At 46.4% G+C, this 72089-nt stretch overlaps 1 protein-coding gene across 1 annotated transcript; it reads left to right on the top strand.

Annotated features, from left to right (window-relative positions):
• Positions 1-12738: 12738 nt before the first annotated feature.
• LOC311247820 (putative proline--tRNA ligase, mitochondrial) lies at positions 12739-43963 on the top strand (the record flags this gene model as incomplete). The annotated part of the gene is made up of 4 exons (XM_084337933.1): positions 12739-12847; positions 19997-20461; positions 36328-36573; positions 43052-43963. The coding sequence occupies exons 2-4, from the start codon at positions 20012-20014 to the stop codon at positions 43961-43963; spliced, it is 1608 nt and encodes a 535-aa protein (XP_084194059.1). The 5' UTR covers positions 12739-12847; positions 19997-20011.
• Positions 43964-72089: the final 28126 nt, after the last annotated feature.

Below are 72089 nucleotides of genomic sequence, written 5' to 3'. Positions count from 1 at the left end.
CTGAACTCACCCTCTCTCTCCTGAACTCACCCCTCTCTCTCCTGAACTCACCCCCTCTCTCCTGAACTCACCCCTCTCTCTCCTGAACTCACCCCTCTCTCTCCTGAACTCACCCCCTCTCTCCTGAACTCACCCCCTCTCTCCTGAACTCACCCCTCTCTCTCCTGAACTCACCCCCTCTCTCTCCTGAACTCACCCCCTCTCTCCTGAACTCACCCCCTCTCTCCTGAACTCACCCTCTCTCTCCTGAACTCACCCCCTCTCTCTCCTGAACTCACCCCCTCTCTCCTGAACTCACCCCTCTCTCTCCTGAACTCACCCCTCTCTCTCCTGAACTCACCCCCTCTCTCTCCTGAACTCACCCCCTCTCTCCTGAACTCACCCCTCTCTCCTGAACTCACCCCCTCTCTCTCCTGAACTCACCCTCTCTCTCCTGAACTCACCCCCTCTCTCTCCTGAACTCACCCCCTCTCTCTCCTGAACTCACCCCCTCTCTCTCCTGAACTCACCCCCTCTCTCTCCTGAACTCACCCTCTCTCTCTCCTGAACTCACCCCCTCTCTCTCCTGAACTCACCCCCTCTCTCTCCTGAACTCACCCCCTCTCTCTCCTGAACTCACCCTCTCTCCTGAACTCACCCCCTCTCTCTCCTGAACTCACCCCCTCTCTCTCCTGAACTCACCCCCTCTCTCTCCTGAACTCACCCCTCTCTCTCCTGAACTCACCCCCTCTCTCTCCTGAACTCACCCCTCTCTCTCCTGAACTCACCCCCTCTCTCTCCTGAACTCACCCCTCTCTCTCCTGAACTCACCCCCTCTCTCCTGAACTCACCCCTCTCTCTCCTGAACTCACCCCTCTCTCTCCTGAACTCACCCCCTCTCTCTCCTGAACACTCACCCCCTCTCTCCTGAACTCACCCCCTCTCTCCTGAACTCACCCCCTCTCTCCTGAACTCACCCCTCTCTCTCCTGAACTCACCCCCTCTCTCTCCTGAACTCACCCCCTCTCTCCTGAACTCACCCCTCTCTCTCCTGAACTCACCCCCTCTCTCTCCTGAACTCACCCTCTCTCTCCTGAACTCACCCTCTCTCTCCTGAACTCACCCCTCTCTCTCCTGAACTCACCCCTCTCTCTCCTGAACTCACCCCCTCTCTCTCCTGAACTCACCCCTCTCTCTCCTGAACTCACCCCCTCCTCTCTCTCCTGAACTCACCCTCTCTCTCCTGAACTCACCCCTCTCTCTCCTGAACTCACCCCCTCTCTCTCCTGAACTCACCCCTCTCTCTCCTGAACTCACCCCTCTCTCTCCTGAACTCACCCCTCTCTCTCCTGAACTCACCCCCTCTCTCTCCTGAACTCACCCCTCTCTCTCCTGAACTCACCCCTCTCTCTCCTGAACTCACCCCCTCTCTCCTGAACTCACCCCCTCTCTCCTGAACTCACCCCTCTCTCTCCTGAACTCACCCCTCTCTCTCCTGAACTCACCCTCTCTCTCCTGAACTCACCCCCTCTCTCTCCTGAACTCACCCCTCTCTCTCCTGAACTCACCCCTCTCTCTCCTGAACTCACCCTCTCTCTCCTGAACTCACCCCTCTCTCTCCTGAACTCACCCCCTCTCTCTCCTGAACTCACCCCCTCTCTCTCCTGAACTCACCTCTCTCTCCTGAACTCACCCCTCTCTCTCTCCTGAACTCACCCCCTCTCTCTCCTGAACTCACCCCTCTCTCTCCTGAACTCACCCCCTCTCTCTCCTGAACTCACCCCTCTCTCTCCTGAACTCACCCCCTCTCTCTCCTGAACTCACCCCTCTCTCTCCTGAACTCACCCCTCTCTCTCCTGAACTCACCCCTCTCTCTCCTGAACTCACCCCTCTCTCTCCTGAACTCACCCCTCTCTCTCCTGAACTCACCCTCTCTCTCCTGAACTCACCCCTCTCTCTCCTGAACTCACCCCCTCTCTCTCCTGAACTCACCCTCTCTCTCCTGAACTCACCCCCTCTCTCCTGAACTCACCCTCTCTCTCCTGAACTCACCCTCTCTCTCCTGAACTCACCCCTCTCTCCTGAACTCACCCCTCTCTCTCTCTGAACTCACCCCTCTCTCTCCTGAACTCACCCCCTCTCTCCTGAACTCACCCCCTCTCTCCTGAACTCACCCCCTCTCTCCTGAACTCACCCCTCTCTCCTGAACTCACCCCCCCTCTCTCTCCTGAACTCACCCCCTCTCTCCTGAACTCACCCCCTCTCTCCTGAACTCACCCCCTCTCTCCTGAACTCACCCCCTCTCTCCTGAACTCACCCTCTCTCTCCTGAACTCACCCCCTCTCTCCTGAACTCACCCCTCTCTCCTGAACTCACCCCCTCTCTCCTGAACTCACCCCCTCTCTCCTGAACTCACCCTCTCTCTCCTGAACTCACCCCTCTCTCTCCTGAACTCACCCCCTCTCTCCTGAACTCACCCTATCTCTCCTGAACTCACCCCCCTCTCTCCTGAACTCACCCCCTCTCTCCTGAACTCACCCCTCTCTCCTGAACTCACCTCTCTCTCCTGAACTCACCCCTCTCTCTCCTGAACTCACCCCCTCTCTCCTGAACTCACCCTCTCTCTCCTGAACTCACCCCCTCTCTCCTGAACTCACCCCCTCTCTCTCCTGAACTCACCCCCTCTCTCCTGAACTCACCCCTATCTCTCCTGAACTCACCCCCTCTCTCCTGAACTCACCCCCTCTCTCTCCTGAACTCACCCCCTCTCTCTCCTGAACTCACCCTCTCTCTCCTGAACTCACACCCTCTCTCTCCTGAACTCACCCCCTCTCTCCTGAACTCACCCCCTCTCTCTCCTGAACTCACCCCCTCTCTCCTGAACTCACACCCTCTCTCTCCTGAACTCACCCTCTCTCTCTCCTGAACTCAACCCCCCTCTCTCCTGAACTCACCCCCTCTCTCCTGAACTCACCCCCTCTCTCCTGAACTCACCCCCTCTCTCCTGAACTCACCCCCTCTCTCTCCTGAACTCACCCTCTCTCTCTCCTGAACTCACACCCTCTCTCCTGAACTCACCCCCTCTCTCTCCTGAACTCACCCTCTCTCTCCTGAACTCACCCCCTCTCTCTCCTGAACTCACCCCTCTCTCTCCTGAACTCACCCCTCTCTCCTGAACTCACCCCCTCTCTCTCCTGACTCACCCTCTCTCTCCTGAACTCACCCCCTCTCTCCTGAACTCACCCCTCTCTCCTGAACTCAATCTCTCTCTCCTGAACTCACCCACTCTCTCTCCTGAACTCACCCCCTCTCTCCTGAACTCACCCCCTCTCTCCTGAACTCACCCCCTCTCTCCTGAACTCACCCTCTCTCTCCTGAACTCACCCCTCTCTCCTGAACTCACCCCCTCTCTCTCCTGAACTCACCTCTCTCTCCTGAACTCACACCCTCTCTCTCCTGAACTCACCCCTCTCTCCTGAACTCACCCTCTCTCTCTCCTGAACTCACCCCCTCTCTCCTGAACTCACCCTCTCTCTCCTGAACTCACCTCTCTCTCTCTGAACTCACCCTCTCTCTCCTGAACTCACCCCCTCTCTCTCCTGAACTCACCCCCTCTCTCCTGAACTCACCCCTCTCTCTCTCCTGAACTCACCCCCTCTCTCCTGAACTCACCCTCTCTCTCCTGAACTCACCCCCTCTCTCTCCTGAACTCACCCCCTCTCTCTCCTGAACTCACTCTCTCTCTCCTGAACTCACCCCCTCTCTCTCCTGAACTCACCCCCCTCTCTCCTGAACTCACCCCCTCTCTCTCCTGAACTCACCCCCTCTCTCCTGAACTCACCCCCTCTCTCTCCTGAACTCACCCCCTCTCTCTCCTGAACTCACTCTCTCTCTCCTGAACTCACCCCCTCTCTCTCCTGAACTCACCCCCTCTCTCTCCTGAACTCACCCTCTCTCTCCTGAACTCACCCCTCTCTCTCCTGAACTCACCCCTCTCTCTCCTGAACTCACCCCCTCTCTCTCCTGAACTCACCCCCTCTCTCTCCTGAACTCACTCTCTCTCTCCTGACACTCACCCCCTCTCTCTCTCCTGAACTCACTCTCTCTCTCCTGAACTCACCCTCTCTCTCCTGAACTCACCCCTCTCTCTCCTGAACTCACCCCTCTCTCTCCTGAACTCACCCTCTCTCTCCTGAACTCACCCCTCTCTCTCCTGAACTCACCCCCTCTCTCCTGAACTCACCCCCTCTCTCCTGAACTCACCCCCTCTCTCCTGAACTCACCCTCTCTCTCCTGAACTCACCCCCCTCTCTCTCTCCTGAACTCACCCCCTCTCTCTCCTGAACTCACCCTCTCTCTCCTGAACTCACCCCCTCTCTCTCCTGAACTCACCCTCTCTCTCCTGAACTCACCCCCTCTCTCTCCTGAACTCACCCTCTCTCTCCTGAACTCACCCCTCTCTCTCTCCTGAACTCACCCCCTCTCTCCTGAACTCACCCCCTCTCTCCTGAACTCACCCCCCTCTCTCTCCTGAACTCACCCTCTCTCTCTCCTGAACTCACCCCCCTCACTCTCCTGAACTCACCCCTCTCTCCTGAACTCACCCTCTCTCTCCTGAACTCACCCTCTCTCTCTCCTGAACTCACCCCCTCACTCTCCTGAACTCACCCCTCTCTCCTGAACTCACCCCCTCTCTCTCCTGAACTCACCCCCCTCTCTCTCCTGAACTCACTCTCTCTCTCCTGAACTCACCCCCTCTCTCTCCTGAACTCACTCTCTCTCTCCTGAACTCACCTCTCTCTCCTGAACTCACCCCCCTCCCTCTCCTGAACTCACCCCCTCTCTCTCCTGAACTCACCCCCTCTCTCCTGAACTCACCCTCTCTCTCCTGAACTCACCCCTCTCTCCTGAACTCACCCCCTCTCTCTCCTGAACTCACCCCTCTCTCTCCTGAACTCACCCCCCTCCCTCTCCTGAACTCACCCCCTCTCTCTCCTGAACTCACCCCCTCTCTCTCCTGAACTCACCCCCTCTCTCTCCTGAACTCACCCCCCTCTCTCCTGAACTCACCCTCTCTCTCCTGAACTCACCCTCTCTCTCCTGAACTCACTCTCTCTCTCCTGAACTCACCCTCTCTCTCCTGAACTCACCCTCTCTCTCCTGAGCTCACCCTCTCTCTCCTGAACTCACCCCCTCTCTCTCCTGAGCTCACCCATCTCTCTCCTGAACTCACCCTCTCTCTCCTGAGCTCACCCCTCTCTCTCCTGAACTCACACCCTCTCTCTCCTGAACTCACCCCCTCTCTCTCCTGAGCTCACCCATCTCTCTCCTGAACTCACCCTCTCTCTCCTGAACTCACCCCTCTCTCTCCTGAACTCACACCCTCTCTCTCCTGAACTCACCCTCTCTCTCCTGAACTCACCCCCCTCTCTCTCCTGAACTCACCCTCTCTCTCCTGAGCTCACCCCCTCTCTCTCCTGAACTCACCCCCTCTCTCTCCTGAACTCACCCCCTCTCTCTCCTGAACTCACCCTCTCTCTCCTGAACTCACCCTCTCTCTCCTGAACTCACCCCCTCTCTCCTGAACTCACTCTCTCTCTCCTGAACTCACTCTCTCTCTCCTGAACTCACCCTCTCTCTCCTGAACTCACCCTCTCTCTCCTGAACTCACCCCTCTCTCTCCTGAACTCACCCTCTCTCTCCTGAACTCACCCTCTCTCTCCTGAACTCACCCCCTCTCTCCTGAACTCACCCCCTCTCTCCTGAACTCACCCTCTCTCTCCTGAACTCACCCCTCTCTCTCCTGAACTCACCCCTCTCTCTCCTGAACTCACCCCCTCTCTCTCCTGAACTCACCTCCTCTCTCCTGAACTCACCCCCCTCTCTCTCCTGAACTCACCCCCTCTCTCTCCTGAACTCACCCCCTCTCTCTCCTGAACTCACCCCCTCTCTCTCCTGAACTCACCCTCTCTCTCCTGAACTCACCTCCTCTCTCCTGAACTCACCCCCTCTCTCTCCTGAACTCACCCCTCTCTCTCCTGAACTCACCTCCTCTCTCCTGAACTCACCTCCTCTCTCCTGAACTCACCCCCTCTCTCTCCTGAACTCACCCCTCTCTCTCCTGAACTCACCTCCTCTCTCCTGAACTCACCTCCTCTCTCCTGAACTCACCCCCTCTCTCTCCTGAACTCACCCCTCTCTCTCCTGAACTCACCCCTCTCTCTCCTGAACTCACCTCCTCTCTCCTGAACTCACCCCCTCTCTCTCCTGAACTCACCTCCTCTCTCCTGAACTCACCCCCTCTCTCTCCTGAACTCACCCCTCTCTCTCCTGAACTCACCCCTCTCTCTCCTGAACTCACCCCTCTCTCTCCTGAACTCACCCCCTCTCTCCTGAACTCACCCCCTCTCTCTCCTGAACTCACCCCCTCTCTCCTGAACTCACCTCTCTCTCCTGAACTCACCCCCTCTCTCTCCTGAACTCACCCCTCTCTCTCCTGAACTCACCCCTCTCTCTCCTGAACTCACCCTCTCTCTCCTGAACTCACCCCCTCTCTCTCCTGAACTCACCCCCTCTCTCCTGAACTCACCCCCTCTCTCTCCTGAACTCACCCCTCTCTCCTGAACTCACCCCCTCTCTCTCCTGAACTCACCCTCTCTCTCTCCTGAACTCACCCCCTCTCTCTCCTGAACTCACCCCCTCTCACTCCTGAACTCACCCCTCTCTCTCCTGAACTCACCCTCTCTCTCCTGAACTCACCCCCTCTCTCCTGAACTCACCCCCTCTCTCCTGAACTCACCCTCTCTCTCCTGAACTCACCCCTCTCTCTCCTGAACTCACCTCCTCTCTCCTGAACTCACCCCCTCTCTCCTGAACTCACCCTCTCTCTCCTGAACTCACCCCTCTCTCTCTCCTGAACTCACCCCCTCTCTCTCCTGAACTCACCCTCTCTCTCCTGAACTCACCCCCTCTCTCCTGAACTCACCCCTCTCTCTCCTGAACTCACCCCCTCTCTCTCCTGAACTCACCCCCCTCTTTGTAAAATGTCAATGAAAAGGTGAATGAAAATCCACATGAACACTGATATTGCTGCCAAAGCCCCAGTGAACACGCGTGAACACCTAAAGTGACAGTACAACTAAAAACACCATAGATAGAGAATGCTGACACTTACATATGGTTCCAAATACTAATACTAAATATATTACTACTACTAATAATAATAATAATAATAATAATAATAATAATAATAATAATAATAATAATAATAATAATAATAATAATAATAATAATAATAATAATAATAATAATAATAATAATAATAATAATACATTACTACTGCTACTACTACTACTAATAATAATTATTCTAATATTTTCAAATGTACATAAATGATATAGTTTCATCACTGAAAGACTGTCAGGCCCATTTATATTCAGGTGACATAATTGTGTAGCAAACTCTATTCACCTGGTGATGGAGAACCTGTAGCGTTCATTTTACTCCCTCCAAAAAGCCCTTATTGATCTCAAATTGGTTCTAATTGCAAATTAAAAGATAATTCATGGTTTTCTCAAATACTATATAATTAGTATTTATCTCTACTATAAATGGTTCAAACATCGAAATGACCACAGAATATAAATATCTTGGAATCTGGATTGATGACAAATTCACATTTAAACACCACATTGGGAATTTTGGTACTCATTGGTATTTGTTTATATTAAGCCCTACTGTTGCCACCGTATCTCTCATCTCTGCTGCTCTGGAACACTGGTCCACACGGAACACGCTCCAGTCTCCTTCTTCAGGTTCTAGAAATAATCTTGGCAAGACTGCTTTTCAGTATCAGTGCAGCGGAATCATGGACTCTATTACAACGTGACCAGGAACTAAGCACTTGTTTCTTTTGGACGTTTTAGATTTGTAATCAATAACCATCCACCATTAACATGTAGTTGTTTCTGCTAATTGCTCTTGCTTTATGAACTGTATTATTATTATTTTTCTGACTATGTATTGATGATTGATCTATTGTTTTAAATTGATTGTGTGTCGTTACATGTATAGTGACTCCCGAGTTTAAATAAACTATAAATAGAAATCATACTACTACATCTACTACTAATAATAATAATACACATACTACTACTCAAAGGATGTTACTACATCAGCATAGCTTACGACTACACAGCTTCTAGAAATAATAATCGAACATACATTTTGAACATCAGTTCATCTAGACATAAGAATCTTCAGAAAACCTGAACCTAAATCTAGCTCTCATTTATCCACCACACTGAAACCTTTACGTGGGAAGAATGAAGCTTTGATTATTCAACCAGAATTACTACTGAAGCTTCTAAGCCAGAAAGATTTTAATCAGGTCAGCTCTAGCTGTAAAAGTAAAACTAATAATAATATGTATGAAAATGCTGGGCTACGCCGGCCGTGTGAATATTAAAGGCAACCAACTTGTGTTCAGCCTTTCGTTCACACGGCCACGTGACCGCGCTGCCCCGCGGCAGAGAGTTGCAGCGGCCGTCTTCCGTTGTATAATTGTTTACATCAGGGTGAACGCTGTTGTATTCGCAAATATGAGAGCCAGCAATACGCAGCTCCAGTTAACCTAATTTATACCGTAATGAATCATTAAAAAAATATACCGTTAACTGGAATATGTTGTTTCTTTACACATATGTTGGGATTATGTAATTGGTTTGTCCGACAAAACAATAAAAATCGCTACTTTACATCAGGGTGAACGCTGTTACGCTGCCACCACCCACTTCAATGACAGAGCTCTCATATTTGCGAATGCATAAACTATATCTTAAATTATGGCTATGTGTCTAATATGGCTGTCACGAAGTCATTGATAAGCGACAGCCATATTAGACACATAGCCATAATTTAAGATATAGTTTATGCATTCGCAAAATATGAGAGCTCTGTCATTGAAGGGCTTCTACACAGGCGTTCTTCATGGGACGGGCCCCAGATAAGTACCCGCTATTTGCATATCAATAGCGCCGGTCGTCAGGTGTGTTAAATACGTTCTCAGATACATTCACACCTAACTTGTTGTGAAGACATGTGTTACATTCCATTCGTAGAGGCAATTAGGCACTGTCTTTAGTCTGTGCTCAAGCGAGGGGACATTAAATGCGCATTCGCGGGAGCGCGCGCACGCACCGGGAGAGCGCGTGCATGTGGTGCGTGCAACCCCAGATGATTTCAATAACGCACCACTGCTTCTACAACGGAGCACGGCCGCTGCTGCTGGAGCTGGACCGAGTCAAGCCGGCGGCGGCGCACGGAAGCCGGGGACAAACCACCGCATCGCCCCGCTGGCGCTTCAGCAGCCTCCACTGATGTACAGTGACGAGTGAATCTGGTAGTTGGTTTATGACGTTAAAAACGCGAAATAACATATAACGTTACAGCGTACAGTTCCACCCAGAGTTTCTAGTTACAGTAGTGACGCGTGAATCGAGATAGTCCTAACAGTGTTTATTATTAAGAGTCAGATAGTCCTAACAGTGTTTATAGTCCTAACAGTGTTTATTAGTAAGAGTCAGATAGTCCTAACAGTGTTTATTATTAAGAGTCAGATAGTCCTAACAGTGTTTATAGTCCTAACCAGTGGTGCAGTGCTGGTATAACTCGGTATAATGGCGTTATACCTCGGTCACTGAGGCTGAAGTACGCGCAATCGCTTTTTACATGGCATTATCCAACCGGACTCCCGGAGAAGCATGCAGCTGCAGAGCCGCAGAGCCAGCGGCGCTCTCTGGGCCGCGCGCTGACGGCCGCGCTGTGAGGCAATAGTATCCAGCTGCAGGACGAGAGCAGCCAAAAAAAACTGTGCATGCGCGCGCACGCGCGTGGAGCGTTTGACCTACTGTCAATTTGCCACTGCACCACTGGTCCTAACAGTGTTTATTAGTAAGAGTCAGATAGTCCTAACAGTGTTTATTATTAAGAGTCAGATAGTCCTAACAGTGTTTAGTATTAAGAGTCCTAACAGTGTTTATTATTAATTAACACTTTGATCGCCATGGGTTAAATTCATAATTTACCATCCCTCGCCAGCTCTATTTGTCTATGGAGAAGTTCCCCTTCTTTGCAGGGCTATAACTTTTTAAATTCTATTGCTACATTGCCATTATTATGGCCCATTCAATGTCCTATATGTATTGTTCAGGGTGTAGCAACGTTAAACTTTTTCATTCACATATTCATACTAAAATATGGTCTAAAGTATAAGTATGTTTTTATCGTTTTCTGCAGATTTCTTCAGAACGTGATTTATAGCCCTAAATGCATTATATTGATGATGAAATACAGTTTGGTAGCGATCGGCGCGAGATGAAACATTTCAACTGGACGTACTTCTAGAATGATCTACGTATGATCTGATGATGACCGGATGGGCGGGGGATCGTTTATAATTCCGTGGGCAGCGTTAGATGATTCATCCAGAGTGGGTCATATGTTCATCATAGCAGTTTATATTGAACACGTTAGAATATAACGCTGAATCTTACCGTATGTTCCTCGCACCGTTGGACGATCAGCGTGGAGTAGACCATTTTCGATTATGGAATGTAGAAATGCCCGATCCATTTCCAGGTTGTATAATAGTATATACGTCCAAATAACGTTGTTTATTGAGTTAGGGCGAGCGATCTATTATCCAGTGTTTCAAGATGGAGTCGCGGGAGCTATAGAGAGTGGCTGGACCACATTTGCTTGAGTACTACTGGTTCAAAGGTTAATATCCGGTTGGCGATCTGCCGATCAGCCACCAGATGGCGCTCTTGAACCGCTAGAGAGTTGAGAGGAGATCAGCACTGTGTCTCAGAGCTCCGGAAAGGAAATATGATTTCGATGACAGATTTTTGAAATATTGACATCAAACGAGTTAAGGCGTCCTCGGCGGAATGAGCATGGCAGGGAATGACGAGTTCCGGCGTTTTCGGCGGTTAAAGTGTTAACGTCATAAACCAACTACCAGATTTATTTTGCACCAGGGAACTTGAAGGTTCCTGCCGCGCTCGCGGCAAAAGGGGGAGGGCTAGCGGCGTGGGGTCGTGGCCAATCAGAGAAAAGCTGAACACAAGTTGGTTGCCTTTAATATTCACGTTTCCCGGCCTAAACAATGGCACAGTGTCACTATGATAACGCACCAGCGCCCCCATGTGTTGAAAAAAGTGCAGTGAAAACTTGGGGCCAGTTTAGAAACAGATGCATCACTGTCTAATACGTGATAGTTCTGTCCTGTGTGACAGTGTGTGTGTTTGTGTTCAATCAATGTTAAACTATTGTGCAACCTTATACACTGTACTTAAATAAATTACTTCTTTGAAACCTACGCTTGTTTTTTTTGTTTTTTTATGTTTTTAAGTTGCAGGAACTTACAGCAAATGGCTTTCTTTATTGCAAAAAGAAAAAAGGAGCCTGGGGGAGCGCAGATCACAGTACACTTTAGATACGTTAAAGATATTCCTTTATTGAAATTTAGAGGTTTGAATTTACATTCAATCACTTGCCCATTAGCGTATCCATAGGGCATACAGATGCTCATCTGCACCCTTGTCTACTTTGTATATTTTTCAGAGTTAATTATATTGTTTACACCGTTTATTTTTCTCGTATTTTTATATTCAGTCTTTCAACTATTACCCCCCCCACCCCCCCCCCCCCCCCCCCCATACCTGTGCCTCCCCCCTCCCCATGCTTCTTCTATGATGCCCGGATTTTCCCACGGGGATCAATATATATAGGAATATCTTATCTTATCTCAAACTGCACTAAGTCACCTTTTCATTGAGGAAATGCTGCTATTATTAATTGAAAATGGGGGACCCTGATGTAAACAAGACGAAAGTCTTTCTCTGGTCTGTATCCCCTTAACAATTGTGTGTATTGAGCCGTACTGTATTGTACCCATTCTGCAATCTGTTAATACAATTTTAAATCAATAAATCAATCAATCTTCTTTAGCAGCTGAATCACAGATTCACACAGCGATACACGCTGAAATCGGTAAAAGACCATTGATTCATTGATTTGATTGATTGAAAACTTTATTAATACACCTGAGTGATATCTAGTAAAAAAAAAATATATATATATATGCTGGGCCCTTGGAATCATCCTAATCTACACCCCCCCCCAGCTACGCCCCCTCCGCAAACTGCGGCGACGAAAAAAAAACGCATCTCTGTGCCGTGTACAGCACCTCCACACCTCTAGATGGCGCTGTGGAGCAGTAACCAGCTCGGTGCCGTGTGCAGCACCTCCACACCTCTAGATGGCGCTGTGGAGCAGTAACCAGCTCGGTGCCATGTGCAGCACCTCCACCATAGATAGATATCTATGACCTCCACACCTCTAGATAGCGCTGTGGAGCAGTAACCAGCTCGGTGCCGTGTCACGTGTGCAGCCATAGATATCTATATCTATGTGTGCAGCAGCGAGGGAGAACCAACCCGGAAGCAGCAGCATGATGGCAGGCGTTGTTTTTCCTATCCGCATTTCTCGGAGACTCTCTCTGATTGGCCGACGCCTGTTTCTACACTGGTTAAGCTTTGCAGGCTGTTCGACGCGGAAATGGGCAAAGACACAGCTCGTCACGCGATTGGGCAAACATGTCAGTGGCCAATCAGAGAGCGTCTGCCAGAAATGCGGCTACGGGAAAAAAATAACGCGCAGCACCTCCACAGTGTCATGAAGCTGCAGTCAGAGACACAACATCTAACTAGTGTTGTTGTTTAGTTTGACCTAGAACCTGCTGCTATCAGCACTTCAGATGAATCAAGGGCTGCCGTGTCGTCTTCTGTAGTCAGCATCTGCAAAGGTGAGTTTATATCACGATAGATAGATAGATAGATGGGGTCTTTAACTGAATCTGTTTAAGTTAGAACAGTTATGCAGCTAACTGATAGCACGTTTGGGGAGCTGGCTGTGGCTGCAGTGGAGGAGCTGCTGAATGAATGAATTAATGAATGAATGAATGAATGAATGAATGAATGAATGAAAACTTTATTTAACAGATTGCAGAATGGGTACAATACAGTACGGCTCAATACACACAATTGTTAAGGGGATGCAGACCAGAGAGAGACGTTTGTCTTGTTTCCATCAGGGTCCCCCATTTTCAATTCATATAGACATTTATGACATACACAACATACATGACATTTATGGCATAGGGACATGTAGGTATTTAGTACTGATACATTTGTGACATAAACGGTATTCAAATATACAGTACTGTTACCCCTAGATCCTGACAGAGTATATACATATGATGGGGAGGGGACTGTACATTAGGAGGGGGTGGGTGGGTGGGAGGGAAATATACATACGGCGGGGAGGGAATATATACATGCGGTGGGGAGGAGACTGTCTATTAGGAGGTGGTGGGTGTTTTGGGCATTTACGGTGGCCAGTTTCGAATTGCAGCCTCCCGTAGGTGCTCTTTAAGAGCGGGTTTGAATGTAGGTAGGGATTCACATTCCTTTACAGCTTTGGGTAGGGCGTTCCACATTGATGTGGCATAATTGCGAAACGTGTTTAGTCCCTTCTCTTCGGTTCAAATAACAAACTCAGCAAGACCGACGGCTTCTCGGTTACAGTGGGTGACAATATTGTCACAAGGAAAGATGAAATTACCTACCTGGGTTCCATCCTAGAGGCTAATCTTTCCTGTGACAAAATGGCATCCAATGTAATAAAAAAAGTCAACCAACGAATGCGATTCTTGTACCGGATCTCCTCTCTGGTAAACAAGAATACCCTGAAGACTCTAGCAGGAGCACTCATTCAAGGGTACTACGACTATGCTTGCACCTCATGGTACCAAAGCACCTCAAAGGCACTAAAAAACAAATTACAAACATCTCAAAACAAGCTAGTCAGACTACTACTTGACCTGACTCCTAGAACCCACCTCACCCCTGCCCACTTTGACAACCTAGGATGGCTTAGAGTAGACGACAGAGTACAGCAACTTGCAATGGGCCTGGTCTACAAGATACACTACGCGACCAAGGTACCCATGTACATGTCAAAATACTTCCCAAAGGTCAGTGAATACCACGATCACAACACCAGAGGGAGCTCCACAAATCATGTAAAACCCAGATTCGGCTCAAACAAGGGACTAAACACGTTTCGCAATTATGCCACATCAATGTGGAACGCCCTACCTAAAGCTGTAAAGGAATGTGAATCACTACCCACCTTCAAAAACACTCTAAAAAAACACCTACGTGAGACTGCAATTCGAAACTGGCCCCTACAAATGTCCTAACCTAGTTGTACAGTAAATGACCAAGTAAGGCTTTGTCAATATTCCAATGTACAGTGTAAAATGTGTGTGTCCCCTTCCCAACCCCCCCCCCCCCCCACCTCCAATGTACAGCCCTCACCCAACCCACCCAACCCCACCCCACCCAACCAACCTCCTCCAATGTACAGTTTCTATGCCAAATGTATATACACTCCTTTTCTGGACACTTTTGGATCACAAACAGTACTGTATTTGCAAATCTGATATGTCATAAATGTATAGATGTAGCAGTACTGTCTATCTGTATGTCATGTATGTCATATATGTTATGATGAATTGAAAATGGGGGACCCTGATGTAAACAAGACGAAAGTCTTTCTCTGGTCTGCATCCCCTTAACAATTGTATGTATTGAGCTGTACTGTACTGTACCCATTCTGCAATCTGTTAATAAACTTTTCAATCAATCAATCAATCAATCCCTTGTTTGAGCCGAATCTGGGTTTAACATGATGTATGGAGCTCCCTCTGGTGTTGTGATCGTGGTATTCACTGACCTTTGGGAAGTATTTTGACATGTACATGGGTACCTTAGTCGTATAGTGTATTTTGTAGACTAGGCCCATTGCAAGTTGCTGTACTCTGTCGTCTACTCTAAGCCATCCTAGGTTGTCAAAGTGGGCAGGGGTGAGGTGGGTTCTGGGGGTAAGGTCAAGTAGTAGTCTGACCAGTTTGTTTTGTGATGTTTGTAATCTTGTTTTAAGCGCCTTTGAGGTGCTTTGGTACCATGAGGTGCATGCATAGTCGTAGTACCCTTGAATGAGTGCTCCTGCCAGAGTCTTCAGGGTATTCTTGTTTACCAGAGAGGAGATCCGGTACAAGAATCTAGTTCGTTGGTTGACTTTTTTTATTACATTGGATGCCATTTTGTCACAGGAAAGATTTGCCTCTAGGATATATATAACCTGTTGTCACTGTTGCTGTTTATTATATATTATATATATATAACCTGCTGTCACTGTTGGTGTTTATTATATATATATATATATATATATATATATATATATATATATATATATATATATATACCTGCTGTCACTGTTGGTGTTTATTATATATTATATATATATAACCTGCTGTCACTGTTGGTGTTTATTATATATATATATATATATATATATACAGGGAGCGAAATTAAAGCCCGCCAAGCGCCATTTGCGGGCAGATTTTACGTTTGGCAGGTGGGACTGAGAGGTCTGTCCGCCATGTGGCGGGCAACGAAATAGTCATGTGAAAACCGATCGAATAACATGATCCAATTCTTGGCGGAGTTCTCACTCGCTGTCTCAAGCACACAGACATGCAACGCACTGCTCCTCCCTCCTCCAGCCCCTCCCAACCCCATGTAAACAGAGAGGCTAGAGTCGGGCCGGGCAGTCTGCTGACTGCTCTAACGTTGGCTACCGTTACAAAATGACCCAGTCAACTATTCACTTTTAGTTTAATACTGAGGCATTGTCCGTTATCTAGCCGGCTAGCTACTGATAGCTCCCGATATCAACAAATGCTCCAGCTTGTCTAGTAGTGCATAATACCTCCGTTGGATAGGTAGCTACCTAGTACACGTTAGCTCCAGTAGGGTCCAGCTGCAGCGCCGGAGAATCCTTGCTGGAGCTGGAGGCTACTCGAGTATACACACAGACAGTGGAGCTGTTTGCAGATAGCGAGCATTTTGACTTGTTGCGTGGTGGCGATAACGTTAGCTACCGTTACAAAATGACCCAGTCAACTATTCACTTAGTTTAATACATGAGGCATTGTGTAACGTTATCCAGCCGGCTAGCTACTGATAGCTCCTGACATCAACAAATGCTCCAGCAATAGTCCAGTGCATAATACCTCCGTTGGCTAGGTAGCTCACTAGTCACTACGAAATGTCGCAGTAAACTAAATAGTTCACTGAGGCGTTGTCCCAACGCCATCCAGCAGTAGCTACAGAAAGCTCCTGACATCAATGTCCTACAACAACAACATGCGTATTCCAGTCCCTGGCTTACATCGCATGAATAGGGTCCAGCTGTAGCTCAGGAGAATCCTTTTGCATGCTGAATGTAGCGTTTAGGGACTAGCTGCAGCGCCGGAGAATCCTTGCTAGAGCTGGAGACCACTTGAGTATACACACAGACAGTGGAGCTGTTTGCAGACAGCGAGGTGGCGATGTCTCGCAGATAACACAATCACAAGTATGCAGGGGCCGAAACTAAAGCCCGCCGCCCGCCAGGGGCGGTCTGTTTTTACCTTTGGCGCATGACACTTAGAGGGCTGCCCGCCGTGTGGCGTGTAGACGTGTAGTTCATAACGATACTCTTGTGCGAGTACAGATTATAGCCGCTCGTCTTTTTTTTCTCCGCCGCGAGATCGTTAAAAAACTACAAGTCCCACATCGCACTCAAGTCAACGGTCCAATCACAGTAGAGTGACGTGACTGGTTTCATGAGAAAAAAAAGCAAATGACCAATCGGAAGCTATCATTTGGCTTGTTTACTTCCGTCTGATCTAGTCTATATCGGACCTCCATGAACTAACGTTACTGTTTAAACAATGACCCAGTCAACTATTCACTTTTAGTTTAATACATGACGAGGCATTGTCTAACGGTATCTAGCTGGCTAGCTACTGATAGCTGCTGATATCAACAAATGCTCCAGCAATAGTCTACTCTAGTGCATAATACCTCCGGTCCCTCGTTAGCTAGCTTAGCTAGCTCACGTTGATCCATCTGTCCCAGTAAACTAAATTGTCTTAACGTTATCTACCGGGCTAGCAGTAGCTACAGATAGCTCCTGATATCAATGTCTTATAAGATTGATTGAATGCGTATTCTAGCTGAGGGCATGTTGAATGTGATTCGACAAAAGAACCGTAACGTTAAAATGGGGTCCAGCTGCATCGCCGGAGAATCCTTGCATGCTGAATGTAGGGTCTAGCTGAATATAGGGTCTAGCTGCAGGGCCGGAGAATCCTTGCTGGAGCTGGAGGCTACTCAAGTATACACACAGACAGTGGAGCTGTTTGCAGATAGCAAGCATTTTGACTTATTGCGTGGTGGCGATGTCTCGCAGATAATACAACTACAAGTATGATTATATAATATATATTTTATTTAAATTTTTTTTTTATATAAAATATATATATATATTTTTTTAATCAAAAAAAATTTGGCAGGTAAGAAATATGCTTGGCGGGTAGACTCTTCCCATCTACCCGCCACTGGCTGGTGAGTCAAAAAGTTAATTTCGCTCCCTGCAAGTATGATTATATAATATATATATTTTATTTAAAAAAAAAATTATATAAAATAATAACAATTTTTTTTTTATCAAAAAAAAGTTGGCAGGTAAGAAATATGCTTGGCGGGTAGATTCTTCCCATCTACCCGCCACTGGCCGGTTAATTTCGCTCCCTGTATATATCAGGCCTGTACGCTGCGACGAGATCGTCGCAAATTGCCCCCTAATTTGGCCGGTGCGAATGAAAAATTATATCTACTCGCAAGCTTGCGAATAGTGATTTCACCCCTTCATTCGCATTTCACTACACTAACATTAGCCTACAACCAGGGCTGTACAGGCGACATAATGTTGCGGTTGTAATTTCATTAGACAGACCAGCGCGGACATTTAATAACATGCAATTTAATTGACACGAGCAATGGGCTAACGTTAGCTGGTGGTCCCGAGTGAAGCAGGGACGGTGGAAAAGTGAGGAAAGGGGGTGGGTTATATTGACAAGTGACAACGCTTGACAACAGAAGTTTAAACATAACTTCATATTTATTAGTTATTCGTTTCTGTATATCATCGACCACTGTGACTTTCCATCTCCGTGTTAGACTCTTCCTGTTTACATTCGAGTGTGACGTCATCACCTACGGCAGCTTAGACGATCAAAACGCGAACCTAGAACAAAACCCGGGGGGGGGGGGGGGGGGGGGGCTGGCTCTCTTGTGCGTTCTCGCCCCCTCTCTCTCTCTCGCTCTCTCTCTACATTCAATGATTTAAAGTAGCCAAACGTTACAGACAGTATAAATACTAACTGGATAGTTGATGATAAACATTTAATTTCATTATCTGAAATATTCTAAAATCATTAAGTCTGCTATAAGCCATTATCCCTTTGTGTGTAATTATTATTTTCTCACAGTAGTATATATATATATATGTGTGTGTGTGTTTGGCTAAAGTGGATAGAAAACACAGTACTGTGCAAAAAAAGGGCACCCAAGAGTTTTTATATAAATAGTCTTAGATGTAAATAATTTTTTTTATTAGTGTGTCAGTAGACTACTCTTAGTACATTTTCATTAAATTATTTTTTAAAGCATCTTCATGGTTTAATAATGCAAACATATGTTGCAGGGACTTATTATAATCATCATATTGGCGTGACTGTATGCATCAAAGGGTTAAATCAAGCATTTTTAAGTGCTTTAGGAAATGTCAAAATATTGCGATATATATTGTGTATCGTGATATGGCCAAAAAATATCGCAATATCATTTAGAGGCCATATCGCCCAGCCCTACTATAATGGTAAAATAGTTATTTAAAAATTTGCCCCTAAAAAATATTATTTGCCCCTAAATTTCTCATTTAGGGGCAAGTGTGCCCCTAGTGAAAAAGCTTAGCGTACAGCCCTGTATATATATATATATATATATATATATATATATATATATATATATATATATATATATATATAACCTGCTGTCACTGTTGGTGTTTATTATATATATATATATATATAACCTGCTGTCACTGCTGGTGTTTATGATATATAACGTTATAGAAGTGTCTGTCTTTGGTTAGGTTTAACTGACACACTGTGACCTGGCTACGCTTATTGATAATGAACACTGTTTAATTCCAAGAAGTAATGATGGCAGTAATATGCTGACCTTGAAGTCAGATTATTTCTGTATCTTAATGATGATGAATGAATGAATGAATGAAAACTTTATTAACACAGATTGCAGAATGGGTACAATACAGTAACGGCTCAATACACAATTATTGTTAAGGGGATGCAGACCAGAGAAAGACTTTCGTCTTGTTTACATCAGGGTCCCCCATTTTCAATTCATCGTAACATGTAATGGCTACATCAGGAATGTACATACATTGCCAGGCCTAACTAAATAAATAGTTTGGTTCCTGTTGGTTGTCAGTTAAGGCCATGGGTAGGCAGGGAATTTATTTTATAATTTTTTTTTCCCACGGCGACTATGGATAGGGAATTTCTTTATTTTATTAAAATGTTCACGACAACATGGATGCATGTACTCTGCCAGCATGTTTAATATCCATAATACTAAAGGTTAAAATACAAAGACACTGTACTACAAAAGTACAATGTACAAAGGTAGTAGTATTAAAAATACCACCCCTAAATACTACTCACTAAATATCCTGACGTCAGAGAGCTGTGCAAATATTGTGAAATACTTGCTTTTTATATATTCTCATTATTGACATGGACTGCACTTTTTGACTACGATTTAATTATTGTTAAAAACTCAATAAAATATGGGTCGCACCTAAATTGGCAGGGTCGGTCGGCAACCGGAACCAAACCATTTATTTCGCACGGCCTGACCTTCTATGATACTATGAAAAACAGAGTATTTCTTGTATTTGTTACTGTCTGGTGCAGTGATACAACTGAACCATGGAGCTCCTAATGCATGGAGTCTGGCGGAGGGTTGTACCGAGCCTGCCCAGGACCATGGAGCTCCTAATGCATGGAGTCTGGCGGAGGGTTGTACCGAGCCTGCCCAGGACCATGGAGCTCCTAATGCATGGAGTCTGGCGGAGGGTTGTACCGAGCCTGCCCAGGACCATGGCCGCTCCATGCAGGAACCATTCGAGCTGTGCTGGACACGCCACCGATCCTGCCCCCACGTACCCAAAACCTACCCCCCCGCTCCTGCTGGTGTCCCGCCTCTTCCAGCCCTTTAACCTGCGGGACATGGGGGCCGCCCAGGAGAGCCCCCCGGCTGCGGGGGGGGAGTCGACCTGTAAGAGCCAGAGGCTGATGCAGCACGCGGGCCTCATCCACCCCTCCAACCCCGGCTGCTACTACTACCTCCCCGCCACCGTGCGCTCCATGGAGAAGCTGGTGAGGCTGTGTTCACCGTAGGAATAAGCATGTGTTTGATTGATTGAAAATGTTATTTAACAGATTGCAGAATGGGTACAATACAGTACAGCTCAATACACACAATGAATGAATGAATGAAGGGTGCATCAAATTGCAATGCAAAAATTAAATCTCAACATATCAATCTGTCTGGGTTGCATTTTGTTCTGACACACACAAAAATTATTTGTGTAAAGTTTGGGAAAGATTTGTTGAGATTTAGAGGTAGCACACAGCATGTGAAAAATATGAAAATGGGCGTTTTTTGGGCGTTTTTACTAGATACCATGACAAGGCAATTTCAAAAACGGCAAGAAATTGTTTTTGAGAACAACATTTATTAACCCTAACATTTAAGAACAAAATGTTTGATAACAACATTGAAATAGTCTTTCAAACATGTCTCAAGCATCCTAGAGTCCTAGACCCGGTCCAGCTTGCGCTTGCAGCAGCGAAGATGTGGCCGTGTTGAGCGGTCATGCTCACCTGTCTGTAGCACATTCTGCAGGTGCTCCTCGCTCCTGGCTGCTGCCACAAAGTCTGACGTCAGTTTGACAGTCATTCACAACATTGATGGGACGTACTGCACCCATCTGAAATGCTGTACTGTATGAATGAATGAATGAATGAATGAAAACTTTATTTAACAGATTGCAGAATGGGTACAATACAGTACGGCTCAATACATACAATTGTTAAGGGGATGCAGACCTGAGAAACACGTTTGTCTTGTTTCCATCAGGGTCCCCCATTTTCAATTCATATAGACATTTATGACATACACAACATACATGGCATTTATGGCATAGGGACATATAGGTATTTAGTACTGATACATTTGTGACATAAACGGTATTCAAATATACAGTACTGTTACCCCTAGATCCTGACAGTATATACATATGATGGGGAGGGGACTGTACATTAGGAGGGGGTGGGTGGGTGGGAGGTAGGGATGGGTACAGAATTCGGTACTTTTGAGGCACCGAACCGAAACACGTCGGTACTACCGAGTATCGAATCAAGTGAGAAACCGAAAAAAAAAATAAAAAAAAAAAATGTTTTTTTTGTATTATTATTATTTTTTTTACTTTTTTTTTTATTTTTATTTTTTTTACTTTTTTTCTTTTCATGTCAACGTTCACACGCACAATATATGCTTACCTAGGATTTGACTTGATTCAACAACAAAGCAGTCGGAGCAATGACAAGCCGAAAACTGTCGAAATTGTAGTTATTTGAAGTTTGGATATTTTTTTTACGACTGAGGTAGGTAAATTAAATTTCTTGATACTAAAGTACCGAAAAAAGGTACCGTTGGGTACCGGTACCGGTATCGGTTCAAATGTGAAAGGTACCCATCCCTAGTGGGAGGGGAGAAATATACATACGGCGGGCATGGAATATATACATGCGGTGGGGAGGAGACTGTCTATTAGGAGGTGGTGGGGGTTTTGGGCATTTACGGTGGCCAGTTTTGAATTGCAGCCTCCCGTAGGTGCTCTTTAAGAGCGGTTTTGAATGTGGGCAGGGATTCACATTCCTTTACATTGTTGTGGCATAATTGCGAAACGTGTTTAGTCCCTTGTTTGAGCCGAATCTGGGTTTAACATGATTTGTTGAGCTTCCTCTGGTGTAGTGGTTGTGGTATTCACTGACCTTTGGGAAGTATTTTGACATGTACATGGGCACCCCGTTCGTACTGTATAGTGTATCTTGTAGACCAGGCCCATTGCAAGTTGCAAGTCGTCTACTCTAAGCCATCCTAGGTTGTCAAAGTGGGCAGGGGTGAGGTGGGTTCTGGGGTTCAGGTCAAGTAGTAGTCTGACCAGTTTGTTTTGTGATGTTTGTAATTTTGTTTTAAGCGCCTTTGAGGTGCTTTGGTTACGGTACCATGAGGTGCATGCATAGTCATAGTACCCTTGAATGAGTGCTCCTGCCAGAGTCTTCAGGGTATTCTTGTTTACCAGAGAGGAGATCCGGTACAAGAATCTAGTTAGTTGGTTGACTTTTTTTATTACATTGGATGCCATTTTGTCACAGGAAAGATTTGCCTCTAGGATGGAACCCAGGTAGGTAATTTCGTCTTTCCTTGTGACAATATTGTCACCCACTGTAACTGAGAAGCCGTCGGTCTTGCTGAGTTTGTTATTTGAACCGAAGAGAATGGACTCTGTTTTGCCCATGTGTAATGATAGTTTGTTATCAGCGAGCCATATGCAGATTTTGCCTAGTTCCGAGCTGAGGGTTTTTTCAACCTGCAACTTGTTCTTGTCAGAGACCAGCAGGGCTGAGTCGTCCGCAAACAGGAACAAGTTGCAGTCACAGGCTGACGACATGTCATTTGCATAAATTAGGAAGAGTAGCGGTCCTAGTATGCTTCCTTGTGGAACACCACAGCTCACTGTGAGGGGGGGGGGGATAGAGTACCGTTTACCTCTACCATCTGTTCTCTCCCCTCCAGGTAGGATTGCATCCAGCTCACTGATAAGCTATCAAAACTAGAGTTGTTCCGATACCGATACCAGTATCGGAAATGCCGCAGATACTGCCTAAAATGCTGGTATCGGTATCGGCGAGTACGCCAAAAGTCTAGCCTCCGATACCATATGACTTAATTTATCAACAACACTGCGGTCTACTGAGTGAGCATTATAAAACAGACGTGTTTTTAATTGACCGTGAATTAAAGTGTCAATGCTGTTTGTCATTTTAACAGCAGATACTTTCTTCGTCCCGAGAGAGGGGTGTTGACGGGGAGCTCTGATGTGTTCGTTGCTGGTGTTATTTAGCATTAGCTGAAGCGCTAACCGAAAGCTAGTTTTAGCTTTAACGTTACCTTGGCTAAAGTTGGGGCTATTCATAATCCAGCAATAATGGCTGCAGACCTGCAAGCAAAGTACAGCAAGTTGGCACAGGAGTATTCCAAGGTAAATCACTTTTTCATCAGTAACGTTACATTGTTTGTATTTCCATCTAACGTTAGCTAACGCTAACCTAGTTCACGCTAATGTGGCTAACTGATCGACCTCTCGCACACAATTAATGACATGTTGCGGACAGCCATATCGGTGACAATGTTTAGCTTTTAGTGCCAAATGATAAGAGTCTGAGGCGGAGTCTCAAAAGAGAATGTTGAATATTTATTGTGCATTAAAAATCACAACAGCGCCTCTGCTACAAACTGAAGTTACAGGAGCCTTCTGGAGTGCAACAATGTATAACGTCCGTGCGGAATCAATGTCCCAACAACCATTCCGTGGGTGAACTCATTGACATAGTTGTCAATTAATGATACTAATACTAATCTATACAATCACCTGTTGTTGAATAAATACCATTACTTTATAGTTATTACTAAAAAACAGTATATATAAAACAGTAGATGTAAAAAAGAAAAAAGAAAAAATTTAGAATTTTATATAATATATATATATATATTTTTTTTAATGTGTGCACTGGTATCGGATCAGTATCGGTATCGGCCGATACCCAAAGCTTAGGTATCGGAATCGGATCGGGAAGGAAAAAAATGGTATCGGAACATCTCTAATCAAAACCAATTGCTTTTAGCTTGTCCATTAGAATGGAGTGATTGACAGTGTCGAAGGCCTTTTGTAGGTCCAGCATGACCATGCCGCAGTATTTGCCCGCGTCCACCTCTTGTTTGATGTGGTCGTTCAAATAGAGGAGGCATGTGTCAGTGGAGTGGGACGTTCTGAAGCCAGATTGGAATTCGTAGATTAGATTTTTTTCCGCCAGGTACTTTTCGACCTGTTCGTAGACTATTTTCTCCATGACTTTCGAGATGGAGGTAAGAATAGAAACAGGGCGGTAGTTGCCTGGGTCTAATTTGCTGCCCTTTTTGTGCAGAGGGGTCACTCTTGCAATTTTGAAGTCCTTGGGGACGTGCCCCTGTTTTATAGAGAGGTTTATTATGTGTGTGATGACTGGGGTGATGGCGGCTGCTGCGTCTCTGAGGAATTTGGAGGGGATGTTGTCATGGCCAGTGGCCTTGTTAGGTCGGAGGGCGCTCAATTTTTTGTGTACCTCATCGGTTGTTACCATTTCAAGTTTGAAGTCGTCTTTGTGGACCCCTAGGTTTTTGTAGTATGCTACTATGTGTTCTACCCCATAATGCCCTGAGTGGGAGGGTAGTTTGTTTACCAGTGTTGTGGCTATGTTTGTGAAGAAGATGTTTAAGTAATTGGCTACATCCAGCTTGTCTGTGATGAGCGTGTTGTCCGTCTTTATGTTTATGTTTGAGAATCTGGTTTTAAGTTTTTTACTGCAGCCTAGTTGATTATTGAGTAATTTCCAAAGTTCGCGAGGTTTGTTTTTGTTTTCCTCAGTTTTGTCGTTGATGAAATTTCTTTTTGCGGTTCTGATCATGGTGTTTACGTCATTTCTTAGTCTGTTTCTTTGAATTTTTTGTTCAACCACGTGGGCTTGGAGTTCACTGTTTGAGCTTTTGGAAAGCTTTGTCTGACTTTTATGAAGTTCAGAGCATTTTTTGTCTCTGGTTTTCATAGCGGCCAGTATTTCAGTGTGCATCCATGGCTCAGCGCGATTTTTAACCCTGGTGGTTCTTATGGGTGCCATGTTGTCGAGTATTTCTGTGAATTTGGTTTTGAATCCAAGCCATGTTTCTTCAACCTGTGTACCACTGAGTTCATCTGACCAGTCCAAGCTCCCCAGTTCTAGGTTAAAGGCCTCTCTAGAGTAAGTTTTGAGGTCTCTAGATGTGACTGTTTTGTGACAGCCGGCCTTCTGTTTTTAGCTTTTTGCGGGTACAGAAAATCATATAATGATCACTTAACCCTCATGCTATCACCCCTTTATTGGAGATCATTGACTTGTCAGAGGTCAAAATGAGGTCAATGGTGGTTTGTGTCGAATCACATACCCTTGTGGGTTGTGTGATTAGCTGGCTGAAACCGTGCAGATCAGAAAATCTACTGAAGGCCTTGAAGACGGACTTTACGCAGCATATCCGTGTTCCAGTCCCCAATAAGAATTTTTTCTACCCCCTCCACCCCAGCTAAACACCCATCAAGTGTGTCATAAAAGCCACTCTGTTCTGGTGGTCTATAGATTGTGCCTACTAGTACTGGTTTCGCCCTGTCTAATAAGATTTCAATCCAAACAGTTTCAATTTCATCATGGTTAAGGTCAGTACGGTTGATGTATTTGGTATCCTTGTGTATATACACACAGACGCCACCTCCATACTGATTTCTATCCCTCCTGACTATTGAGTAGTTTTCAATTTCAATCTCTGGGTCCTGTACAGATGAGTCTAATTTTGTTTCTGTGAAACACAATATGTTAGCCTTACCGTTTAAAAACAACTGTTTGATTTCAGCCAGTTTAGGTCTCAGGCTATTTGTATTAAGATGGAAAATGTGAAGTCCATTTTTGCTGGTAATCAGATTGATGTCGTCACACTTGAGGTAACTCTGTTCATTTGTGTCCTGTCCTGTGGTGGGGGGAGGGGGGGCGTTGTTGCTGTTTGTGCCGTGAGTGGGGAGGGCGGGAGGGGGTGATCCTTTGTCCTTTGCTGGAGTCTGTATTCCTCTGTGTGAAAGCCCGCGATGTGGGGGGGGGGGGGCTGGTTGTTTACAGATGTGTCTGTTAGTACTCCGTTGTGGGGGAGGGGGGGTGCCTTTTGTCCTGGCCCCGGCCCGGGTAGACTAGCTGGCATGGCGGGGCCTGCCAAGCTAACCGTCGGGTCCTTGGTGACCTTGATGTCCCGCGCCGTTCTCCAAGTCTGCTGGGGCTTCGGTGAGGGTATGTCGCCGCTTGCTGGTCGGTTGTTGCAACTGCTGGCTGAAGCGTCAATTGCGTGGATGCTGTTGATCTCCGGCGCCGGTGTGAGGAGTGATGCCTCGCTGTTTTGTCCCTGCGACGTGCTGGGCGCCTCGGTTGTGAACCCCGGTTCCTTCCCTCTCGCTGTGGCCTCTCGTGGGTTCTTTTGCAGAGGTGGTATAGGAGGAATGTTGCCGTTGATCCTGTCGTTAGCCGCCGTCTGTGTGTGTAGCAGTTGATCTGTTGTGCTGGCAACGCTGGCTGCCGCTTCTTGGGTCAGCAGATCTAACTGTAGTCTCTGGTTCCGTGTCATTACGGGACCAGGGTTCTGATGTATGTCACCCGACATGAGCAGATATAATAAAAACATTGATCTCTTATTACACTTGCCTGTTTGGGGTAATTTCTTTCGTTCCGGATTCGCAGTAAGTACAGTGTGGATAGTCGTGGCTCCGAATGCTGGATGTTTCCTCTCTGGATGTGCTGCTCCATCAAGGCCAGCTTGAGAGTGTAGAGCAGCTTGGCCTTGTGCAGTGCTCCCGGTCGTTGGAAGTTAACTGGAGTGTGCTCTGCACCAGGGTTAGAAATTAACATTTTTTTTCAAGGTCTTTTTTTGCCCCCCTTAATTGATTTTCGGGGGCTTTTTTTGTATTTCGGGGGCACTGAATTTTTATGATAAACGGTAGGTGTGGGACGGTTATTTTTTTAATAAAAATTAACGTATATCGAACCAAACCGAAAACCGTGACCCCCAAAACCGTGATACGAACCGAACCGTCCATTTTGTGAACCGTCCCACACCTACCGTTTATCATAAAAATTCATTATATATATATATATTAGTGCTGTCAGGCGATTAAAAAAATTAATCTAATTAATTACAGGATTTGTAATTAATTAATCTAATTAATCGCATTTTAATCGCATTACCATTTTATGCCTCATATTATATATTCTATAATCATATTTCAAATTGCATGTGTCCAGATGGCAGAATTCAGTACTGTATCTACAAAACATTCTGTTTAATCATCTTCCATCTATTAATTTGCTTAGATTTTTCAGGTCTGGTCAATTTGAGCATGGTGTTATTCACAGTCAAAGATAAAAAAAAAATATTGATATTCTCATTTGGTTCATTACAATTTACTCAAAATAAAATGTTCATTCAATCAATCACCGCGCAGATTGATTGATTGAATGAAAATGTTATTAACAGATTGCAGAATGGGTACAATACAGTACGGCTCAATACACACAATTGTTAAGGGAATGCAGACCAGAGAAAGACGTTTGTCTTGTTTACATCAGGGTCCCCCATTTTCAATTCATAATGAATTGTAAGTAAGGGTGCAACTTGCACCGTGCAATCCATTCTTTGTTGATCTAGCCCACAGTATTTCTGACACTGGGAATACATTCCCTGAGATTCATAGATTTACATCAACATTTACATTTAGTCATTTAGCTGACGCTTTTATCCAAAGCGACTTACAAGTTCTGTACGACAAGCCATCAGGAAGGGCACAACTCTATCAGCTGAGTAACAATGTTCATCAAAGTGTTGAGTGCTACAGTGTAGGTTAGTTTATTAGGACAAGTGCATGACAGTATGGTTAGTTAGGGTTAGATATATATTTTTTTTCTTTTCTTTTTTTAATTCAGATGATGGTTGAAGAAGTGCGTCTTTAGTCGACGGCGAAAGATTGGACGTGTTTCGGCTGTCCTAACTGGGGTGGGTAGTTCATTCCACCATTGTAGATGTCCCTAGAATCAGATACCAAGAACATGCAAATGGACCATATTAAAAAGAAATCTGTAAATGTGTATTCTACATGCTTATGGAATGAATGAGATACAAAAAGAATATTATAAAAAAAAGATTTTTTTTTTTTTTTGTAATTAATTTTGAGTTAATTTTCATAACGCGATTATTTGCTGTGTAATTAATTAATCTAATTAACGCGATAAACTGACAGCCCTATATATATATATATATATATATATATATTAGGGATGCTCGATATTGGCTTTTTTACCGATACCGATATTCCGATATTGTCCAACTCTTAATTTCCGATACCGATACGATACCGATATCAACCGATACCGATATATGCAGGATTTCCCCCCAAAAAAACGGAATAATTTCAGGTAACTAATAATTTCACTGGATGCATTCAAAAGGCTTTCTAAATGTAAGCATTATCTGTGCAAAATATGATCATTAAAAAAGTTAAAATTAACATACAAGTTGTTGAATTAAACCAACATGCATACTTTTGACAATAAATAAAATAAAAATTGGTTCTTACTTGCTTGCCTGGGTAAATAAAGGTAAAAAAAAAAAAAAAAAAAAATTGTTTTTTTTATTTTTTTTACCGATACCGATATTTTCCGATATCACATTTTACTGCCGATATCGGCCGATAATATCGGTCGGCCGATAATATCGGACATCCCTAATATATATATATTAGAGGTGGGCATAGATACATTTTTTTAATCTAGATTAATCTATCTGCAATCCTGGATTTAATCTAGATTAATCTAGATTAAAATGGCTCAAAAAAAAAAAAAAAAACTGCCGAAGGGATTCAAAATATGTGTGTGCTACCCAAATAATGACCAGAAGTAAGTCCTTACTTTTTCTTTCCTCCTTATGTATCTCAGGTCAGGTGGCCCATTACACCATGAGCCCATCTCCCGTTTCCAAAATGCATTACAGACTGTTTGAAAAAGCTGTTTTGCTATGATAATTGGTAATGAAATATCAAAATAATGTTCAATAAGATGTACTTGTGTTTAATAAGTTGTTTTATTCAGAAGTTAACACAAATAAATAATATTACCAGTACAGTACAGTATCTAGCACACTCTCAGGAGCAAAACAGAAAGAATCATTTCAAACTTGAACTATGTGACATGGCTTGAATCAACTGCTCCAGTGGAGTTGCTCAGTGGCCAATAGTGTCAACTGTGGTTGTACTGGGCAGCTCCCAGGTGTGAATGGAACTGTGTGAATGTGAAGCAGGGCGTTCCTGAAAAAGAGCATCTGTGCTCAGCGAACCTACCCTGGGTAAATAAAGGTAAAGTAAAAAAAAAAAAAATTTTTTTTTTTTTTAGATTACTGCGTTAATTATATTATCGCGCGATACTAGTATCGCGTTAACGCAGCACGTTAACGTGGTTAACGGCCCAGCTCTAATATATATATAAAAAAGGTTTACAGTGTTACAGTGTTTACAGCCTTAAATTATGTTTGGCACACAAAGACCGAACTGACCGAATATAGGCTACATTTGTCAAAGTATTAACTTAGTGCAAACAAACAATATGCTCAGCCAGCACTAGACTTTCCTTTCTATAATATAAACACAAAATGTTTAAATTCCCTGATTGTCAGTTCTTAATGGAAAGATTCGTTTTCTGCTTGAAATTATTATGTATCTCTACATTTATTTAGACTAACATTATTTAAATATTGAGTGCAACTGTGGTGGATTACGTAATTCATTGAGTTGGAACTATCTATGGGTTGGCGCCGGGTCCCCACGGACATTTTAGCGTGTGGCACCTTCAGCTCCGGTAACGTTAGGACGGAGGAGATCATAACATCAACAAGCAGGCGCAGCACGAAAGCGGCAATAGTCCCGGTTGGAGTTAGTAAACACAGTTGTATGTTAGCCTTCTTGGATGTTGAATAAACGCCTATCATTGTCTTTAAACACCCCGCCTCTCAGACTCTCATTCCCTCCTCTGCTAGCTTGTAGCTACGATAACATTTCATTGACTATTAGCTGGGGCTAGTGCTACCATAGTTAAAACGTGCGTTGTATTGTACAAACTGCTAACGCTATGGCAAGATGTGTGTATGCCTATGTAATGTTAATGGCTATGTTTTTAAAGTCGTAATGAAGATTGATTTAGATTGTGCTTGCCATTTGTACACAAACTGACTAGCACCTGGCTGCAGTGCTGCTGCTGCCTGCAGCCAGTGCTCACCTCTCCTGGCTCCGCCAAATGAAGTTTTTTTTATTTGCGCGTCATCTGAACCGTACGATACACAGACGCTCCATTACCGGATAAATATATATATATAATTAGTAAACTGTCGGGGGCATTTTGTGCCCCCCTTAACTGATTTTCGAGGGCATTTTGTCCATTTTCAAGGGCATTATGCCCCAAGCCCCCGTTAATTTCGAACCCTGCTCTGCACTGTCTGCACTCAGATACACAAGACATAGCTGCACGAACTCGCGATAGTCGTCGTCTCGCTTGTAGTCGAGCACTCCTGCAGCACACACAATTAGTTCATCACGCAACTTGCCCAGGAACGGTGGTTCGGCATCGCCAGGAATGTAGCGGGCCAATGGGCCGCTGTCCTTGTGTTGCAACAGGTTCCAGTTGTCCCGCAGACGTGTAAACAATGTAACCTCTGGCGAGCGTGACGTCTCCACCTTGAGGTCAGATAAGATGTGGCTGAGGAGCACCTCGCTGATGTGGTGCCGGCACCCGGACCAGAGCAGTGGTCGACCCAGTGAGAGCTGGATGGCAATGCAGGCTGCCGTGAGATGGCCAGTGTTTGACGCGGTGGTGTCAAATGCCATGTTGACAACCTGATCGGTGCAGCACCAGTCCTGCAGCAGCTTGCACGTCAGCCGGGCAATGATCGTTCCGCATGCCTCGTCAGTCCCCTTCATATATGTTGGCACACCGAGCAGTTTGAGCCGCTCCGCGTCTCCGATCACCACTGTCAGACGCTCCTACAACTGCCGCACACTGTTGAGCATTGGCGTCAACTTGCTGTCCCAGTGCAAGGTGCACATGGGAGGTGGTGTCCACTGTGCTTGCTGGTCCTCACTGATGGCCTGCAGCACGTGGCGGCGCGCTCAGTCTGCTGTTGCATAGGATGTGGAGACCTTTGCCACCGGATTCCTTGATCAGGCCGTGCATGAAGGCAGCCTGCTGCATTGGTGTGATCATCAACCGTGTAGCCAGTGACACAAGACCCGGCCGGCTGAGAATGTCTGATGGGATGAAGGCTGTGGTGCCAGTCTTCTTACGCTCACGGGTGGGTGTGTTCTCAGCCGGTGGAGCAGCTGTTTCATCTGCATTGCTGTCTTCATCACTTTCGCTTTCCAACATCACCGCCATGCTGGACCTCGCAGTCATCTCCTGCTGATCCTTGGTAAGGCATGCCTGCTGCCAGGGCACGAAATTTACTTTTTGACTCACCGGCCAGTGGCGAGTAGATGGGAAAAATCTACCCGCCAAGCATATTTCTTACCAGCCTAATTTAATTTTTTTTTAATAAAATATATATATTATATAATCATAGTTGTAGTTGTATCTGCGAGACATCGCCACCACGCAACAAGTCTAAATGCTCGCTATCTGCAAACAGCTCCACTGTCTGTGTGTATACTCGAGTAGCCTCCAGCTCCAGCAAGGATTCTCCGGCGCTGCAGCTGGACCCTATACTCGAGTAGCCTCCAGCTCCAGCAAGGATTCTCCGGCGCTGCAGCTGGACCCTATAATCTACATTCAGCATGCCCTCATGCGATGGAAGCCAGGGGCTCAAATACGCATCGAATCAATGTTATAAGACATTGATATCAGGAGCTATCTGTAGCTACTGCTAGCCGGCTAGATAACGTTAAGACAACGCCTCAGTGAACTATTTAGTTTACTTGGTTATTTCGTAGTGAGCTAACGTGAGCTAACGTGAGCTACCTAGCCAACGGAGGTATTATGCACTACTAGACTTGCTGGAGCATTTGTTGATATCAGGAGCTATCAGTAGCTAGCCGGCTAGATAACGTTAGACAATGCCTCATGTATGAAACTAAAAGTGAATAGTTGACTGGGTCATTTTGTAACGGTAGCTAACGTTAGCTCACGGAGGTCCCACTACACTAGAGCAGTCAGCAGACTGCCAGGCAATAGCCTCTGTGTTTACACGGGTTTGGGAGGGGCAGGAAGAGGGGAGGAGCAGTGCGCTGCATGTCTGTGTGCTTGAGACAGCGAGTGAGAACTCCGCTAAGAATTGGATCATGTTTTTCGATCGGTTTTCACATGACTATTTCGTTGCCCGCCACATGGCGGACAGACCTCTCAGTCTCACTCGCCAAACGTAAAATCTGCCCGCCAATGGTGGGTGGTGGGCTCTAATTTTGTGCCCTGCCTGCTGCGCTGCTTCACGATCCTGTCGCCGCTTCAACTTGCGGCACGGTGGTGTTGTGGTTAACACTGTCGCCTCACAGCAAGAAGGTCCAGGGTTCGATTCCCGCTTGGGGACCAGGTTTCCATGATGCCAGGTACCCAGGTGGGGTATCTCCCAGACCTTTCTGTGTAGAGTTTGCATGTTCTCCCCGTGCTCGCAAGGGTTTCCCCCCCGATAAGATAAACCCAATGGAAAAACATGCACAACAACAGATCGCTAACGCTGTGGCGTCCTTGACGAAGACGGACAGGAGCACTTGGATTGGTCCCCTGGCGCGGCTCACGTTGACGCCTGTCTGCTCCCGGCTGCCCTTGGGGGGGGAAGGACGACGGGATGGGTTAATCGCAGAGACGAATCGCATCGGCGATTCTAAAGAGACAATGCATGCGTGTGTGTTCCGGTGTGTGTGCTAAAAAACTAACCGCTGTGTGTACCGCTAAAACATTGAGTGCCGTTGCATGCCGAATAAAGACCTCTGCAACAGGTCCTGCATTATTATTATTATTATAACTTGGATTGCAGCTTGGCATCAAATGCTCAATGTGGCCACTCTGTCGCCCTTCATGCTGGCCAGGAAAGCAATGTCTTCTGGATCGCGGATCAGCTCCTCTGCATTTGGAGACCACAGCGGGAATGTGGCATCCAGCTTGTGCTCCATTGCATCCACCAGTCGAGCTGTACCCTCACTGGAGCGCCTGGCCTTTGGAATGTGCCGCAGCTTGTTGCTAGCATCGACAAGCGCTACCATCTTGTCGCATGCTTGATGACCACTCGCCATTGAGATATTGGCCTTTCCATAAAATGGCCGCACCTGCTCCAAAACGTCCTTAGCCGCATGGAACCGTGACAAGGCTCCGGTCAAACATGTCCGCTTGGCATGCAGTTGCGTGTCGCAGTTGTACATCATGCACCACAAGATCTGGCGACCACTTGGCAGATTGGCGCCAGTGATGATGGCATCTGCATGGGTTCTGCTGGCGCCCAGACCGAAGACCAGGCTGCGGCTGCTCTGGCGGGAGCCTAAGGGCGGCGACGCCATCTTGTGATAACTTGATAGCTGGAGATACAGTTGGAGAGCTGGATCCTGTGGTGGGTGATGGTGGAGTTGGGGGAATTGAGTAAACTGCGAGGCAGAGCCACACAGGCAAAGCAAAAAATTGCAGGTGCGAGAAAACGTTTTCAAAACGGGGTAAAATGTGCGGGAATATGGCAATATGAAATGCAACAATGTTGCAACCTTGTGCATGTAACTCACAGACGCGCCCGCACACACACACACAGATGCACGTGCGCACACACACACACACATAGACACTAACAGCAGGCCATGTTGGGGGAGGACAGAGTGAAGGGACACTTTGCCATAAAAACGAACCCACCTTTAAATCACCTCGTATTGCAAAAATATTTTGCATGTATTGTTTTTACATGGATGGTAACACTTTTTGATATCGTGTGACACGATATATTACATGTACATATCTTCATGTGAAACAACAACGGCGCAATTGTGTGCATGTGCCAGGTCTCCCAAGAAGCTATTTAAAGCTTTTGGAGGGAGCCTGTCACAAATATAGACAAAAAATATAAACAACAACTAAAACAAAACATACAACGTGGGTAGGCTTACACACCTACCTACTAACTGACATACAACATAGAGTACATAAATACAGACAATTTGTATACCTAAGTTATGATTCTATTTAGATATATGATTTAAGCAGTAACTCTTTCAGTGATTTTTTGAATGTTTTGAAGGATTTAGACAGTTTCAGGGGGGGTAGGTGGGGTGGGGGGGACTGTACATTGGAGGTGGGTGGGGGGTGTAGGTGGGGTGGGGGGGGAACTGTACATTGGAGGTGGTTGGGTGGGTGGGGGTGTAGGTGGGGTGGGGGGGGAACTGTACATTGGAGGTGGGTGGGGGGTGTAGGTGGGGTGGGGGGGGAACTGTACATTGGAGGTGGTTGGGTGGGTGGGGGGTGTAGGTGGGGTGGGGGGGGAACTGTACATTGGAGGTGGGTGGGGGGTGTAGGTGGGGTGGGGGGGGAACTGTACATTGGAGGTGGTTGGGTGGGTGGGGGGTGTAGGTGGGGTGGGGGGGGAACTGTACATTGGAGGTGGTTGGGTGGGTTGGGATGGGGGGGGTTGGGTAGGCGGGGTGGGGGGGGTAACTGTACATTAAGGTAGTAACAGGGGTCGTCCATCTTCTCCGTCTATACTGTGCTTAGTTAATACTAAGGCTGACCCCTATTAGTCGAAAGGAGCCGTAGTCGACTAACCAACCAACCTCTTAGTCGAATACAAAAAAAATATTTAAAATTTTGTATAATATATATATATTTTTGTATCATTCTTTCCAAAAGAAAAGAGGCCTAGAAGCGTGGCTAACGCTAATGGCACGCATACCAGAGGCTAACTGCCTACGAAAACAGGCACAGAGGCACTGAAAGAGGATTTCACCCGTCTAATGAACACACTAGACTAGACAAATATCAAGATGTATCCATCAGTGGACCAATTGCATGCTTTTGCAGAGGACAAGAAGCCTTCAGTCGACTCCTTCAGACATTAAGCACCCCCCCCCCCACAGAGGACAAGAAGCCTTCAGTCGACTCCTTCAGACATTAAGCACCCCCCACAGAGGACAAGAAGCCTTCAGTCGACTCCTTCAGACATTAAGCACCCCCCACAGAGGACAAGAAGCCTTCAGTCGACTCCTTCAGACATTAAGCACCCCCCACAGAGGACAAGAAGCCTTCAGTCGACTCCTTCAGACATTAAGCACCCCCCCCCCCCCCACAGAGGACAAGAAGCCTTCAGTCGACTCCTTCAGACATTAAGCACCCCCCACAGCCCAAATGGAAGGATACAAAAAAAATATAAAATTATTAAAAAAAGAAAAATTGAAAAAAATATGATATATATTTTTTTTGTCGACCAATAGTCGACTAACGGCAAATTTTGGCCAATCATAGTCGACCATCCAAATCCTTAGTCGGGGACAGCCCTAGTTAATACCCTGTTGAATCTCTTTTTACAATGCTATACAATGCTACAATGCTTTTTTGCTATACTTATTTTATTTCATACTTATCTCTTGTCTAGCACAGTCTCTGGAGCGTGACAGAAAGAAGCATTTTGTATAAAAGTATTCTGTACTTCTGTATGACAACTATTAAATAAACTTGAAACTTGAATAGTGGTGACAGCCAACACCTCTGTGTGGTGTTGATGGTGGTGGAAGGTGACCGGACCAATCACCTAATTGACTCCAATGACACAGACTGCTCTGATGTAGATTCAATGATGTGTTTATTGCTTACAGGCACTTCAGTATCTGGGGATACAAGCCCAGTCTCAGTACAGCTATTCATTATAACAGAAAATAAAGAATAATCAAAGGAAACTTACAATACTAATCAATGATTTCTGTAACCAAACAAATTAACCGTTAACTGACTGGTCATCTGGTAATCGGAAGGCTCCCGGTTTGATTCCCACTCCTCCCGGGCAGCGTGTCGAAGTGTCCTTGAGCAAGACACTTGACTCCTAACTGCTCCCGATGGGCAGGTCGGCACCTCGCACGGTCACCTCCGCCGTCGGTGTGCGAGTGATCTGGTGGATGTGAGGCATAAATTGTAAAGCGCTTTGGATAAAAGCTACTATATAAATGCAGTCCATTTACCATTTAATGAAAACAAAAATAGACTGACAAGCAATTGTTATCCTGAAATAATCAAATAAAAACGAAATGATACTCTGTGATGTGACGGCTAACACTACTTCCATGTGTGCGCGTGTTCACCAGGTGAGGCTGATCGATCAGGAGATGCAGGGGGTCGGAGGTCAGAAGATAGACATGCCCAGCCTGTGTTCGGCTGACCTGTGGAGACGCAGCGAGCGCTGGGACCTGATGGGGGGCGAGCTGTTCCGTCTGAAGGACCGTCACGGGGCCGACTACTGCCTGGGACCCACGCACGAGGAGGCTGTGACGGAGCTGCTGGCCCACCAGGTCACCCTGTCCTACAGACAGCTGCCACTGCTACTGTACCAGGTAGATAAACATTATAATCTGTCCTACAGACAGCTGCCACTGCTACTGTACCAGGTAGATAAACATTATAATCTGTCCTACAGACAGCTGCCACTGCTACTGTACCAGGTAGATAAACATTATAATCTGTCCTACAGACAGCTGCCACTGCTACTGTACCAGGTAGATAAACATTATAATCTGTCCTACAGACAGCTGCCACTGCTACTGTACCAGGTAGATAAACATTATAATCTGTCCTACAGACAGCTGCTACTGTACCAGGTAGATAAACATTATAATCTGTCCTACAGACAGCTGCCACTGCTACTGTACCAGGTAGATAAACATTATAATCTGTCCTACAGACAGCTGCCACTGCTACTGTACCAGGTAGATAAACATTATAATCTGTCCTACAGACAGCTGCCACTGCTACTGTACCAGGTAGATAAACATTATAATCTGTCCTACAGACAGCTGCTACTGTACCAGGTATATAAACATTATAATCTGTCCTACAGACAGCTGCTACTGTACCAGGTAGATAAACATTATAATCTGTCCTACAGACAGCTGCCACTGCTACTGTACCAGGTAGATAAACATTATAATCTGTCCTACAGACAGCTGCTACTGTACCAGGTAGATAAACATTATAATCTGTCCTACAGACAGCTGCCACTGCTACTGTACCAGGTAGATAAACATTATAATCTGTCCTACAGACAGCTGCCACTGCTACTGTACCAGGTAGATAAACATTATAATCTGTCCTACAGACAGCTGCCACTGCTACTGTACCAGGTAGATAAACATTATAATCTGTCCTACAGACAGCTGCCACTGTACCAGGTAGATAAACATTATAATCTGTCCTACAGACAGCTGCTACTGTACCAGGTAGATAAACATTATAATCTGTCCTACAGACAGCTGCCACTGCTACTGTACCAGGTAGATAAACATTATAATCTGTCCTACAGACAGCTGCTACTGTACCAGGTAGATAAACATTATAATCTGTCCTACAGACAGCTGCCACTGCTACTGTACCAGGTAGATAAACATTATAATCTGTCCTACAGACAGCTGCCACTGTACCAGGTAGATAAACATTATAATCTGTCCTACAGACAGCTGCTACTGCTACTGTACCAGGTAGATAAACATTATAATCTGTCCTACAGACAGCTGCTACTGTACCAGGTAGATAAACATTATAATCTGTCCTACAGACAGCTGCCACTGCTACTGTACCAGGTAGATAAACATTATAATCTGTCCTACAGACAGCTGCTACTGTACCAGGTAGATAAACATTATAATCTGTCCTACAGACAGCTGCCACTGCTACTGTACCAGGTAGATAAACATTATAATCTGTCCTACAGACAGCTGCCACTGCTACTGTACCAGGTATATAAACATTATAATCTGTCCTACAGACAGCTGCCACTGCTACTGTACCAGGTATGATAAACATTATAATCTGTCCTACAGACAGCTGCCACTGCTACTGTACCAGGTATATAAACATTATAATCTGTCCTACAGACAGCTGCCACTGCTACTGTACCAGGTAGATAAACATTATAATCTGTCCTACACGTACTTCCGGCATCAACATGGACGGTCGCATTTTACCCAGCTCCCGTAACCAACGCAACAGATCAACAACAAAAAAGTATTTTGCGCATTTTCTACTTTCCCTCCTGTGGATTATGGACTTGTACCTGAACTCACAACTCAAGCAACAGCTCCAGACAGAAGAGGAGGGTAGCGAAAACGCAAATCAGCAGTCCCATTGCGACTTCTACTTGGTAACAGGCATGGAGAGGAAACATCCAGCCTACGGAGCCACGACTATCCACACAGTACTTACTGCGAATCCGGAACGAAAGAAATTACCCCCGACAGGCAAGTGTAATAAGAGATCAATGTTTTTATTATATCTGCTCATGTCGGGTGACATACATCAGAACCCTGGTCCCGTAATGACACGGAACCAGAGACTACAGTTAGATCTGCTGACCCAAGAAGCGGCAGCCAGTGTCGCCAGCACAACAGATAAACTGCTACCCACACAGACGGCGGCTAACGACATGATCAACGGCAACATTCCTCCTCTACCACCTCTGCAAAATAAACCACGAGAGGCCACAGCGAGAGGGAAGGAACCGGGGTTCACAACCGAGGCGCCCAGCACGTCGCAGGAACAAAACAGCGAGGCATCGCTCCTCACACCGGCTTCAGCCAGCAGTTGCACCAGCCGACCAGCAAGCGGCGACATACCCTCACCGAAGCCCCAGCAGACTTGGAGAGCGGCGCGGATCACCAAGGACCCGACGATTAGCTCGGCTGGCCCCGCCATGCCAGCTAGTCTACCCGGGCCGGGGCCAGGACAAAAGGCACCCCCCCTCCCCCAAAACGGAGTACACATCTGTAAACAACCAGCCCCCCCCCCCACATCGCGGGCTTTCACACAGAGGAATACAGACTCCAGCAAAGGACAAAGAATCACCCCCTCTCCACTCACGGCACAAACAGCAACAACGCCCCCCCTCCCCCCACCACAGGACAGGACACAAATGAACAGAGTTACCTCCAGTGTGACAACATCGATCAGATTACCAGCAAAAATGGACTTCACATATTCCATATTAATACAAATAGCCTGAGACCTAAACTGGCTGAAATCAAACAGTTGTTTTTAAACGGTAAGGCTAACATATTGTGTTTCACAGAAACAAAATTAGACTCATCTGTACAAGATCCAGAGATTGAAATTGAAAACTACTCAATAGTCAGGAGGGATAGAAACCAGTATGGAGGTGGCGTCTGCGTGTATATACACAAGGATACCAAATACATCAACCGTACTGACCTTAACCATGATGAAATTGAAACTGTTTGGATTGAAATCTTATTAGACAGGGCGAAACCAGTACTAGTAGGCACAATCTATAGACCACCAGAACAGAGTGGCTTTTATGACACACTTGATGGGTGTTTAGCTGGGGTGGAGGGGGTAGAAAAAATTCTTATTGGGGACTGGAACACGGATATGCTGCGTAAAGCAGCACCCGTCTTCAAGGCCTTCAGTAGATTTTCTGATCTGCACGGTTTCAGCCAGCTAATCACCCAACCCACAAGAGTATGTGATTCGACACAAACCACCATTGACCTCATTTTGACCTCTGACAAGTCCATGATCTCCAATAAAGGGGTGATAGCATGCGGGTTAAGTGATCATTATATGATTTTCTGTACCCGCAAAAAGCTAAAACAGAAGGCCGGCTGTCACAAAACAGTCACATCTAGAGACCTCAAAACTTACTCTAGAGAGGCCTTTAACCTAGAACTGGGGAGCTTGGACTGGTCAGATGAACTCAGTGGTACACAGGTTGAAGAAACATGGCTTGGATTCAAAACCAAATTCACAGAAATACTCGACAACATGGCACCCATAAGAACCACCAGGGTTAAAAATCGCGCTGAGCCATGGATGCACACTGAAATACTGGCCGCTATGAAAACCAGAGACAAAAAATGCTCTGAACTTCATAAAAGTCAGACAAAGCTTTCCAAAAGCTCAAACAGTGAACTCCAAGCCCACGTGGTTGAACTAAAAATTCAAAGAAACAGACTAAGAAATGACGTAAACACCATGATCAGAACCGCAAAAAGAAATTTCATCAACGACAAAACTGAGGAAAACAAAAACAAACCCCGCGAACTTTGGAAATTACTCAATAATCAACTAGGCTGCAGTAAAAAACATAAAACCAGATTCTCAAACATAAACATAAAGACTGACAACACGCTCATCACAGACAAGCTGGATGTAGCCAATTACTTAAACATCTTCTTCACAAACATAGCCACAACACTGGTAAACAAACTACCCTCCCACTCAGGGCATTATGGGGTAGAACACATAGTAGAATACTACAAAAACCTAGGGGTCCACAAAGATGACTTCAAACTTGAAATGGTAACAACTGATGAGGTACTCAAAAAATTGAGCGCCCTCCAACCTAACAAGGCCACTGGCCATGACAACATCCCCTCCAAATTCCTCAGAGACGCAGCAGCCGCCATCACCCCAGTCATCACACACATAATAAACCTCTCTATAAAACAGGGACACGTCCCCAAGGACTTCAAAATTGCGAGAGTGACCCCTCTGCACAAAAAGGGCAGCAAATTAGACCCAGGCAACTACCGCCCTGTTTCTATTCTTACCTCCATCTCGAAAGTCATGGAGAAAATAGTCTACGAACAGGTCGAAAAGTACCTGGCGGAAAAAAATCTAATCTACGAATTCCAATCTGGCTTCAGAACGTCCCACTCCACTGACACATGCCTCCTCTATTTGAACGACCACATCAAACAAGAGGTGGACGCGGGCAAATACTGCGGCATGGTCATGCTGGACCTACAAAAGGCCTTCGACACTGTCAATCACTCCATTCTGATGGACAAGCTAAAAGCAATTGGTTTTGATAGCTTATCAGTGAGCTGGATGCAATCCTACCTGGAGGGGAGAGAACAGATGGTAGAGGTAAACGGTACTCTATCCCCCCCCCTCACAGTGAGCTGTGGTGTTCCACAAGGAAGCATACTAGGACCGCTACTCTTCCTAATTTATGCAAATGACATGTCGTCAGCCTGTGACTGCAACCTGTTCCTGTTTGCGGACGACTCAGCCCTGCTGGTCTCTGACAAGAACAAGTTGCAGGTTGAAAAAACCCTCAGCACAGAACTAGGCAAAATCTGCATATGGCTCGCTGATAACAAACTATCATTACACATGGGCAAAACAGAGTCCATTCTCTTCGGTTCAAATAACAAACTCAGCAAGACCGACGGCTTCTCAGTTACAGTGGGTGACAATATTGTCACAAGGAAAGACGAAATTACCTACCTGGGTTCCATCCTAGAGGCAAATCTTTCCTGTGACAAGATGGCATCCAATGTAATAAAAAAAAGTCAACCAACGAACTAGATTCTTGTACCGGATCTCCTCTCTGGTAAACAAGAATACCCTGAAGACTCTGGCAGGAGCACTCATTCAAGGGTACTACGACTATGCGTGCACCTCATGGTACCAAAGCACCTCAAAGGCGCTTAAAACAAAATTACAAACATCACAAAACAAACTGGTCAGACTACTACTTGACCTGAACCCCAGAACCCACCTCACCCCTGCCCACTTTGACAACCTAGGATGGCTTAGAGTAGACGACAGAGTACAGCAACTTGCAATGGGCCTGGTCTACAAGATACACTATACGACCGGGGTACCCATGTACATGTCAAAATACTTCCCAAAGGTCAGTGAATACCACAACCACTACACCAGAGGAAGCTCAACAAATCATGTAAAACCCAGATTCGGCTCAAACAAGGGACTAAACACGTTTCGCAATTATGCCACAACAATGTGGAACGCCCTACCCAAAGCTGTAAAGGAATGTGAATCACTACCCACATTCAAAACCGCTCTTAAAGAGCACCTACGGGAGGCTGCAATTCGAAACTGGCCACCGTAAATGCCCAAAACCCCCACCACCTCCTAATAGACAGTCTCCTCCCCACCGCATGTATATATTCCCTCCCCGCCGTATGTATATTTCTCTCCCACCCACCCACCCCCTCCTAATGTACAGTCCCCTCCCCATCATATGTATATACTCTGTCAGGATCTAGGGGTAACAGTACTGCACATTTGAATACCGTTTATGTCACAAATGCATCAGTACTAAATACCTATATGTCCCTATGCCATAAATGTCATGTATGTTGTGTATGTCATAAATGTCTATATGAATTGAAAATGGGGGACCCTGATGGAAACAAGACAAATGTCTTTCTCAGGTCTGCATCCCCTTAACAATTGTATGTATTGAGCCGTACTGTATTGTACCCATTCTGCAATCTGTTAAATAAAGTTTTCATTCATTCATTCATTCATTCATTCACACAGACAGCTGCCACTGCTACTGTACCAGGTATATAAACATTATAATCTGTCCTACAGACAGCTGCCACTGCTACTGTACCAGGTATATAAACATTATAATCTGTAGCTGCCACTGCTACTGTACCAGGTATATAAACATTATAATCTGTCCAACGCTACCTCTATACCAGGTAGATAAACATTCTAATATGTCCAACGCTACTTCTATACCAGGTATATAAACATTATAATCTGTCCAACGCTACTTCTATACCAGGTAGATAAACATTATAATCTGTCCAACGCTACTTCTATACCAGGTAGTTTACACAGTAAATATTATAATCTGTCCTAAAGTCGTGAGTCAGGAAACCTTCTGAGATTAAATGGTTTATGGATATGACAGTTATATATATATAATATATATATATATAACCGTCTCAGGAGGAGAGGGCCATTCTCTCAAAACCGCATGATATTTCAAATCACCATTCCAGAAAATAATAACCAAACCCCCCCCCTCCCGCGCAGATCACCCGCAAGTTCCGAGACGAGGCGAAGCCGCGGTTGGGTCTCCTGCGGGGGCGGGAGTTCTACATGAAGGACATGTACTCGTTCGACGGCAGCGAGGAGGCGGCGCGCCGGACCTACGAGGCGGTGTGCGGGGCGTACGGCCGGCTCTTCTCCCGGCTGGGCCTGCGCTGCGTCCGGGTGGCGGCGGACGCCGGGAACATCGGGGGCCACCTCTCCCACGAGTTCCAGCTGCCGGCGGACGTGGGCGAGGACCGCCTGGCGCTCTGCCACCGCTGCTCCTTCGCCGCCAACGCGGAGACCCTGGCCGCGGCGCCGGGGGGGGCGGGGGGCGAGACGACGGACTGCCCGCAGTGTCACGCCCCGGGCAGTCTGGCGTGGTCGAGGGGCATCGAGGTGGGCCACACCTTCTACCTGGGCGATAAGTATTCCCGCGTGTTCAACGCCACGTTCAACAACGCCCAGGGCGGCACGACGGTGACGGAGATGGGCTGCTACGGCCTGGGCGTGAGCCGTATCCTGGCGGCGGCCGTCGAGGTGACATCCACGGAGGAGGGGCTCCGCTGGCCCGGCCTCCTGGCGCCCTACCAGGTGGTGGTTCTGCCCCCGAAGAAGGGCAGCAAGGCGGGCGTGGCGGCGGGCGTGGCGGAGGCGTTGGCCCGGACGCTGGGGGACGGCGAGGCTCTGCCCGGGCTGCGGGGGGAGGTGGTCCTGGACGACCGCACCCACATGACCGTCGGCAAGAGGCTGAAGGACGCCACCCGCCTGGGCTACCCCTACGTGGTGGTGGCGGGGCAGAGCGCTCTGGAGGACACGCCCCGCTTCGAGGTGATCGCTCAGGGGACGGGCGAGACGCTGTTCCTGAGTAGAGAGGGACTGCTGGACTTACTGGGAGGAGTGGAGACTGTGTGAACTCACTGGGAGGAGGAGGAGGAGGAGGAGGAGGGGAGACGGTGTGAACTCACTGGGAGGAGGAGGAGGAGGAGGAGGGGAGACTGTGTGAACTCACTGGGAGGAGGAGGAGGAGGAGGGGAGACGGTGTGAACTCACTTGGAGGAGGAGGAGGAGGAGGAGGAGGGGAGACTGTGTGAACTCACTGGGAGGAGGAGGAGGGGAGACGGTGTGAACTCACTGGGAGGAGGAGGAGGAGGAGGAGGAGGAGGAGGAGGGGAGACGGTGTGAACTCACTGGGAGGAGGAGGAGGAGGGGAGACGGTGTGAACTCACTGGGAGGAGGAGGAGGAGGAGGAGGAGGGGAGACGGTGTGAACTCACTGGGAGGAGGAGGAGGGGAGACGGTGTGAACTCACTGGGAGGAGGAGGAGGAGGAGGAGGAGGAGGAGGGGAGACGGTGTGAACTCACTGGGAGGAGGAGGAGGAGGGGAGACGGTGTGAACTCACTGGGAGGAGGAGGAGGGGAGACGGTGTGAACTCACTGGGAGGAGGAGGAGGAGGAGGAGGAGGAGGAGGGGAGACGGTGTGAACTCACTGGGAGGAGGAGGAGGAGGAGGAGGGGAGACGGTGTGAACTCACTGGGAGGAGGAGGAGGAGGAGGAGGAGGAGGAGGGGAGACGGTGTGAACTCACTGGGAGGAGGAGGAGGAGGAGGAGGAGGAGGGGAGACGTGTGAACTCACTGGGAGGAGGAGGAGGAGGGGAGACGTGTGAACTCACTAGGAGGAGGAGGAGGAGGAGGAGGAGGAGGAGGGGAGACGGTGTGAACTCACTGGGAGGAGGAGGAGGAGGGGAGACGGTGTGAACTCACTGGGAGGAGGAGGAGGAGGAGGGGAGACGGTGTGAACTCACTGGGAGGAGGAGGAGGAGGGGAGACGGTGTGAACTCACTGGGAGGAGGAGGAGGAGGAGGAGGGGAGACGGTGTGAACTCACTGGGAGGAGGAGGAGGAGGAGGAGGAGGAGGAGGAGGAGGGGAGACGGTGTGAACTCACTGGGAGGAGGAGGAGGGGAGACGGTGTGAACTCACTGGGAGGAGGAGGGGAGACTGTTAAGGCTGAGACTACTACTTATCGATGTATCGATAACTGTGTGAAATCGATAAGTGATGTCACTTATCGATTTTTTTGCATGTGTAATATTTTTTTTATAAATGAATGTAAATACTTTTTTCTCAAAAAAGAAAAAAAAAGTATTTAACGTTAGTTCGTGTGTGTGTCGTGGGCCAACTACAGCATCGCAAAAGCTACAGTGAGTGCACGTGACACACACACACAAACTAACGTTAAATATATTTTTTTCTTTTTTAAAGGGGCTATGTACTGCTATTCCTAGCACTATTTGGGCAACTTTACACAATTCTTGTTAGTCTATTGAAGACATTTCTAAGGTTTCTTAAAAAAAAATGCATTGTTTTATATTTCTAATCAAGTACTCAAAACCATCATTTTTCAGCCTCAAGATTTCAGGCTGTTATGGCCTGGCTCCGCCCATAAGCACTTTGAGTGACAGTCAGTCCACACAGTCTGCACTGGTAGACAGAGAGAGATAGAGAGAGAGGGAGGGGGTGGGAGAGAGAGAGAGAGAGAGAGGGAGGGGGTGGGAGAGAGAGAGAGAGGGAGGGGGTGAGAGAGAGAGATAGAAAAAAAGACAGGCCGTTATTGACAAGGCCCCCTCTCTCCCTCCCTCCCTCTCTCTTCCTTTCTCTCCCTCTCGGTGATGAGAGTCCGCGCGGCAGCTTGTGTTTTTTTTTCTTTCTTTCAATCTCCCGTTTGCGGGTGTGTGGCGCGTGGCAGGTCCCCCCCCCCCCCCCCCCCCAAGTGCTCTCTATCTCTCTCTCTCTCTCTCCCCATGCAGAGTATGAGGAAGTGGTTTCCACTCGCTGTGTACAGTCAGTCTAGGTAGAATGTGGGCGGGCATTAGCTACAACCACAGAGCCAATCACATCACTGTCTGCTACCCAGCGTCCGAATGACGTGACTCAGCCGTTCAAATCAAAATGGCCTGATTTACTGGAGGAGGAAAGGGGCTGAGCTGAATCAGAGCAATCGCCAATATGGTATTTAGACACTAAAACAATTGATACAACTCCTATTACTATAATACAATGCTAGAGACTGAAAATGACATTTATAGTACATGTCACCTTTAAAGGTTCTTCTTTCTTTGCAAGATCCTCTTGCGTCACATGGATCTGTTGTCATTTCAATCAGATCATTAAAAAAGTCCAGAATAAAAATACATTTTGATATAAAATGTTCTTGCGTTTTTCTTTTGTGTGTGTAAGTTCACACATACAGGCATGTACAGCAGGTAAGCATATATATCTTTGTGTGATTGACAGTGTGAAGGCATTAACCCTTTCACTGCCACACTACAGAAGGTTAACCCTTTACTATCACACTACCGACGTCGTGTGGTGGCAGTGAAAGGGTTAACCTGTGTAATGTCGCGGTGAAAGGGTTAACCGTTTGGTAGTGCAGCAGTGAAAGGGTTAAAAGATGCTTTACGTACAGCTTTCTCAACCAAGCAGGACACACCGTGATGTGTTCGATGTATCATCAATGACAATTATTCATCCTTACAAACAAACTTGGCCAACTTCGATCAAATACATAATTTATTGAATTAGAATAAGTGAGTTGTAATTGTAACTTGTGCTGGATTGAGCATGCTGGGTTTTGGGGTGGCACAGAGCAAACCTTTCTAAGCGGCCAACACGTTCAGACGCACCTCAAGTGAACAACTGTTTTCATCCTAAATCGTCACCTGTTGCCCATATGATGCAAAGCCATAATAGAGAAGTTATGCTTTTGAAATACACTTTGTCAGGATGGTTTTTTTTATGCCCTTGAAAATAGCCTACTACTTTTGTATTGTGATTATTATTGATTACTTTCTATTTTCATTACTTTGACCGTCTCCAGAATGTGTACAACATGAACGTGGTTGCATTGTAATTTGAGAACGCCTCCCTATACAAGAGGTGCTTCACCAAAAAACAATGTTGATACATTTTGCACATAATCTCACAGACGTCCAACAACTCAAACAGTTGCAATTACAGTACTGTTTGTGATACAAAAAGAGTCCAGAAAGAAAAGAGTATATACATTAGGCGTAGAAACTGTACATTGGATTGGGTAGGTGGGGGTGGGGGGGGACTGTACATTGGAGGTGGTTGGGGGGGGGGGGGGGGGGGGGGGTTGGGTAGGAGTGGGGGGGGGGGTTGGGTAGGAGGGGTGGGTGGGGACTGTACATTGGAGGTGGGTGGGGGGGGGGGGGGGGGGTTGGGTAGGAGTGGGGGGGGGGGACACTGTACAACTGTACAAACAACACTGTACATTGGATTATTGACAAGACCATACTTGGTAATTTACTGTACATTGGAGGGGGTTGTGTTCGGACATTTACAGGGGCCAGTTTCGAGTTGCAGTCTCCCTTAGGTGTTTTTTGAGAGTGTTTTTGAAGTGGGTAGTGATTCACATTCCTTTACAGCTTTGGGTAGGGCGTTCCACATTGATGTGGCATAATTGCGAAACGTGTTTAGTCCCTTGTTTGAGCCGAATCTGGGTTTAACATGATTTGTGGAGCTCCCTCTGGTGTTGTGATCGTGGTATTCACTGACCTTTGGGAAGTATTTAGTCATGTACATGGGTACCTTGGTCGTGTAGTGTATCTTGTAGACCAGGCCCATTGCAAGTTGCTGTACTCTGTCGTCTACTCTAAGCCATCCTAGGTTGTCAAAGTGGGCAGGGGTGAGGTGGGTTCTAGGAGTAAGGTCAAGCAGTAGTCTGACCAGTTTGTTTTGAGATGTTTGTAATTTTGTTTTTAGCGCCTTTGAGGTGCTTTGGTACCATGAGGTGCAAGCATAGTCATAGTACCCTTGAATGAGTGCTCCTGCTAGAGTCTTCAGGGTATTCTTGTTTACCAGTGAGGAGATCCGGTACAAGAAACGAGTTCGTTGGTTGACTTTTTTTATTACATTGGATGCCATTTTGTCACAGGAAAGATTTGCCTCTAGGATGGAACCCAGGTAGGTAATATCTTCTTTCCTTGTGACAATATTGTCACCCACTGTAACTGAGAAGCCGTCGGTCTTGCTGAGTTTGTTATTTGAACCGAAGAGAATGGACTCTGTTTTGCCCATGTGTAATGATAGTTTGTTATCAGCGAGCCATATGCAGATTTTGCTTAGTTCTGAGCTGAGGGTTTTTTCAACCTGTAACTTGTTCTTGTCAGAGACCAGCAGGGCTGAGTCGTCCGCAAACAGGAACAAGTTGCAGTCACAAGCTGACGACATGTCATTTGCATAAATTAGGAACAGTAGCGGACCTAGTATGCTTCCTTGTGGAACACCACAGTTTACTGTGAGGGGGGGGGATAGGGTACCGTTTACCTCCACCATCTGCTCTCTCCCCTCCAGGTAGGATTGCATCCAGCTCACTGATAGACTATCAAAACCAATTGCTTTTAGCTTGTCAATCAGAATGGTGTGATTGACAGTGTCGAAGGCCTTTTGTAGGTCCAGCATGACCATGCCGCAGTATTTGCCCGCGTCCACCTCTTGTTTGATGTGGTCGTTTAAATAGAGAAGGCATGTGTCAGTGGAGTGGGATGTTCTGAAGCCAGATTGGAATTCGTAGATTAGATTTTTTTCCGCAAGGTATTTTTCGACCTGTTCGTATACAATTTTTTCCATGACTTTCGAGATGGAGGTAAGGATAGAAACAGGGCGGTAGTTGCCTGGGTCTAATTTACTGCCTTTTTTGTGCAGAGGGGTCACTCTCGCAATTTTGAAGTCCTTGGGGACGTGTCCCTGTTTTATAGAGAGGTTTATTATGTGTGTGATGACTGGGGTGATGGCGGCTGCTGAGTCTCTGAGGAATTTGGAGGGGATGTTGTCATGGCCAGTGGCCTTGTTAGGTTGGAGGGCGCTCAGTTTTTTGAGTACCTCATCTGTTGTTACCATTTCCAGTTTGAAGTCGTCTTTGTGGACCCCTAGGTTTTTGTAGTAAGCTACTATGTGTTCTACCCCATAATGCCCTGAGTGGGAGGGTAGTTTGTTTACCAGTGTTGTGGCTATGTTTGTGAAGAAACTATTTAAGTAATTGGCTACATCCAGCTTTTCTGTGATGAGCGTGTTGTCCGTCTTTATGTTTATGTTTGAGAATCTGGTTTTAAGTTTTTTACTGCAGCCTAGTTGGTTATTGAGTAATTTCCAAAGTTCACGCGGTTTGTTTTTGTTTTCCTCGGTTTTGTCATTGATGAATTTTTTCTTTGCTGTTTTGATCATGGAGTTTACATCATTTCTTAGTCTGTTTCTTTCCAGTTTGAGTTCAGTCACGTGGGCTTGGAGTTCACTGCTCGTGCTTATGTTAAGCTTTGACTGACTTTTACAAAACTCAGAGCATTTTTTGTCTCTGGTTTTCATAGCGGTCAGTATTTCAGCGTGCATCCACGGCTCAGCGCGATTTTTTAGCCTGGTGGTTCTTAGGGGGGCCATGTTGTTTAGTATCGTTGAAAATTTGGTCTTGAAGCCAAGCCATGTTTCTTCAACCAGTGTACCATTGAGCTCATCTGACCAGTCCAGACCCTCCAGTTCAAGGTTAAAGGCCTCGCTAGAGTAGGTTTTTAGGTCTCTAGATGTGACTGTTTTGTGACAGCCAGCCTTTTGTTTTAGCTTTTTGCGGGTACAGAATATCATATAATGATCACTTAACCCGCATGCTATAACTCCTTTATTGGCGATCTTGGACTTGTCAGAGGTCAGGATGAGGTCAATGGTAGTCTGAGTTGACTCACACACACGTGTGGGTTGTGTGATTAGTTGGCTGAGGCCGTGCAGATCACAAAACCTATTGTAGGATTTGAAGACGGGTGCATCTTTTTGTTGCATATCCGTGTTCCAATCCCCAATAAGAATCATTTCTGTATCCTCAACTCCAGCTAAGCACGCATCCAACACGTCATAAAAGCCATTTTGGTCTGGCGGTCTGTAAATTGTGCCGACTAGAACAGATTTAGCCCTTTCAAATAGAATTTCTACAAAAACAGTTTCAATAGCCTCATGATCTAGGTCTGTACGGTTAATAAATTTGGTGTCTTGATGGATGTACATACAGACACCTCCTCCATGCCTGTTCCTGTCATTGCGGACTAAAGAATAGTTCTCTAATTCAATTTCCGGGTCTGTTACTGATGGGTCCAGTTTGGTTTCTGAGAAACATAGTATGTTTACCTTTCCGCTACTGAAATGATTTCTTATTTTTGCCAGATTGTGCCTGAGGCTATTTACATTAAGATGAAAGATATGTAGTCCGTTTTTACTTTGCGATCTTCTTTGAGGAAAAAGTGGAGAACATCCGCAGCTCCTTCTCCCAACCCCCACCCATTCCAAATGCTGAATCGAGAACCTCATCCTTCACTCTGTCATCTTTCTCTCCCATTACAGAAGCCGAGACCCTGACACTGGTAACGTCGAACCGTCCGACTACATGCCAGCTGGACCGGCTACCTTCCCCACTCCTCCAGTCCATAGCACCAGACATCCTCCCATTCCTAACTGCAACCATCAACTCCTCACTCAACTCGGGGGTGGTCCCCACCTCCCTAAAACAAGCCAGAGTCACGCCCCTCATAAAAAAAACCATCCCTGAACCCTACCGTCATAGGCAACTACCGTCCTGTCTCTCTTCTCTCCTTCCTTTCTAAAACACTTGAACGTGCTGTATCCAACCAACTTACTGCTTATCTCTTACAGAATGACCTCCTAGACCCTAATCAGTCAGGCTTCAGGACTGGTCACTCCACAGAGACAGCCCTCATTGCGGTCACAGAGGCACTTCACTTAGCAAAAGCGAAAGGCCTCTCCTCTGTCCTGATTCTCCTAGATCTATCTGCAGCCTTCGACACAGTCAACCACCAGATCCTCCTCGCGGCCCTCGCAGGAATGGGAGTGGCTGGCTCTGCGCTGACATGGTTGTCATCATACCTCAATGACCGCTCCTACCAAGTGTCATGGAGAGGGACCCTGTCGGCCACCCGCCCCCTGCGGACGGGTGTCCCCCAGGGCTCGGTTTTAGGACCCCTTCTCTTCTCCCTCTACACTAAATCACTGGGTAACATTATCACGTCTCATGGCTTCTCCTACCACTGTTATGCCGACGATACTCAACTCTTCCTCTCCTTCCCTCCCTCAGATATCCACGTCTCTGAGCGGATCTCGGCCTGTCTGTCCGACATCTCCGCCTGGATGACGACCAACCACCTCAAACTGAACCTAAGCAAAACAGAATTGCTCCACCTGCCGGCCAAATCCTCCCCCCTGACCGACCTTTCCATCACAGTCGAGAATGCAGCTGTGACCGCGTCCCCGACCGCCAAGAACCTTGGTGTTGTCCTCGACGACCAGTTGAACTTCTCTGCTCACATCGCAGCGACAACCAGAACCTGCCGATTCCTCCTGAGCAACGTCAGAAGGATACGCCCCTTCCTGACAAAAGAAGCCACCCAACTCCTCGTCCAATCAAGTCATCTCCCGCCTCGACTACTGCAACGCACTGCTCGCTGGCCTCCCGGCCACTGCCACTAAGCCTCTTCAACTCATTCAGAACGCAGCGGCCCGCCTGATCTCAAACCTACCGAAGTCGGCCCATGTCACCCCACTTCTTAGGGACCTGCACTGGCTCCCCATTGCTGCACGAATCCGCTTCAAGGCCCTTGACCTAGCATACCGTGCGGCAAAGGGAACTGCTCCCGCCTACCTCCGGTCAATGGTCTCTAACTACACACCCTCAAGACCCCTACGCTCTGCATCTTCTGGCCGCCTCAGACCTACTCCTATCCAAGCTCCGGGAGGGTCATCAAAGAGAAGTCGCCTATTCTCAGTCCTTGCCCCACAATGGTGGAATGAACTACCCACCCCACTTAGGACAGCCGAAACACGTCCAATCTTTCGCCGTCGACTAAAGACTCACTTCTTCAACCATTATCTGAATTAAAAAAAAAAAAAAAAAAAAAAAAATATCTAACCCTAACTAACCATACTGTCATGCACTTGTCCTAATAAACTAACCTACACTGTAGCACTCAACACTTTGATGAACATTGTTACTCAGCTGATAGAGTTGTGCTCTTCCTGATGGCTTGTCGTACAGAACTTGTAAGTCGCTTTGGATAAAAGCGTCAGCTAAATGACTAAATGTAAATGTAAATGTAAATATAAAGGTAGGATTCTGTGGGAAGGGGGGGGGGGCTCTGTGATGTCCGGAGGGGGGGTGGGGGATCCTTTGATCAAGGTGGGTGTCCCGCGACGGGAGGGGGGGTGGGGCTGTGTTGTTATTATTTGGTCCGTGTGTGGGAGGGGGGGGGGTGTGAGATTCTTTGTCCTGTCCATCTGCTGGCGTCGCCTGGTGGTGGAATTCCGTGGGGAGGGGGCATGAGCCAGGGGCTGTGTTGATTCCATCCCGCCGGCTCCCTGCTGTGGAGACGTCTCGTCCTCCCGTGTGTTCCTTTGCGGCGGCGCCGTGCGTGTTGATTGCTCCGGCCTCGGGTGGAAAGTAGGCATCCGAAGCCATCGTTGCATCCTGTAGTGCCAGACCCAGTCGTCGCGTCTGGATTCGCGTCCTGACGGGGGTCCTGACGTGGCTGGGTCCGGGGTTGACAATGTTGTTGTTGTTGAGAAGGATGTTGTTGTCGTTGTTGATCGCGACGGCAGTCATCACTGCTCCGGTGACGGGTGGAATGTATGCACCCGACGCCGGTGTTAGGATGTTGGTGTCGTTGAAAGGGATGTTGTTGTTATTATTGTTGATCGCGACGGTAGCCGTCACTATTTGTGGGAGCCTCTGATTCATCACTTTCTGTTGTAGTCGTGTAGTCGGGCCCGGGTTTAATTTAATATCTCCCGCAAGGAGTAGATAAAGGATGATTATCGTCCTTCGATCTAGTTTACCTGCTGGGGGCATTTTCTTCCGCTCCGGATTTGCCGTTAGGAACCCGTGGATAGCTGCGGTTCCGATGGCCAGATGTTTCTGCTCCGAGCCGTCGAGGAGGTAAAAGTCATTGTGTCGACCGCTTTCTCTTCCGATTTCTCTTTTATCCGTTTGGTTCAGCTTTCTTGATGAATTAAAGTAATCAGTAATCCATAGTAGGAAGATGATGAAATGTATGAAAAACCTTGTTGGTTTTCCGTGTTGATTGTAGTTGTTGCTGGAGTTCTTGCTGGAGCTCAGAGATTTGCGACCGTCCATGGTGAGCGTCTGAAGCTGCCATACATTCTGGTTAGTTTCTTGAATAAAGGCTTGCACAAAATGTTTGCGTACTTTTTCTTCCAACATGGCTGCCTGTAACCATTGGTGACCACTTTAAAAAGAAAATGCCTAATTTATGTAGGTAAAAGGTATTGTTAGTTCCACTGTGACTTGTTTACAAGAGAAAGGTAATAAGACACCAAATTATTATGGTTTTGTCAATATATTACTCATATCAACGCATAGCAACTGCTGTCTCTTCAATTGCCAAGGAAAAAAACTATGGTTGCTATTGTAATGTATTGGATATTACCCTATATAGCCTATAGCTAGAGTGTCAGCACCCTCTACTGGCCACTATTGGCATGCCCTGTAATGTATTGCAACCACGGTTGAATAAGTAAACCTCCGTTATGAACAAGCTTTGTGTCTCCGGGTGTCATTCTTATAGAGTATAAGAACCCTAATATGTTACAGCTATGTTACATGCAGCCATGTTGGAAGACCTACATAGAGAACTACACAAACATTCCTTGCAAGGCCTCTATTTCTCACCAGTCAGTCCAGTCCTGTTATCAAATAAAGAGTATTTTCCAGTCAGTCCAGTGTCTTGCTGAGGTCGGGCATCCAGTCAGTCAGACCTTTCTCAGCTTTAATCAGTCAGACCTTTCTCAGCTTTAGTCAGTCAGACCTTTCTCAGCCCCTAACGTAGCTTTAGTCAGTCAGACCTTTCTCAGCTTTAGTCAGTCAGACCTTTCTCAGCTTTAGTCAGTCAGACCTTTCTCAGCCCCTAACGTAGCTTTAGTCAGTCAGACCTTTCTCAGCCCCTAACGTAGCTTTAGTCAGTCAGACCTTTCTCAGCTTTAGTCAGTCAGACCTTTCTCAACCCCTAACGTAGCTTTAGTCAGTCAGACCTTTCTCAGCTTTAGTCAGTCAGTGTGTGTGCTCTGTGTTAGTAGACATCAGATAAGTTGTATCTGTGTGGCTGTCACAGCAGAGAAGGAGTCCTGGGTACTGCGAAGAATATTATAGAAATATAATCTTCTTGTCTTTTCTCCACACAACAATGGGTATTGTGTCCCTTTCTGATCTCTGTTCTCCATCTTGTCAGTCACACAACAACAACAACTGTGAATTGCTCCTTTTCGGTTCCACTCATCTGCTTATCAACCGCAGGCACCATTTTGAATTGGATGATTCACTTTCCTCACTACGTGTCATTTTCAGCAACGCCCCCCAGCTTTGCACCGTGCGAGCTGCCAGGTTCAATCACAGTCTGCTGCCCACTCCCCTCCGAAACAGGCAAGTGAAAATGAAAACGAGAGATTCAGCAGGGTTTGATCCAAGGATAACAAATTGGAGGGGGGGGGGGGGGGGTATGACACATGATCAGATTGTGCTGGTAAAGTGTTTGGGTGCCAAATCAAATGGGTAATGCTTAACAACAATAACAGTGCATTATGTTCCTCACAGGGTGCCTCCTCGGTTTGATCCAGGCAATCGTTACACGTTATCATTGGCTTTGAATTGGAGCAGAGGAAAATAACTGCTCAGCTGGGCTTCAGAGGTCAACGGTGACTCTCTAGACTGAAGAAGGAGTCTCTCTTTGGGTTCACAGCCCAGAGTGGTTGATGCTACAGCCTCCGGTTCTGCGCGGGGAGCAGGGCGGGGTGCTGGTAGACGGGGGGGTTCTGAGCGGCCTCCAGCAGGGTCTGGACCACGTCGTAGGCCGCGGCGAACAGGAAGTAGACGGGAAGCAGCCAGACGAGGCTAAAGACACACCAGCCGACCGGCAGAGGCACCGAGAGGTGTCTGGGGATAGAACGACAAGATTCAAGAGATTTATTCCTCACATACTGTACAGACACAAGACATGTCGTGAAATGAAGGTGGCCATGCCCGCCTTGATTGTGCAAAAAATACAAATAATAATAGAATAGATCAATAAAATAGACATGATAAAAAGTACTAAGATCAAATACTATACAATGCTAAGCTTACGAATTAAAAAGTAATGAGTCCTATATACACTACTATACAATATAATATACAATATACAGTTATAATATAACTCTATACTATACTATACAAAAACATAGTTATTTTTTTTAAAGTGACCTTTTATATTGTGTTTAAAGTGACCTGTAGTGTGTTTGTGTTTGAGAAAGTGCAGGATGTGGTGCCTGCGTGCGTGCGTGCGTGCGTGTGTGCGTGCGTGTGTGTGTGTGTGTGTGTGTGCGCGCGCGCGTGCGTGCGTGCATGTCTGTGTGTGTGTGTGTGTGTGCGTGTGTGTGTGTGTGTGTCTGATGGCCTGGGGGAAGGAGCTGAGTCAGACAACATAATTATCTTCAGACAAAGAGCCATACGAGTCTATTTTAAGGACCACACTGGTCTAAATATAATATAATGGTCAGTGTGCCAGGCAGTGTACTATCGGGGAGGACGGGGCCCGCTCGGCTGAGGGGCCTTTGTCCGAATACGCTGGCGATGTGGGGGGCGGGGCACTACGTGCCCACCTGGTGGGGTCTTGATGCTGGCATCATGGACTTCTCCGGGCCCCCGTTCCAGGGGGTCCAGTCCCTTTGGTGGGTCTGGGTCTTCCTTCGCGCTCCGCTGCTACGGCCTTGCCATGGGGTTGGGTTTGCCCTTGACCCCGTGTTTCTGGGGGCAGTAACGAGGTTGTTTCCTCCGTTCGTTCCCGGGTGGCATGCGGGTTGTGCGTGTGTGTAGTCGTGGGGTCAAGCCACGGTCTGCTCACCCTGTGCGTTGAGTTGCTTGAGTGCCTCTTCGCACGGTCGGGTCCGTCGCCCTCCCGGTAAACCTCTAATAGGGGGGGTGCCCTCCATTAAGGGGGGTCGGGGGGGCTCGGCCCTCCCTGTTCTGTTGGTTGTGGGGGGCCTTCAGCGGGGTGTATTTGTCGGCCAGTGGCTCCGCTTGGCCTCCCTTTGTGCATGAGTGATGCCAAGCGGAACCCCTTAATGATACAGAACGATAGGTTATGACTATAACCAAGTTCTGTTAATTAGGGGTGACGCTTGGCATCCGACGCCGCTGCAGCCCTTGACCTCACCTTGTGGTGAAAGCTTGGGTAGGAGGAGAGCAGGTGACCACACACCTGCTTATGAAGGTAAGCTGATGAGGGGTGTGGTCAGACTAATACTGGTATTAAAGGTACATTTGTGGAATTTATTCAGTGCGCATGCACGTACGCGAGGGAGTGCATGAGTGATGCCAAGCGCAACCCCTTAATGATACAGAACTGTGTGGGTATCAAGCAGGAAGAAAGACTGTCAGGTTTTTAAAACTGTGTAGGACCCAGGCATAGAACTGCACCCTGAGAAGGAGGTTTGCCCTGAGAGGGAGGTTTGAAGGGTCAAAGTGGGTATCAAACAGGAAGGAAGACTGTCAGGTTCTAAACTGTGGATATCAAACAGGGAAGGTAAAGACGGCTTTAAACTGTTAAACAGTCATTCAGAACTATTTTATTGCACTGCACTGTTGCATCATTTTACTGTCTATTATATTCTACTATTTTATTGCACTGCACTATTGCACTATTTTACTCTATTCTATTTTTAAAACTCAATCAAACCATAAAAAAGTGGCCTATTGGGATGTTATATCCTAATGTGAAAAACTGATTTTATATGTCTGCACTTTATGTGCTCATTTTATTTCTGTTGTGAAGCAATTTTTGTATGAAAAACAAATAAGGTTTATTATTATTATAATTATAATAATAATAATTATTATTATTATTATTATTATTATTATTATTATTATTATTATTATCAGATGCATGTACAGAGTTGTATGTACAGTCTATTCTACTACTATATCCACACAATTGGGTTTAGTTCTTATTTATTTATTTATTTATTCACTGTCATTTGCAGTGTTCTTGTAGTGCTTTTATTTATTTTCATTTGTTCATAATTTTCTCGTAAATCCGTTCGAGCACGAGGGCCATTGGCTGCTTATAGTTCTCCGTCTGAAGGGTTCATATTATATTATATTAATCTTGAAGTTCTCTGCTCTGTGTGTGCATGTGTGTGTGCGTGCGTGCGTGCGTGTGTGTGTGTGTGCGTGTGTGTGTGTGTGTGTGTGTTCTCACTGGAATCTCTCTGCTCTGGAGGCTCTGAGCATCAGGAAGATGAAGAGTCCCACTTCAGTGTTGAGCGAGAATGACACCACTTTGTCCAGTATCACTATGAAGCCCTGCCAAACACACAATACAAACACAGTATCACTATGAAGCCCTGCCAAACACACAATACAAACACAGTATCACTATGAAGCCCTGCCAAACACACAATACAAACACAGTATCACTATGAAGCCCTGCCAAACACACAATACAAACACAGTATCACTATGAAGCCCTGCCAAACACACAATACAAACACAGTATCACTATGAAGCCCTGCCAAACACACAATACAAACACAGTATCACTATGAAGCCCTGCCAAACACACAATACAAACACAGTATCACTATGAAGCCCTGCCAAACACACAATACAAACACAGTATCACTATGAAGCCCTGCCAAACACACAATACAAACACAGTATCACTATGAAGCCCTGCCAAACACACAATACAAACACAGTATCACTATGAAGCCCTGCCAAACACACAATACAAACACAGTATCACTATGAAGCCCTGCCAAACACACAATACAAACACAGTATCACTATGAAGCCCTGCCAAACACACACAATACAAACACAGTATCACTATGAAGCCCTGCCAAACAAACAGCAATACAAACACAGTATCACTATGAAGCCCTGCCAAACACACAATACAAACACAGTATCACTATGAAGCCCTGCCAAACACACACAATACAAACACAGTATCACTATGAAGCCCTGCCAAACACACACAATACAAACACAGTATCACTATGAAGCCCTGCCAAACACACACAATACAAACACAGTATCACTATGAAGCCCTGCCAAACACACAATACAAACACAGTATCACTATGAAGCCCTGCCAAACACACACAATACAAACACAGTATCACTATGAAGCCCTGCCAAACACACACAATACAAACACAGTATCACTATGAAGCCCTGCCAAACAAACAGCAATACAAACACAGTATCACTATGAAGCCCTGCCAAACACACAATACAAACACAGTATCACTATGAAGCCCTGCCAAACACACAATACAAACACAGTATCACTATGAAGCCCTGCCAAACAAACAGCAATACAAACACGTTCAAAAAAATTATAATAATGTTTAAAACACACAACATACATTTTAGCACTTGTTTTTTACGGGTTTATTGCAATAAGATGTAGGACCTGATACGCATATAGCTTCTTCCTATATTCCTTTTCAGACAAAATACTTTTGTTTATTATTTTATCCTTTATTATTATTTATCTTTTCACAGAAAATTATCTTTGTATTTCCTTTTTACATGTTATTTCTTGAGTATATTTAAGTTTCAAACTATTTGTTCATTAATGAATTCATTCAGTGTTATGGCTGAGTATCAGATAGTAGGTTAGAGCTTGGCCTTGCTAGCAGCCACACCTGATGGAAAGTGGCCTGCAATATGATGCATCCTTGTTGTTGTAATCCATTTCAATACTAGTGTTAACACTTTCGCGGCCACTGGGATCCGTCTAATCTCACTCTATACGGCCAGCTTATCATAACAACCTTTCATTGTGCGTGAGGCTGTTTGTAGAGCTAAATCTATACTTTATATTATTGCTATCTGTCCATTGTCATTGTCAATTGACACTATAAACGTCCCTTCAATATGCCTTAAATAAATAATTTTTTCATCAATACGTTCCCATTTTATAGTGTCGTGAATATGAACTATATACCGCAATGTTCTGGGGTATTTCCTGGAAGGCGAGATAAGCTAATAACGTTAAATCGATTGGCGTTTCGGCTATACACAAGCTAGAGCTAATACTCAAAATGCATATTATCGGTATCATGGTCCACCATGAATGCATGAAAGGGGGGGGGGGGGGACGTCGTTTCTGATTATTGATTACCAATAACGGCATTAGCCTCATACGTTGACCGGGTGGTTGGCTATCAAAGCAAGGCCCGATCTGGCTGTAATTTACGTGAAAAAGCTCTTACCATGGGCCGGTTGGATCAAAAAAATGGTTTCCCAGTTATCGATCGCCATCTGGTAGATCGATATGTCCATTGTCTGATGCTATATTCCTTTACTGCATACTGAATTCCGCGTCGCAAAAAGTATTCCGGGCGATCTGATGAAGGCATAGCTTCAGGCTAGCAAAAAAGTCCACCCATGATGAAAAAAAAAAAAAACACCAGTTTGTAACAGGGAACACTGCATTATCGAGACAGCGCCCCTACGAGGATCTGGCCGGTAATGCACTTTTCCGAATTCCAAGAGTACGGTAAATCTGCAGTGCCGCTCGGTGACATTGAGTAGGATATTACAATGGAATAAAAGCCAAAACAACCTTACCACGTATATATACATGGTTGGCCCTCAAGCGTTGGATCCACGAATGTGTTAATAACAGGAATCCCATAGGAAATAGGTCAAATATACAGAATGTTTCTGTCCTTGACAATGTTGTTGGTGGTACATTAACACATGACTTTATATTATGTACCAAAAAAAATCTATTTGGTGATTGAATCTGGTGCGTCTTGACTATTCTGTGGTTAACGCTATCTGGTACGCGCGCGCTCCGTCCTCTACTGCGGCTTACACTGGGGAGTGGTGTATGGTCGAGTGTGGGGGCGGAACATTGTTCAGCCACCCTCTCGTGGAACATTCCTGCTTGGCGCTCGGCGTCTCAAGCCTGTGGAACGTTCTCTGTCTCCGAGTGGGACCTCCAACTGGTCCTGGGCCGGTTGTCGGAGGCCCCGTTTGAGCCTCTTGAGCAGGCGCCATTGGATCTGCTGTCTGGAAGACCGCATTCTTTCTGGCCATCACCTCCGCTAAACGCGTGGGTGAGCTGTGTGCTCTCTCTGTGCGGCCTGAGTGCTTGTCTATTCGGCCGATAGCGGTGCGACTCTGAGGCCTAATCCAGTCTTCGTGCCAAAGAATGTCCGGAGCTCTTTCGCTCCAGGGATATTGTGGTTCAGGCGTTCGTCCGCCTCCTCACGCTAGTGAGTTGGAGGCGGGCCTTCACCTGTCGTGTCCTGTCCGTGCACAGGGGGTTTACCTCAGGTCTCGGGCTCTCAGTGCTTCCGTTCAACTGTTGTTTGTTACGGTGGCCCTTGCGAGGGTGAGGCGATGTCCAAGCAGCACCTGTCACATTGTGCGGGGGCGTTGCCTTTTGCTGCACGTTGGCTGGACAGGTCCCCCCCTCGGGCTGCTGCTCTGTTAGGGGGGGCCTCGGTGGAGGACATCTGTGCTGCGGCCTCCTGGTCCTCCCCAGGTCCCTTCGTTAAGTTTCACCTCATGGACATGACTGGGGGTTCTGTCTCCCAGGCGGTTCTGAGGTCTGGGACCTCTCCTGCGTCCCGCCATTTGGTGGGCTAGCAGGGGTGTGTGGGTGTGTGCCACGGGGTGCTGTGTCACACGTGGTCCCGCCAGTGCTGTGCGTTTTCAGGGGTCTCTGGTTCCCCCTTTTTTTCGCACTTTGGTGGAGTTGACTGCCTCCCCCCCTTCGTTAGGACGGGAAGGTGGACGGGACTCCCCTCCTCCCTGGTTGGGGCTTACGGGCCGCTTGTATCCTTCCGGCAAGCAACAAGCCCTTCCGCGTTGCTCTGATTGGCCAGAGATCTTCTACGCTCGTTTCCCTCTTACGCCGGTAACGCATGCATGCGCATTTTGCACACCCTCACACACAAGCAGGTTTTAATAGGTTTTGCCGCCGCGGCGGTAGATAATAATAATAATAATAATACTTAGAATAATAATACTTAGACAAACGCACGCAATTGGCACAAGTGTAAATTATGCATTCGTCACTACTCTCTATATTGACGTGATTCCATCAACACATAGGTAATATTTAGATCACAGGCTGGTCATGCATAATCTCGCCCACCAGGCTGTAAAAATCATCAACTTATTGCCATCATGGACCAATAACGGAACAGATTGACAGGTGGTGACAAAGCACAAGACTGGGCATTTATTTAAAAAACATACATACCCTAACCACATAACAGATATTTAAAAGGTAATTAACAGGCATGTTCTGCAACATATATCCACTCTTGAACAATGAAAAACTCCTTTTTCTTCTATTTACAAATAAGAGCAGCTCATGGCGTGTTCTGCGATACCCGCTTATTATTATTAACCTGCGTGTGTGCGAGCGTTGCTAATATGGCGTGTTCTGCGATACCCATTTATTATTATTAACCTGCGTGGTTATTATTATTAACCTGCGTGGGGGGCTTGCCTTCGCGGCTTGGATTATCGCGGCTCGCGTAGCCTCATTCGCATGCGCGCTCGCGCGGGCGTAGGGGGGAAACGAGCGTAGATCGCTGGCCAATCAGAGCAACGCGGAAGGGCTTGTTGCTTGCCGGAAGGATACAAGCTTACGGGGCCCTCAGGGGGTACACTTGTTGGGCCACGCGTCTGCTCTGTCCCATATCTCATAATGGCAAAGAGCGAGATGCAATGGCCAGTATGATATATAATGAAAGGTTATCCTATAACCTAGTTATATGAATACTGGCTGAGCATCTCGCTCTTAGCGCCCTGAGGTCCCTTGGTTGGGTATTCAGTGTTGGAAACTTTTTCCGAGGAAGGTAGAGTGTGACCATGTCCGGCGTCTTATAGCAGGACGTGGGGGCGTGGCCTGGTCACTTGCATGTGAGTGCAATTGTTTGTTCGTGAGCACAGTAGGTGCTAGGAGATAAGAGATATCTCATAATGGCAAAGAGCGAGACGCTCAGCCAGTATTCATATAACTAGGTTATAGGATAACCTTTCGTTATATTTAACGGCGTTACTAACAGCGTTAGTTTTTTCAGTAACGAGTAATCTAACGGATTACTCTTCCAATCTTAATAACGCTGTTACTGTTACTGCCAAAAAATGCTGCATGTTACTGTGATTGAAGCTGTTTTTTTCATCAGACAGATTTCTGCGCAGAGAGGCATACTGTTCTTCCTGGTTAGTAGGCAGTGCGCGATTGGCTGAGGTTGAGTAAAATGTCATGGTAAGCCAATCAGAGGTAGAGGTGGGCGGGTGGGCGGGTGTTCTAAAGCATCCAGAGTCTGACACACAGCCACAACACAAGCGACTCAGTCAGCGTGAGACCACGGGTCCGTGTACGGTACGTTTTGATTTTTTGTTTGGCGAGCCCAAATAAGCCAAAACGAATCCAATGAACAACACAAGCGAGCAGTCAACAAGCGTTTTTTGTTCACTCTTGTGTTAGTTGTGTTGCAGGCTTGCAGCGCAGGACACTACAGCCTTATCAACATAGTGCTTCCCTTCCTGGTTTAATAGCACAGTCTTCCGGTGCTCAGAGATATATATATATATCTGTATGTCATGCATGTCTTAAATGTCATGATTAGATTAGTTTAGATGATTAGATTAGATTCTTATATCTGTGAAGATGGGGGTTCTTGCGGAGCCCAATAGCAAAACACAGGAGGAGAGAGAATGGAGCGGTTTAGGGGGTTTTAATGTTCTTCCCAAGCAGACAGAAATATATACAGTAAATGTACGACAGACAGGTCTGAATGTTCTTGGGTTTGGACAGGTGCACTCCTAGTGCAGTACGGGTGAGCACAAGAGAAGGTTGATTAGAACAGGGAATTTACAAGGAGAGGGTGTCTAGTAGGTCTTCGGACTGAAGGGTCGTACCTAGATAGGCAGTTTAACACTGCAACGCCGGATCACAGGAACTGCCAGGTGATGTAGGGATCTGCTGATGAGGGAATCCCTCGCAGCCGCGTTGATTGATCCTCATCATCTGGCAGCACGGGAACGCTCCACGGCAGAGGAAGGCCCGGGCCCCGATCGTGACAGGACCCCCTCCCTCGACGGGCGCCTCCTGGCGGCCCTCCAGGCTTGTCCGGGTGACGTTGATGGAAGTCCCGGATGAGGTCAGGGTCCAGGATCATCCCGCGGGAGACCCAGCTGCGCTCCTCCGGGCCGTAGCCCTCCCAGTCCACGAGATATTGATGCCCACGGCCACGAGGACGCACGTCCAGCAACTGTCGGACAATGTAGGCCGGGTGGTCATCGATGACCAGCGGAGGGGGAGGCTCCGGAGCAGGAGGAGACAGGGGACTGGAGAGCACCGGCTTCAGCTGTGAGACATGGAAGGAGGGGTGAATGCGCATGATGGCGGGGAGCTGGAGTTTAACGACTAACGGGTTAATAATGGACAAGATCTTGTAGGGACCAACAAAACGGGGGGTGAGTTTGCGGGACAAAGACTTGAGTGGCAGGTCTCGGGACGAGAGCCAAACCATCTGACCTGGTTGGTAGTCGGGAGCCGGGGTCCGGTGGCGGTCAGCGAAGCAACAGTTTTGCTCAGCGGTGCAGAGCAGCGCGGCCCTCGTGTCCTCCCATATCCTCCTGCAGCGGCGAAGGTGGTCCTGCACCGACCGAACGGCGATCTCCTCCTCCTGTGCAGGGATTGTGACAGTCATTGTTTGGATAAAGTAGAAGTGTAACCATGTAGATTTGAAATTGGGACCACTGGGTCCACAGGTGGCCGCACTAACCAGCTGAGCTAAAGGGTTTGGCCCATTAGCTGATGCTGGTTGACTGTGACCAACTCCTCAGTAGTTTACAGAAGTTATGAAATATACATTTGTACACATTTGGTCAGAGACATAAACAATTATGAGTCGATCTTTTCAGCAGTGTCCTGTTTGTTTCCAGAGTCAGTCTGTGTGGTGCTTCCCTCTGTCTGTGTGCTGAGGAACTGTGGTGTTGGTGTCTTCTTCTCCAGGCAACATCTGATGGCAACCTCTCTCTCAGCCTCCTCAGCAGATGGAGGCTTTGCTGCCTGGATGTGGAGCCTCCCGTCCTGAGCCAGGGAGCAGGCGATGTCCTCAGGATCCACCCCTTCAGGCAGATCAAACTCCTGTCTCCTGTCTGTCTGTCTGTCTGTCTGTCTGTCTGTCTGTCTGTCTGTCTGTCTGTCTGTCTGTCTAAGAGACCCTTACCTAAGTCTCCTTGAATACCGTAACACCCCAGTCGACAACTTCAAGTCGCCAGCACAGCTGTTGATGAGCTGCAGGCTGCGCTCAACCGTCCCAAGCACCAACCAACAGCTGCAGCCAGGGGTAGTCAGCCCCAAAGATGGACATGACAAGCGAGTGCAGAGACAACAGCACCAAAAGAGATACTACGACAAGTCAGCTAGACCACTGCCCCCCACTACACAGTGGAGAGTCTGTCAGACTCCAAGAGTATGGACGCTGGAGGCCAGCAGTAGTCATCCAGCCAGCCGACACTGTGTTCATACCACGTTCGCACCCAAGATGGACAAGAGTACCGCCGTAACCGCAAGCACCTACGGGACACAAAAGAAGAACACTGTCAGGCAAGCAACGGTCTGCCAGACACAGAAGGCATAGATAAATAACTCACCTGATACCAACACCCCTGAACTGTCAGATGACTCTGAAGCAAACTCAGCTTCATACCACACCAGGTCAGGCCGAGCAGTAAAGCCTCGGGACATACTAGACCTGTGAATGTACAGGGTGTAGGCGGATCTGCCCTAAAAAAAAGAAAAAAAGAGAAATGTAACTGAAATACTAATGTTTATTGAAATGGCTGACTTACTAATGTTTATTGAAATGGCTGACTTACATACCTTGTTCACCTTGTTGAAATGTTCCAATATTCAAGCAGGCTGTTCCATGAATAAGAGTTGCACATGGTAAGATCTGTAATACCTTTGAAACAAGAGTATATATTTTTTAAGTGTGATACCTATTAATACTTACCTGATTATATTGCCTGATATATTGTTAACACACCTGGTTAAACTTTACAAAGAATGACATACAGAGTAATGCATAATATATTTTTTTACTTGCAGTCTGTTGTTAATATCTTATAAAGTTTTCTTTAAAAGAAGGGGGATGTAATATTCATGCCTTGAAACGCACCTGAGGTGGATGAGCAATCAATGCACCTGAGAGCGAGTTTGTTGGTTGGTAGTGCGAGGAGAGTCATGGCGGATTTGGTAAGACTGATTTGTGACTGGATCTGGATTAGATTTAGGATAGGAATGAGTAGGATATGGAAGGGGGAAATGATAACGGTGAAGTAGAGCAGATAGATGGCAGTAAGATGCAAGGGAAAGGTAAAGGGAATCGTGAGCAGGGTGCGGAAGGCAGTGCACGGGAGGAGAATAAGAGGAAAGAACGGGAGGATGAGGAGGATATGCAGGACGGTAGGGATGTAAGAAAGAAGTCTGAGCATTTGGAGAATTTGAAGGTACTAGTTACGTTTAAGGAAGGAATTGATTTAAGTGATATAGGGGTAATGGAGCTAGCTGGGGGAGTGAAGAAAGTGTGTGGGGAAGTCGAGTGGGCAAAACGGTTAAGAGATGGAAGGTTGTTGGTAAAGTGTAAAGACAAGATACAGAAGGATAAAATGATGAGAGTGAAGATGATTTGCGGGCGTGGGATAGAGGAGGTGGGAGAGTTTGCTGAACGAGGCGCAAGAGGGGTGGGGTGCCCCTGGGAGAAGACTTGTATTTTCTTCAAAGAAGCCTTAAAGGAGGAACAGTTGTGGGTGTGAAAAGACTGATGGCAAGGCGAGATGGGGTGAGGGTGGAAAGTAAGTTGGTGATGGTGGAATTCAGTGAGAAAACGTTGCCAGAGAGAGTAAAGATAGGGTTCATGAGCTTCACAGTACGTGAATATATCCAGCCACCTACTAGATGCTTCAAGTGTCAGAGGGTTGGCCATGTGGCCGCAGTATGTAAAGGTAGACGGAGGTGTGGAAAGTGTGGGGGGGACCATGAATATGGACAGTGTGGAGAGGGTGCAGTGAGGAAATGCTGTAATTGTGGTGGGGATCATACAGCTGGCTATGGTGGATGTCTGGTCAGTAAAAAGGCGGTTGTGGTGCAACAGGTGAGAGCAGCTAAGAACTTGACATATGCTGAGGCTGTGAAAGTAGTGGATCTAGAGAATAAGAAGGGAAGTAGTGAGGTGGGAAACCAACAGGGGCAAGAAGTGATTCAAGCAGAGAGGATGGTGGATCAAGGGGTGATTAACCCGGAGAAGTTGGTGCTGTTTAATTAATTATTACAATCAAACTCCTTCAATTAAGTGACAGAACTCAAAGTTCAGCAGTGAAACACTGTTATTTCACAAGTTTTTCCAAAATTATTACGATGAAACACCTTCAATTAAGTGACATAACAGTGAAACACTGTTATTTGGCAGGTTTTACGAAAATTATTACAATCAAACTCCTTCTCCCAACCCCCACCCATTCCAAACGCTGAATCGAGAACCTCATCCTTCACTCTGTCATCTTTCTCTCTCATTACAGAAGCCGAGACCCTGACACTGGTAACGTCGAACCGTCCGACTACATGCCAGCTGGACCAGCTACCCTCCCCACTCCTCCAGACCATAGCACCGGACATCCTCCCATTCCTAACTGCAACCATCAACTCCTCACTCAACTCGGGGGTGGTCCCCACCTCCCTAAAACAAGCCAGAGTCACGCCTGAACCCCACCGTCATAGCCAACTATCGTCCTGTCTCTCTTCTCTCCTTTCTTTCTAAAACACTTGAACGTGCTGTATCCAACCAACTTACTGCTTATCTCTTACAGAATGACCTCCTAGACCCCAATCAGTCTGGCTTCCGGACTGGCCACTCCACAGAAACGGCCCTCATTGCGGTCACAGAGGCACTTCACTTAGCAAAAGCGAAAGGCCTCTCCTCTGTCCTGATTCTCCTAGATCTATCTGCAGCCTTCGACACAGTCAACCATCAGATCCTCCTCGCGGCCCTCGCAGGAATGGGAGTGGCTGGATCTGCGCTGACATGGCTGACATCATACCTCAACGACCGCTCCTACCAAGTGTCATGGAGAGGGACTCTGTCGGCCACCCGCCCCCTCCGGACGGGTGTCTCCCAGGGCTCGGTCCTAGGACCCCTTCTCTTCTCCCTCTACACTAAATCACTGGGTAACATTATCACGTCTCATGGCTTCTCATATCATTGTTATGCCGATGATACTCAATTCTTCCTCTCCTTCCCTCCCTCAGATATCCACGTCTCTGAGCGTATCTCGGCCTGTCTGTCCGACATCTCCGCCTGGATGACGACCAACCACCTCAAACTGAACCTAAGCAAAACAGAATTGCTCCACCTGCCGGCCAAATCCTCCCCCCTGACCGACCTCTCCATCACAGTCGAGAATGCAGCTGTGACCGCGTCCCCGACCGCCAAGAACCTTGGTGTTGTCCTCGACGACCAGTTGAACTTCTCTGCTCACATCGCAGCGACAACCAGAACCTGCAGATTCCTCCTGAGCAACGTCAGAAGGATACGCCCCTTCCTGACAAAAGAAGCCACCCAACTCCTCGTCCAATCAACAGTCATCTCCCGCCTCGACTACTGCAACGCACTGCTAGCTGGCCTCCCGGCCACTGCCACCAAGCCTCTTCAACTCATTCAAAACGCAGCGGCCCGCCTGATATCAAACCTACCGAAGTCGGCCCATGTCACCCCACTTCTTAGGGACCTGCACTGGCTCGTATCCGCTTCAAGGCCCTCGACCTAGCATACCGTGCAGCAAAGGGAACCGCTCCCGCCTACCTCCGGTCAATGGTCTCTAACTACACACCCTCAAGACCCCTACGCTCTGCATCTTCTGGCCGCCTCAGATCTAATCCTATCCAAGCTCCCGGAGGGTCATCAAAGAGAAGCCGCCTATTCTCAGTCCTTGCCCCACAATGGTGGAATGAACTACCCATCCCAGTTAGGACAGCCGAATCCCGTCCAATCTTTCGCCGTCGACTAAAGACTCACTTCTTCAACCACTATCTGAAATGATTAAAAAAAAAAAAAAAAAAAAAATCTAACCCTGACTAACCTTACTGTCATGCACTTGTCCTAATAAACTAACCTACACTGTAACACGCAACACTTGATGAACATTGTTACTCAGCTGATAGAGTTGTACCCTTCTTGCTGTCTTGTCGTACAGAACTTGTACAGTAAGTCGCTTTGGATAAAAGCGTCAGCTAAATGACTAAATGTAAATGTAAATGTAAATAAAGTGACATAACTTAGTTCAGCAGTGAAACACTGTTATTTTACAGGTTTTTCCAAAATTGTTACAATCAAACTCCTTCAATAAAGTGACAGAACTTAAAGTTCAGCAGTGAAACACTGTTATTCCACAAGTTTTTCCAAAATTATTACGATGAAACACAGTGAAACACTGTTATTTGGCCGGTTTTTCCTAACTTATTACAATCAAACCCCTTCAATAAAGTTATGCCACTAAAAACTCAGCAGAGAAACACTGTTATTTTACAGATCTTTCCTAAATTGTTACAATCAAACTCCTTCAATAAATTGGCACCACTAAAAGTTAATCAGACAGACACTTTTATTGTACAGATTGTTAGAAACAAAAAGCTTCAAGTGTTAACAAACGCTCAGGATTGTAAAACTGCTTTATTTTGGAAGCAAGTGTGCTGTATAAAACGGATTCAAATGATTTAAAACTTTAGCTTGCAGTGTTTGTTCAAATGTAATGTTTAAATACAGTATGTAAAGTTAAAAACCTATAGAAGTACAATCTAAACACTATTTATGGATCAATATGCATGGCAGCTGCCACCATTGGTGTGTGAATGTGTGTGAATAGGTGAATGAGAGGCCATACGCGCTTTGGATAAAAGCGCTATTGCTATATAAGTGCAGTCCATTGAACATAACATAATGGCCAAGTAGTAAATTAAACTTTATGTCCACAATTCTGAACTATCCCTTCAATGTCATCAGATGATTTCAACTTTTAAAAGCGGAGAAAGCAACATATTGTGCTGTTGAACCGAGGGGGTTGTGGTCAGGTCTACAGTTTTTTAGCTTTACCATTTCAGTTTTATATTGTTTTCCACAATATTCTCCCGACCCCTGGGGGCTCCATAATATGTGTGAACATTATACTGTTTAATTCAGAATCCCAACTATACAGTGTATTACTAAGTAAAAATCAAAACATACCACACCACAAAAGGTCAATGAATCAGTGGCACAAGTGAAGAGCAGATAAGGAACAATCCTCCAGATTGGCAGTAATCAGCTGGATCCTTGGTGCATGGTGCATCTGGGAAAATGAAAAAAAAGACACTATGATTCACTGGAAAGTCCGGGACTGTACATTAGGAGGGGGTGGGTGGTAGGAAAAAAGATACATACGGTGGGGAGGAGACTGTCTACAGATACACCTGTGTGATGTTGCTACGGAGTTAAGCTAATAAACGTATACTATACTCACAACCACAGCAGGGGACACAACTATTTTGTTACCCTGCCATGTGGCGAACAGACCTCGCAAATGTCACTCGCCCAATAGCCTCCAGCTGCAACCACTCGAGTCCCTGAGTGATGACTGCTTGGCGCCGCCTCGGTAGAAAAAATTCCATTTTCATGATATTTGGCGCCTCTGATTGGCTCAATTTTGTTTCAATCTGTATGCATCTACAAATCATATTATACCAGGTAGTCAATTCCGTTAGACTGCGAATCAAATTGACGGATCTCCCCAATCAAATTGACGGAAATCCGTCTTGAGACGGAACACTTTAATGCCTGCATTCAACATCGATTATCTATTGTTCAGGATGTAGGAACGTTATACTTTTTCATTCATACATTCATACAAAAATACCTTCTAGAATATAAGTATGTTTTATCATTTTCTGTAGTAATTCCTAGAACGTGAGTTATAGACCTAAATGCATCGATTGCCGTTTATTCCCTAGACACGCTATATTAAAAAATTCAACTGTATATGATCGTATACGTTATGCGTCATCATGCACGGAGGAAAGGGGGGGGGGGGGGGGGCGTTTATAATTACGTGATCGTCAGTAAATGCTTTATGTAGTATGGGTGATATATTGATCAGATGGTTTGCAGTGAAATGAATAAATTGGGCTGAAAATAACCAGGGTATCTGCAGGTTTAGCCCAGTCAGATTTAAGGCTTTAAGACTTTTTAATGCCACTCAGAATAAAATTTAATACCAATTTCACGATAACAAAATGGCAAAAATCATGGGTACTCTCAGTACTCATTCAAGGGTACTACGACTATGCCTGCACCTCATGGTACCAAAGCACCTCAAAGGCACTAAAAACAAGATTACAAACATCACAAAACAAACTGGTCAGACTACTGCTTAACCTCACTCCTAAAACCCACTTTACCCCTGCCCACATTCAAAACCGCTCTTAAAGAGCACCTACGGGAGACTGCAATTCGAAACTGGCCACCGTAAATGTCCAACCCCCCCCCCCCTCCTCCTAATGTACAGTCTCATCCCCATCATATATATATAATATTTTCTGTTAGGATCTCTGGGTAACAGTAATGTATATTATTTGCATATCGTATATGTCACAAATGTAACAGTACTACAGTATATACCTGTATGTCATGTATGTCCCTATGCCATAAATGTCATGATGTCATGTATGTTTTTACTGTATTTATTTCTGTATATGTTCGGACTGAGATACGGGATGGTTTGAAAGCTCGGCGTTGCTAATAAATATTTTTAATATTTTTTTATAAACTGCTCAAAGCGGCATTATTTCCGCCGTTGGGTGATCACAGCGCCTGCGCACCATCCCGTATCTCTGTCCGAAACCCTCGTGCAACTGTGAGCACATTTGTAATGTCTCTGTGATACTTGTATAACGAACGGTTCGGCCAGAACCAGTCCTTCAGGGTAAATCTAGGTTGGTTTCCCATTGAGGAGCAAGTGACTGTGGATTCACTCGGTGCAGCACAGTCACGAAAGGGGCTAGTATGGACCCCAAACGTCTTTCTCTGGTCTGCATCACCTTAACAATTGTGTGTATTGAGCCGTACTGTATTGTACCCATTCTGCAATCTGTTAAATAAAGTTTTCATTCATTCATTCAGCCGCCGCGCTCACTGGGGCTATTGATAGCGTCAATTAATTGTTGTTGTTGTTGTTGGTGCTGCGGATGTGAACGGGGCTGGAGGGGCTTTGGGAGGATGGGAAAGTTATTATTATTATTATTATTATAATAGTAATTGGCTATCATACGTGCCTAGCTAGCGTTAGCTAAAAGAGCCCTCGCAGTGAAGTTATTATTATTATAGCTATCATACTGCAATATAAACTGAGTTTTATAGTGAAAAGAGCAGCTTTATTTTGGTCAAGATTGAAGGCTCTATATTGCAGGAAATTGCACATACAGGTGTTCATTAAATGTAAAAAAATCTGCCGTGGAGGGGGTCGTGCCGGACCCCCTCCAAACCACCACTTGCAAAAAAAATAAAAAATAAAATGTAAAAAAAAAAAGGAATAAAAAAAAAACGTGCACCCCCACTTTCAACTATAACTAGGCGGCCATGTGTGTGTGTGTGTGTGTGTGTGAGAGAGAGAGAGAGAGAGAGAGAATGATGGACAATTGCTTGCTGTGTGAGAGAGAGAGAGAGAGATAGAGATTAAGTACATTTGCTGAAATACAGTTGTTCTTAATTTTCTCACTTGCTATGTGAGAATGTTAGTTATTATGTTCTCAATGCCCCTTGCATTGTATGAGTTGTGTGGAAGCGTTTGCTAGTTCTAGTGCTATCCCTTTGTACATTGTGGCTGTGTCTGACAAAAGTTAA

Source organism: Notolepis coatsorum, assembly GCF_963971535.1.
Source record: "Notolepis coatsorum genome assembly, chromosome: 2".
Lineage (NCBI taxonomy): Eukaryota > Metazoa > Chordata > Actinopteri > Aulopiformes > Paralepididae > Notolepis > Notolepis coatsorum.
Note: the sequence above shows the minus strand (reverse complement) of the source record. Positions and strands in the feature narration are given on the sequence as shown.